The sequence below is a fragment of the Papio anubis genome, chromosome 7 (assembly GCF_008728515.1).
Source record: "Papio anubis isolate 15944 chromosome 7, Panubis1.0, whole genome shotgun sequence".
NCBI lineage: Eukaryota > Metazoa > Chordata > Mammalia > Primates > Cercopithecidae > Papio > Papio anubis.
In genome coordinates, this window is record NC_044982.1 from 84,435,881 (window position 1) to 84,507,969 (window position 72,089).

The following is a 72,089-nucleotide window of genomic DNA, read 5'->3' on the forward strand; positions in this document are numbered from 1 at the left end:
GCCATTCAGGCTGCATCTGTGAACTCTGGATTCAGTTGCTGCTCGCCCTGATCCCCCTCCAAGCTGGCATGCTGGAGTTTCATCTGCTTGCACTTCTATATGGTGTGAGCATGGGGCACTGGGAAAGCCACAGTTCTGGCTGATATGTTTTTTAAAGGCTCTTTTAATCCATAGATCCCCTCACTCATTCTTTGTAGTTTATGGGAAGAAAAAAAAGAACCAAGCTGTTTGTCTTGCAGAGTTTTTCACACTATAAATTTTGCTTACCGTATACTTGTGATGGGTTTAATATGTTCTGCTGTCCTTTGTACTTACTATAAATTGGCGATGGGATCTAGAGGGCAGTATTTTGTTTAATAGAGTGAACAGAAAACAAAGCTATTTTTCACTTCTGTGGGAAGTCTATTGGATTGAGTTACTATTTCAAGTCCACCTAATTTTTTCCCTCTGGAAATTCTGAAAGACACTGGAGGTTGTGGAATAACGATGGTGTGAAACATTAAGAATTCCACTCTACTTCTGGGAGAGTACACATTTGACAATTTACTGTTCACTCCCAAGGGTATCCAATTCTGATGGGGAAATTTCCTCTTTTCCAAAGAAAGGACATTTTAGTTATGAAATCAGGTGGAAAGGTTCCTAATGCTACGATTTGGGGTTGAAGCAGCACCGAGCTGTTGAACTTGTATCTTATTGTCTGTTAGAAGATAGAAATGAGGGCAAACGCACAAAGGATGTAGGTGATACGCAGGTTGTACTAGGGGTCAGACGGAAGGCAACTACTACATGTAATAAAGAGGGATGAGAGTTAAGCTTCAGAGATTCTTTGTATCACACATAATATGTCCCTAATATTTGCTTTCATTCTTTAAATAAATTAATTTTAAAAAGCTTACGACAGTGGATCAGGTCCAGAACAGAAGTTGCCTAAGTCAAGTGATTAAGGATCCTGTACAGCTCATTAGCTTGACCAGCTCTCTCTGTGTGTGATACACTTTATCTGAACTCAGTCAAACTCTAGCCCAGGGATACTGGAACAATTCTGCAGTGAAGACATCCATCGTATGCAAGATTGGAGGCTCTGAGATGTGGGGTATGAGGGTGACTAATTTCAGGGAACACCTGAAGAGGTTCCCTGATGAGGATCATTAGGAAGTAGCAGGGGCTGAAGCCTAATGGTCATTATCATTGACTTTATTCACAGAGGCTGGAATAAGCCTCAGCTGTCTTGCAGGCTGTGATGGCTTCATCTCCCCAGCCCCTCATAAAGAGACTTCCTGTATTATAGCTCTCGTGCATTGGCCTGTCTACATCTAACAGCTTGTAGCCTGACTTAGGACTCAGGAACAAACAACAAAGCTTCAATCTCTGGATAACCTTTCAGGACACTCACTCTACTTAGGAGAAGAATAGGGTTTACTACGTCATTTTTGTTTATCCTCTGATGCCAAGGCCCAGTGCCTAGTGACACATCATCAAGCCTGTACCTTTTTAAAACACTTGGACAATCATACTCATTTCATCCTACTCTAGGCACCTACGAGCATTTGCATTTGCTACTCAGTTCTAGAGAGAACTCTAATATTGAACGAACCTTTCCGAGTTACAATGTTCTTAGTTCCTTTAGGAACAGATGAATTATATTAATTTTACAAGGGACAACCAGAATTACTAGAAAATCTGTCTCTCAACCTGCCTTAGAACTTAACAGGAGGAGCTGTGTCCTCTGGAGTTTCAGCCAGCTAGTCCAAGTTCAGTGTGACCTCATGCTTGTCAAATGGGAATCTTCTAATTTTTCTCATTCTCTCCTGCTGAGGAAAGAAAGTGTGTCTAATGCCTTGTGAAAAAAAAAAAAAACACTAAATTCAAATTCAAATAAAAATATTTACTTTTGAATTAGTACCTGTTCTGTCCCTTCCTCCTTTTCTCTTCCTCCCTTTTTCTTTCCTTCTTTGTCGCTCTTTCTTCCCTCCTCCTCTCCCCTTCCTCCTTCTCCTCTTCTTCCTTCTTTCTTTTCTCCCTCTTCTTCCATCTCCTCCTTTTCCTCTCCCTCTTCTTCTGCTGCCTGGCTACATAGAATAGTAGTTTCTGTGTATGGAAAGCAGGTGACTTCACAAGCCACTCTCCTCTCTGTCTGCTTCCTTTGGCTTCTTGTTACTACTGTTACATTATCATGCAACATGTGGAACAATATGGATATGTCTATAACAACTAATTGTCCTTTCGCAAAAAAGAAGGGCAGCTAATAAGTGTTAGGAACTCAAAAAGGTAGTGGACTATGTGCTCTTGTGAGGCTAGTAAAATTTTGGAACTGCCTAATTAAATATCTACATTTTACAAATGAGAGAACAGGTTCAGGGGAGTTATAACTTTCTCAAGGTCACATAGGTTGTTTGTGTAAAACTTTAATTCCCTCTGCCTGCCATTCTGTACTGGATATAGCCCACTAGAACACGGCCTTCATAAAGGCAGGAACCATGTCTGTCTGATTAACTAATGTTTCTCCAATGCTTACTATAGCTAAAAATACCTCCTAAATTAGGAATAAACTATGCTTAAGTTTCTCAAGCTGGAATATACCCATGGTACATGAAATCATGGGGAAAAAACAGGTATATTTTCATGAGATGGTATTTCAGATTTGTTTGTCTTGAAGATGAGTTTATGTCTTGTAACTAATAATTTAAATTTTTACTTTTAAATTAACTTATACTGTGAAATGAATGGTAAATTTTTGTAAATTTTAAAAATAAAATACATATACATCAAAGCCATTATGTGTCCAAAGAGAACTTTTGACCTCTACCCCAGGGAGTATAGTGTTTCCCAGATCTTCCCACGTTTATAGCTAAGCTAGAAATCCAGTTTTTAATGTGATACCTGTTTTCTTTTAGTGTTAAAAACTCAGGTTTCTAAAAATTTGTGTTTTTAGAGCAAAAGAAATAAAAATCCCTGTTCCTGAGCACCTGTTGCAATATCCAAGGAAAATATATGTTTAGACAGGAAGTAGACACTGGACACACCATCCGGGTTCTGTTTGCCATAACAGTTGTAATTCTGGCCCTAACCACTTCTCAGCTTCAAACTGGCCAGAACTCAAAGGGGAAAGGGTGAAGGCAAGATACTCAATAGGTTAGGATCAATTTCCACCTTACACATCTCTCTTCGTAGGCAGCCTCTAAATGAAAGCAAAATACTTAGATACTTTTAAAATATCATAATCATGTCACAAAAAGAGAGGAGCCAGAGAAAGGAAATTTGAGGAACATTTCACATCTATTCTGATGTATAAGAGGTTGCTGGTATGATTATGGAAAGAAGTCTAAATTTAATTTTTCTATCTCATTTAGTAATAATACCATTATTAAGAAAAATCAATGGAAGACATTTCTATTACACTTGGATTAAAGCATTCTACATAATAATTAATGCATAAATGTATGAATCATTCTGAAAACTTAACAGCTTATGAATGGAATTATCCACTTGGTCTGAAGATAATTGGATAGTTTCCCACCCTCAGTAAAACCAACACAAGATTAATATATTTTGTTTTTGCACTTTTGTTGCATAATTCTATATATGATACAAAAATAGGTGCTATATATTCTGTCCCAATCTATTCTAAAGAATAGAAGACATCCATGCTTCTAATAAATGATATATCTAGACATTGTACATTAATCGAACTCAGGTTTCCTTGCCAAACCACCTGTGCTGACACAGCCCCAACTTGCTTCTTCCTGTCTGTGACAGAGTCTCTCCCCAGGAGCCCTGTCTCTTGTTGAGGTTTTTGTAGGGCTCCCACCGACACCCATCTCACTGTGGCTTCATTCAGAGCACAGAAGTATACTGCTGAGTCCATGACTTGTGAGGCTGTGATGGTGAGGTTGAAGGAACTGGTGGATTTCTGGAAGTTCGAATAATATCGACCATTCATTTCATTTTGCTCATCAAAAGAGTTCTGACGAATAAGGAAAACCAATTCTCCACTTGGTGGTTGCTTGTACCAGAATAAGTAATAAGTAGTATCACGGGTTTCATACACACAGTCCAAGGTCACATCCTCCTTCTCCACCACAGAAATTTCAGTCTGAGCTTGAGTCACCTTCTGAGCCATGCTGGATCCTGCAGAAAAGAGGAAAAATAGACTGATCCCTTATTTGCAACACTGGGGATAAAATGGATTACGTGGCTTAGGACTTAGTACTCTGATTTCATTGCCTGTTACCCCTTCTTTCTAAGCCTCATGAGACTACAAAGGTCTGCCTCCCTCCACATCCTTCTGAGCTAACAGGAGTCTGAGTTCTGTGCTGGTGGTCCTGCTTACCAACACAGATGGAGGTTATGACTGCCCTCAGCAGGCTGGCAGTCAGCATGTTCATAGCTCTTCCCCTGAGTGAAATGTTCTGTGCTCCGTCTCAAATCCAGATCTTAATTCTCCACCTTGCACTCAAGAGGTACTAGCAAAGTTACCAGGCTGTGTGAGGCTTCTGCCTTTTACAGGAAGTATGGTTAACAGATGTATGATGAGTTTGACTGTGCCATGTCACATGCTTCCTGTATAGATGGAAGATCCTAGACTGTCCTAAGTACCAATTTTGTCTCAATATAACTTACTGGACTGTAAATATACAGTGGTAAAATTGAATCATGGTTAGTTAATTCATCTTTGGTGGAAAATGTGAGGCTTACAATTTATTATGAGCTATAGTGAATACATGGGATGATATAATTATGCACCTTTTGGTCTTACATATGTCTTTTTCTTCAGATAGAATCAAAGTGCAAACTAACCACACAAGAGTTTTCACTTTCTAGCAGGAAGGCAAAACTTTTAGTCTCAATCTTTGTTACTACTTTGCCAGTCATGGAATCCAGCAAAGGTTATGTAAGAAATAGTTTACTGTTAATAAATGATTTTATATCATACCTCTTGAGTCACCAAATCTGTTCAGTGTTTGCCATGTCAAGTAACAGCAGAGAAAAATACATACATGTTTATTTGCACATATATTTGTGTGTGTGTGTGTGTAAACAAAAATAAATTCCAAAAATTCTACTCACTGCTCAAATGCAGGAGTTTCTGTTATAACTCAATATGTGTGCACCTGAAAATGCCCCTGCTATTCCAATCCTCACACATTAATTGTGGTGGAGATTAGGATAGGAAAAAAACCAAAAATATATAATTTATAACCAGTGCATTACCAAAAATCATAGGAATCCTATTAAAATGCCAACAGAATTCAATCTCCACTAGCTTTTGTCCCTTGCATCACAGTCATTAAACTCTTTGCAGTGTTAAATATTGGGACTTATGTTTCACCCCTTAGATACAGGTTCATAAGAGGTCCTATGTTTACAATAAGACTGGGTTCATCAAAGTTTTGTGTTATTATTCTTCATAAAAAATATATATTTTATTTGATTTATGGCTAGGGTAAGAAAAGAATGGGGGTGAGTGCTAGTGGGCATACATTTTCTTTGTGAGGTGGTGAAGATATTCTGGAATTAGATCACAATAATGATTGATAACTGTGAATGTACTAAAACCACTGAATTACAGACTTAAAAGGATGAAGTTTAAGGTATGCAAATTGTATTTCAATAAAGCTGATTTTTTTAATGATAGAAGTGAAAATACTCATATTAATGATAGCTAAAGTGATTCTAGTGCTGCCGTGGAAAAGAGGACTGCGGGTTAGGGAACCTCCCAGTATCAGGACAAGCTAAGACTATTATAATATTTCAGTCTTAAAGAAGATGATCTCTATGGAATCCCAAATGCAGATTTACCATGAAGTATATTAGGCTTTGATTTTAGAGCCCCTTTCTACCCCAGAACCTAGAAACTTAAATTTATAATTTAATTTTCTTTTTCTTAAAGAGCGCCCCAGAAATCAAAGAAAAATCTTCGGGCTCTGCAAAACCTGTACCTTTTTATGTGTAAAACTCACAGGATCATGCAGGATAGAAAAAGGACAAACAGGCCGGGCGCGGTGGCTCAAGCCTGTAATCCCAGCACTTTGGGAGGCCGAGACGGGCGGATCACGAGGTCAGGAGATCGAGACCATCCTGGCTAACACAGTGAAACCCCGTCTCTACTAAAAAATACAAAAAACTAGCTGGGCGAGGTGGCGGGCGCCTGTAGTCCCAGCTACTCGGGAGGCTGAGGCAGGAGAATGGCGTGAACCCAGGAGGTGGAGCTTGCCGTGAGCTGAGATCCGGCCACTGCACTCCAGCCTAGGCAAGAGAGCCAGACTCCGCCTCAAAAAAAAAAAGGACAAACAAGTCTCACAGAACTCCAAATATTAGGAAAAATTTCTCGTGGTGAGCTACATCCCTGAGAGTTTCAGTGAGGGGCCCACATTTCTGTTTTATGCTCTTTGATGTAGAGAAATATGAGATTATTTTCTCCATTTCAGGTCCCAGTGAACAAAACTCCATGTTCATTCACCTCTTTTTTATAAAGTCTTTCTTGGCTGCTAAATTTGATGCAATTTAGAAGGATCATGGGCATAAATGCAATGATAAAAATGTTAGTTCCCAAGTTAAAGTAATGTCCCAAATCCAGAATTTCTCGTAACACAGATCCTCAAGTCAAAAATCCAGGTCATGATTTAGTGTTACAACAAACAGCTGCCAGGCCAACAGGAAGATCAGTGTGGAGGGGTGTAAACAGTGTGGGCAAGACATGCCATGGATGCAGCCTTTACTGACTGGGCTGTTCTGAAACCACAGTGCTGATAACACAAGGAAAGCCTCTCATCAGCACACTCTCCTCACAGAACTTACTCAGGTAGCAGAATTTCTAAGCAACCACAAGAGAAGGAAAAGTCAAGGGAAGAGAGGACAAATGCCGCAGTCCCTGGAGATGGAGTTTCTGCAGGTGAAACTCAGCAAGACAAACAACCTTGGTCTCAACTGTAAACACAAGGGAGTAGATTCAAGGTGATCATTAGTCCATGAACTGTTTTCCCTTAGAGTTTTTACTGACAGGTTATGAAGTATTGCAGCATAGACCAACTGAACTGTCACATAGCAAAGTTAATGTCACTTCTCAGGAATGTATGCCGTCTGAGGGGAAGAAGAGACATCTGGACTGAGGACAGAAGCATTTCTAGAAAACAGAGCTTAGGTTCTGCTTTAGACTGTTCCTCCCCCAATTCCTCTGTGTGGTGTAATGTAAAATCTCCATGGCTTCTTGGCACCAAAGAATCAGAGCCGGAATTACATGGAGGAAGGCTCCAGCCTAGAACCCTGGAGACAGAAAATAACGCCCCCTCCCAAAGCCGCTCACACCCAGGCCCCACCTGCAGCCCCCAGGGTTTGTGCTGGGCTCTCGCTGCAGTCCCTCCCACTGTGTCTCTCAGAACGCAGTAGTACACGGCAGAGTCCAACAGCTGCACCGAGGGTTTCTCCAGATGGAAGGAACTGTCACTCTTGACATGACTGGCCTGAAAACCTCTGCTGTTCGTCTCCTGGTTTTCTGAACTTTTCAGGAGGAGCTCAGGCTCTTTGTTTGGATACTGGACATACCAGAACATAAAAGCTGAATAGCTGGTCTGATAAGTGCAGTTTAATGTCAGAGCTGCCCTCTCAGGGAGGGTAACTGGACCTTCTGTCTGGGTCACTGAGTCTCCATTGGTCCTTCCTAAAAAAAAAGAAAGACTTTATTATACTGGCAATAGACAGTATGGTCTCCAGTTTGGAAGGGGTTAAAGGTCATCCTAAAGCTAAGGAATAGAACATCTCAGAAGTTCTGAGTAAACATTACTCACTGATTATCAACAAGATCACAAGTCCTGAGCAGGAAGCAAACAGCATGGCTGGCTGAGAAGCAGTAGAAGGTTTTGTTGAGAGATATCCAAACCAAGAGGTATATTTCTTTATGTTGTTGATTCTTTGGCAGAATCTTCTACAAAATCTTGACTCACGTGTTAAGCATGGCAAACTGCTCTACAAATCAGGCCACAGGCAGAACAAAGAGATGTGTGCAGAAAGGAAAGATGAAATTTGTGTCAAACCACAAGCTGAAGGGAGCAGCGCCCTCTTGCGGCTCCTCTCTGTCCCTGAAGCCTGCTCTGAGTCTTGGAATGTTGTTCATTTTCTCACTGGGGTGCGGCTTAACGGGCAGACATAGAAGGAAAACGGTGTCCGAGGTGAAGGGTGGTGGGACTCAAGGAAGGAGCATCAAACGCTCTGCTGACTTCACCGTGTGAGTGAGTCCTGTCAACTTCTTCAAGGTGCAGAGCAATATGACTCCCTTAAATCTCCACAGTCCCGGCATCTAATGTGTTCGCAAGTGGTAATTTAGTTTTAGGCGTCTTAGGATATCCTGAGAATATCGTTAAAGAAAAAAAATTGTGAGATTTATTCTTGGTATATTTCCCACTGGTCCCCGGAAACCAGGGGGTGAGCACTTCTGCTTAGAATGTCCTTCCTTCTCCCCACTCCGCTTCACTTGGACGACTCCTCTTCATTCTTTGAAACCAGTGCATCACCTCCATGTGAAAACATTCTCCCAACTCTCTAGCTAAGTTAGTGCTCTCCTTTTTTCCCACCATACTTTCTGTCCTTATCACATCATGTTAGAAACATTTCTGTCCTGTTTCTCAAGCCGCACTTGGTGCTCCTGAGATCAGAAGTTGAATCCTGTTACTATCAGCAGCCCTTTTCCTAGGCCCTTAGCTCATAGGAAATGCTAAAAAAAAAAACCTTAAAAATTGGTGAAAAAATGAATGAATGGCTGTGTCTGGTAGGCAAAATTATCTTTGATGAAGGACAGTCTGTGGAAAGATGTGTCTTAGGCCCCTGGCATGACTGACTTCATTTAGGAGTAGATCCAGGACCTGGTAGCAGGTGCATTCCATGTTCTTCAAAATCGAGTAAGGTGCAGGACTTCTTAAAAGGGGCCGCTCTCATACTAACTTTTTTTAAATATTATGGTGTTTTCATATACCCAACAATAAAATTTGGTATCAACTTTTTAGGCTCATAGGTTTTATACAATTACCAAATCAGACAAAAAATGCAAACAAAATATAAAGTCGATAAAATTCAAATTAAAACATTAGTGTGAGAAATGATTTTTCACTGAAACTAAAGGGTTAGTGTAGGCTTATTAAAAGAAAGCTATGGATGTGTATAGTTGAATAACTGACTTGATTAAAGTTATTTGGAGCTTGATGTACTATTGTCTGAGTTATTGCGATTAGTGATTACTAGGATTTTTTCTTCACTTTTCCTATTCAGCAATACTCAAGTCAGTCACTATTATACAATTTTATTATTTAATGAAGCACCCAAGAATTCAGCACTGAAAAAAATATGTTTTTTATTTACTGCTACTTTTGTGTCTATTGAATTGTATGTTGATACATACAAACAATGAATGTTTGTAATACATCCTCTTTCAATGGAAAGATGCAGGTTCTTGGGAGTTTGTGGCCCATCTGTAGTGCAATGCAATATACCTGTAGTGCTATGTGCTATGTTCTATATCATAACCAAAATTTTCCAAAAACTTTTCACCATTTAAACAGCTGCAATGTCTTCATTTGTAGAGTATTATTATCCCACTTGCCCTTAATTTGGTAAAAACGACATAAATCAAAATCAAGAAGGCTATTCTATTAGCCATCTAGATGATTAGAAATATTCCTTTGTTATGATGAGTTCATGTCCTTTGCAGGGACAAGGATGAAGCTGAAAACCATCATTCTGAGCAAACTATCACAAAGACAGAAAACCAAACACTGCATGTTCTCACTCATAGGTGGGAACTGAACAATGAGAACACTTGGACACAGGGCAGGGAACATCACACACCAGGCCCTGTCATGGGGTGGGGGCAGGGGGAGGGATAGCATTAGGAGAAATGCCTAATGTAAATGATGAGTTAGTGGGTGGAGCAAACCAACATGGCACATGTATACCTATGCAACAAACCTGCACGCTATGCACATGTACCCTAGAACTTAAAGTATAATAAAAAAAATTTAGGAATAAATAAAAAAGAAATTTTCCTTTATTATTTTATTTTGTCCTAATCACACAGAAAACTGCAAATCTAAAAATTCTCATTTAATTTCTATACCTCAGGGGCTGGTGAACTTTTCTCTATAAAAGGACAAACAGTATATATTTTAGACTTTGAAATCATACACTCCCTGTTGCAAATACTAAACTCTGCTGTTAGAGCCCAGAAGCCATCATCACAATGTGTAAATACATGGGCAGGCTATTTTGCAATAAAACTTTACAAAAACAGGTGGCAGGTTGTTTTGAATGCTAGGCCATTGTTTTCTGACCCCCATTATACACCAACAATTTGTTCATACAATTCCAAATACCCATGACTATATAGTTTGAAAAACTCAGCCCTATTTTCTTGTGTATTCTTTCACTACAACATTACTGTAACTCTTAGAGGAGGCTTAAAATAAAGTATATTATTTAAATATATTATATTAAATAAATTAAAAGGAAGAAAGAAGAGGAAAAATTGATTATCTTAGTGCTTAAGATATTTTGGTGTTATGGATTCAAGGCTGAGCTCACAGATAATGGTCCCTGCTCTTACAGAGCACACAGAGTAATAATAGAGACAATTATTAATCAGATAAAGAAATAAAAGGAGAAACTACACATTAAAAAAGGCAGAGGTCCACAATTCAAAGACAGCATATTGAGCTTTCTTCTATTACTGACCCTTGAACAGATGTACAAGAACAAGTAGGCATTTACTGGGTTCTACTCTCAAGGGAAGAGAAAAGAATTTTTTAAAAAGAGTAAGAATGTATCCTAAAATTGCTTTGAGGGGGTTATGTAAGATGAACAAAGTGCATTCAAGAAACGTAGATAGGTTTCCTGAGCAAGATGGCTGAATAGGAACAGCTCCAGCCTGCAGCTCCCAGAGCGAGCAACACAGAAGATGGGTGATTTCTGCATTTTCAACTGAGGTACCTGGTTCATCTCACTGGGGAGTGCTGGACAATTGGTGCTGGTCTGTGGGTACAGCCCGACCAGTGAGAGCTGAAGCAGGGCAAGGCATCACCTCACCTGGGAAGTGCAGGGGGAAGTGAATCCCTTTTCCTAGCCAAGGGAAACTGAGACACACAACACCTGGAAAATCGGGTAACTCCCACCCTAATACTGCGCTTTACCAAGGGTCTTAGCAAATGGCACACAGAAGATTATATCCCACACCTGGCCCGGAGGGTCCCACGCCCACGGAGCTTCCCTCATTGCTAGCACAGCAGTCTGAGATCTAACTGCAAGGTGGCAGCGAGGCTGGGGGAGGGGCATCTGCCATTGCTGAGGCTTAAGTAGGTAAACAAAGCCACAGGGAAGCTCGAACTGGGTGGAGCCCACCGCAGCTCAAGGAGGACTGCCTGCCTCTGTAGACTCCACCTCTGGGGACATGGCATAGCTAAACAAAAGCAACAGAAACCTCTGCAGATGTAAATGACCCTGTCTGACAGCTTTGAAGAGAGCAGTGGGTCTCCCAGCATGGACGTTGAGATCTGAGAACAGACAGACTGCATGCTAAGTCAGTCTCTGACCCTTGAGTAACCGAACTGGGAGACATACTCCACTAGGTGCAGACCAACACCTCACACCTCACATGGTTGGGCACACCATGAAACGAAGTTTCCAGAGCAAGAATCAGACAGCAACACTCACTGTTCAGCAATATTCTATCTTCTGCAGCCTCCGCTGCTGACACCCAGGAACGCAGGGTCTGGAGTGGACCTCAAGCAAACTCCAACAGAGCTGCAGCTGAGAGTCCTGACTGTTAGAAGGAAAACTAACAAACAGAAAGGACACCCACACCAAAACCCCATCAGTACATCACCATCATCAAAGACCAAAGGCAGATAAAACCACAAAGATGGGGAAAAACCAGGGCAGAAAAGCTGGAAATTCACAAAATAAGACCACATCTCCCTCTCCAAAGGAACGCAGCTCATCACCAGCAACAGAACAAAGCTGGACAGAGAAAGACTTTGACGAGTTGAGAGAAGAAGCCTTCGGTCGATCAAACTTCTCAGAGCTACAGGAGGAACTATGTACCCAGTGCAAACAAACTAAAAATCTTGAAAAAAGAATGGAAGAATAGATAACTAGAATAATCAATGCAGAGAAGGCCATAAACGAACTGATAATGACAAAAACCATGACGTGAGAATTACGTGACAAATGCACAAGCTTCAGTAACTGACTCGATCAACTGGAAGAAAGAGTATCAATGATTGAAGATCAAATGAATGAAATGAAGCAAGAAGAGGAGTCTAGAGAAAAAAGAGGAAAAAGAAATGAACAAAGCCTCCAAGAAATATGGGATTATGTGAAAAGACCAAATCTACATCTGATTGGTGTGCCTGAAAGTGAGGGGGAAAATGGAACCAAGTTGGAAAACACTCTTCAGGATATCATCCAAGAGAACTTCCCCAACCTAGTAGGGCAGGCCAACATTCAAATTCAGGAAATACAGAGAACGCCACAAAGATACTCCTCGAGAAGAGCTACTCCAAGACACATAATTGTCAGATTCACCAAAGCTGAAATGAAGGAAAAAATGTTAAGGACAGCCAGAGAGAAAGGTCGGGTTACTCACAAAGGGAAACACATCAGACTAACATCAGATCTCTCAGCAGAAACTCTACAAGCCAGAAGAGAGTGGGGGCCGATATTCAATGTTCTTAAAGAAAAGAATTTTCAACCCAGAATTTCATACCCAGCCAAACTAAGTTTCATAAGTGAAGGAGAAATAAAATCCTTTACAGACAAGCAAATGCTTAGAGATTGTGTCACCACCAGGCCTGCCCTACAAGAAACTCTGAAGGAAGCACTAAACATGGAAAGGAACAACTGGTACCAGTCATTGCAAAAACATGCCAAAATGTAAAGACCATCGATGCTATGAAGAAACTGCATCAACTAACGAGCAAAATAACCAGCTAATATCATAATGACAGGATCAAGTTCACACATAACAATATTAACCTTAAATGAAAATAGACTAAATGGTCCAATTAAAAGATACAGACTGGCAAATTGGAAAAAGAGTCAAGACCCATCAATTTGCTGTATTCAGGAGACCCATCTCACATGCAGAGACATACATAAGCTCAAAATAAAGGGATGGAGGAAGATCTACCAAGCAAATGGAAAACACAAAAAAGCAGGGGTTGCAATCCTAGTCTCTGATGAAACAGACTTTAAACTATCAAAGATCAAAAGAGAAAAAGAAGGCCTTTACATAATGGTAAAGGGATCAAGTCAACAGGAAGAGCTAATTATCCTAAATATATATGCACCCAATACAGGAGCACCCAGATTCATAAAGCAAGTCCTTAGAGACTTACAAAGAGACATAGACTCCCATACAATAATAATGGGAGACTTCAACACCCCACTGTCAACATTAGACAGGTCAACGAGACAGCAAGTTAACAAGGATATCCAGGAATTGAACTCAACTCTGCACCAAGCGGACCTAATAGACATCTATAAAACTCTCCACCCCAAATCAACAGAATATACATTCTTCTCAGCATCACATCGCACTTATTCCAAAATTGACCACATAGTTGGAAGTAAAGCACTCCTCAACAAATGTACAAGAACAGAAATTATAACAAACTGTCTCTCAGACCACAGTGCAATCAAACTAGAACTCAGGACTAAGAAACTCAATCAAAACCGCTCAACTACATGGAAACTGAACAACCTGCTCCTGAATGACTACTGGGTACATAAGGAAATGAAGGCAGAAATAAAGATGTTCTTTGAAACCAATGAGAACAAAGATACAACATACCAGAATCTCTGGGACACATTTAAAGCAGTGTGCAGAGGGAAATTTATAGCACTAAATGCCCACAGGAGAAAGCTGGAAAGATCTAAAATTGACACTCTAACATCACAATTAAAACAACTAGAGAAGCAAAAGCAAAAACATTCAAAAGCTAGCAGAAGGCAAGAAATAACTAAGATCAGAGCAGAACTGAAGGAGATAGAGACACAAAAAACCCTCCAAAAAATCAGTGAATCCAGGAGCTGGTTTTTTGAAAAGATCAACAAAATTGATAGACCACTAGCAGGACTAATAAAGAAGAAAAGAGAGAAGAATCAAATAGACACAATAAGAAATGATAAAGGGGATATCACCACCAACCCCAAAGAAATACAAACTACCATCAGAGAATACTTTAAACACCTCTATGCAAATAAACTAGAAAACCTAGAAGAAATGGATAATTTCCTGGACACTTACATTCTTCCAAGACTAAACCAGGAAGAAGTTGAATCCCTGAATAGACAAATAGCAGGCTCTGAAATTGAGGCAATAATTAATAGCCTACCAACCAAAAAAAGTCCAGGACCAGATGGATTCACAGCCGAATTCTACCAGAGGTACAAGGAGGAGCTGGTACCATTCCTTCTGAAACTATTCCAATCAATAGAAAAAGAGGGAATCCTCCCTAACTTATTTTATGAGGCCAACATCATCCTGATACCAAAGCCTGGCAGAGACACAACAAAAAAAGAGAATTTTAGACCAATATCCCTGATGAACATTGATGCAAAAATCCTCAATAAAATACTGGCAAACCGAATCCAGCAGTATATTAAAAAGCTTATCCACCATGATCAAGTGGGCTTCATCCCTGGGATGCAAGGCTGGTTCAACATTCGCAAATCAATAAACTTAATCCAGCATATAAACAGAACCAAAGACAAAAACCACATGATTGTCTCAATAGATGCAGAAAAGGCCTTTGACAAAATTCAACAGCCCTTCATGCTAAAAACGCTCAATAAATTTGGTATTGATGGAACGTATCTCAAAATAATAAGAGCTGTTTATGACAAACCCATAGCCAATATCATACTGAATGGGCAAAAACTGGAAGCATTCCCTTTGAAAACTGGCACAAGACAGGGATGCCCTCTCTCACCACTCCTATTCAACATAGTGTTGGAAGTTCTGGCTAGGGTAATCAGGCAAGAGAAAGAAATCAAGGGTATTCAGTTAGGAAAAGAAGAAGTCAAATTGTCCCTGTTTTCAGATGACATGATTGTATATTTAGAAAACCCCATTGTCTCAGCCCAAAATCTCCGTAAACTGATAAGCAACTTCAGCAAAGTCTCAGGAAACAAAATCAATGTGTAAAAATCACAAGCATTCTTATACACCAGTAACAGACAAACAGAGAGCGAAATCATGAATGAACTTCCATTCACAATAGCTTCAAAGAGAATAAAATACCTAGGAATCCAACTTACAAGGGATGTAAAGGACCTGTTCAAGGAGAACTACAAACCACTGCTCAGTGAAATAAAAGAGGACCCAAACAAATGGAAGAACATACCATGCTCATGGATAGGAAGAATCAATATCATGAAAATAGCCATACTCCCCAAGATAATTTATAGATTCAATGCCATCCCCATCAAGTTACCAATGACTTTCTTCACAGAATTGGAAAAAACTGATTTAAAGTTCATATGAAACCAAAAAAGAGCCTGCATTGCCAAGACAATCCTAAGTCAAAAGAACAAAGCTGGAGGCATCACACTACCTGACTTCAAACTATACTAGAAGGCTACAGTAACCAAAACAGCATGGTACTGGTACCAAAACAGAGATACAGACCAATGGAACAGAACAGAGTCCTCAGAAATAATACCACACATCTACACCCATCTGATCTTTGACAAACCTGAGAAAAACAAGAAATGGGGAAAGGAATCCCTATTTAATAAATGGTGCTGGGAAAATTGGCTAGCCATATGTAGAAAGCTGATACTGGATCCTTTCCTTACTCCTTATACAAAAATTAATTCAAGATAGATTAGAGACTTAAATGTTAGACCTAATACCATAAAAACCCTAGAAGAAAACCTAGGGAATACTATTCAGGACATAGGCATGGGCAAGGACTTCATGTCTAAAACACCAAAAGCAATGGCAACAAAAGCCAAAATTGACAAATGGGATCTAATTAAACTAAAGAGCTTCTGCACAGCAAAAGAAACTACCATCAGAGTGAACAGGCAACCTACAGAATGGGAGAAAATTTTTGCAATCTACTCATCTGACAAAGGGATAATATCCAGAACCTACAAAGAACTCAAACAAATTTACAAGAGAAAAACAAACAACCCCATCAAAAAGTGGGCAAAGGATATGAACAGACATTTCTCAAAAGAAGACATTCATACAGCCAACAGACACATGAAAAAATGCTCATCATCACTGGCCATCAGAGAAATGCAAATCAAAACCACAATGAGATACCATCTCACACCAGTTAGAATGGCGATCATTAAAAAGTCAGGAAACAACAGGTGCTGGAGAGGATGTGGAGAAATAGGAACACTTTTACACTGTTGGTGGGATTGTAAACTAGTTCAACCATTGTGGAAAACAGTATGGCGATTCCTCAAGGATCTAGAACTAGAAATACCATTTGACCCAGCCATCCCATTACTGGCTATATACCCAAAGGATTATAAATCATGCTGCTATAAAGACACATGCACACATATGTTTATTGCGGCACTATTCACAATAGCAAAGACTTGGAATCAACCCAAATGTCCATCAGTGACAGACTGGATTAAGAAAATGTGGCACATATACACCATGGAATACTATGCAGCCATAAAAAAGGATGAGTTCGTGTCCTTTGTAGGGACATGGATGCAGCTGGAAACTATCATTCTCAGCAAACTATCGTAAGAACAGAAAACCAAACACCGCATGTTCTCCCTCATAGGTGGGAATTGAACAATGAGATCACTTGGACACGGGAAGGGGAACATCACACACTGGGGCCTATTGTGGGGAGCGGGGAGGGGGGAGGGATGGCATTGGGAGTTATACCTGATGTAAATGATGAGTTGATGGGTGCTGACGAGTTGATGGGTGCAGCACACCAACATGGCACATGTATACATATGTAACAAATCTGCACGTTGTGCACATGTACCCTAGAACTTAAAGTATAATGATAAAAAAAGAAAGAAAAGAAAAAAGAGAAACGTAGATAGGACCAGTATTGAAGAAAAGGATAAATTAGGAGCTTATTGTGGAAAGATACTGGAGAGGTATTAAGAGTCTAAATTACGCAGGGTTTTATAAATCACATGAAACAATTTTTTTTCTACTCTAAGAACCAGTGAGGACCCAGGTGGTTGACATGGTCAAATTTGCACTCTGAAAAGGTCACCCTCACTGTGTACAAAGCACTATATTGAGAAGTGATGGGGTCTGTCACGTTTGCTAGGGGCAGAGGAGCAAGGGATTAGGGAGGATTTAAAATTTGGATGTGGAGGTGAATTAGGTTATAGAGGTTACGATGTCTTCTGGAAAACTTGGTAGGTGGTACACTCAATAGAACTTGGAAATACATTGGATATGGTAATTCAAAAATAACTATGAACCAAAAATATTATGAGTCCTAATATGTCCTCAACTGAGGGTCTGGCAGAAACTTCTAATTGTCTGTAAAATGTCCATTATCACCTATTTTTTTTACTAATAGAACCCGAATTTTGCTGTGAATGGAAACATACTTAGATAATAATCCTGATATCCTAGCCTCCCTTGCAGATGGGAGGAGGTGGGAACATCGAACAGCACTCTAGTAAATGAGTGTAAGGAGAAGCCATTGGGCGGAGCTTCTGGTAAAGATGGACTCAGCCAGCATGTACATGTGCCCTTGACTTTCTCCTTCTTTCAGTCTGGAAGGTGTATAAAGTGGAAGGATCTCTATCAGTCTCTTGAAAGTATAAAAACAAGAGTGACATATTAAGAGTGAGAAACAGTAAGCTAGAAGGACCCTGGTTCCTTTGTAACATGATGAAGGTACTACAACAGCCCTGATTGTTACAGAGCTCCTTTGTGTGGGAAAAAAAAACCTCAATCTTGTTAAAAACATTATTGTTTGGGTTTTTTAAATGTGAACCTGAGCCAGTCTCTTACATATATAGAAGATATTCATTAAAAATTGAAATTCATCACTTTATCGGAGGCTGATGGAGTAAGTCAGAATTGAGCTTAATAGTCTAGATCTTCAAAGATGCTCTACTGATTCTGGTACAGCTAATATTGATGGGTTAAGGTCTGACTTGTGGGAACCACTATCCTATACAACCTTTCCCTGCCCTCCCCCACTTTTCTCACCAAAGTGTGCACCTAAATACAAATGCTCTAATTTTCTCCACAAACACATTTTCGGTACTATCTAAACTGTGTCAAGAAAACTATAGTCAGCATTTATTTCTCAGTAGGAGCAAGAATAAATAGCTGAAAAACTGTTATGTATTTGATACTAAAAACACTGCTTTCAAAACACAGCATTTTAGGACCTGGTAGTGGCAAACACCTGTCTCTCGTTTGGATGGGGAAAAGTTGTTACTTTCTTATAAATTTCCAATTTACCTAATAGAGACATTGAAGCTTGGGAATCATATGACTAATAAATGGTGAAATCAGATCCAGATATTTGTCACTATCACTCCAAAGATTCAGATAATTATCTGTCTTACTATGCAATGGTTTTACTCCTCAGCTCTAACATGAAAAACTTGGTTGAGAGTCCTAGGACCCCTTCCAATTCTAATGCCTAATGAATCTACTGCTTCTTATACAATCAGAGGAATGCAAGAGCCACCTAATGCATCTCAAAGACCCACTGACATCTTGGGAGGGCTGCACAAAGGACAAATGAGACCTTCTAAAACTGAGCAGCCTTCCTCCTCTTCCACAAGTGCCCAGTGACTGTTTTTTTTTTTTTTCCTAATAAAATTAGGGATTAAGTAATATTTTGGGCTCATTGATCCAAATCCTTTATTTCAAGTGAGGAAATTGAAGGCTGCTACACTGACAACGTCCCTTTGTAGCCAGGATTAGCAGAACTGAGCCTGGTATTTCCATTTCCTGTTCCAAATTTCATGCCTTTTCCCCTAGTCCAAGATGCTTTTATAAAAATCATGAATTTGAAAGGGTTCCCCTTTTACTTTGCCAGCTGTTTGTAGATTCTTCTTCACTGAAAGACATAACCACCAGTTCTGCCCACTGTTAGGGCTTCTAAGAAGCTGCTTTGGCAGGGTTTGTGTAGAGGCTGCAGGTTCCTGGGGAACACTGTGCATCCGTAGCACAGAAGTAAGAAGCAGTGTCTGCTGCCCGGGAAGCCGTGATCAACAAGGAACTGCTTTTCTTCGAAGTGTCAAGAGTGACTCTTAATCTTCCACTATTTTTCTCTCTTTCATTTGAACGTATTAAAATTAGCTGTACAAGGCTTCTACCTGAATCTTGTCTATACCACTGTAAATTGGTTATACTAGTTTTGTAGCTGCAGTTCATGGTGGCATTTTCACCCTCCTGGATGCTCAAGGTCTGAGGATCCTCTTCTCCTTGTTGACTGTTCACCCCTAGGCAGAAACAGAGGTCCGGGACCAGGAGTCACTCATTACATTTTCAAATTACATTTCCAAATTAATAAGAACACTTTACCCCTCAGTCCTGTGGGCTCTAAAGTTTGGTCTTGCCATTCCCATCACCAAAAACCCCAACTCACTGGCCAGTTGAAGCCATAGAATCACCAAAGACACTCCCAGGAGAGTTTCCATTCTTCTTCCTTATTGAAATCACAGAAGACCTGAAATGGAGCCAGGCTCCTCAGTCACAGGTGAGCTCTCTTTACTGGATGAATCCCTAGTCCTTCTGTCCCCTAGTCTCAGGTTCCTACTTAGCCAGTCAGAGGCAAGCTCAGTCCTTTGCTTTCAACACAGACAGGCTGATTTAAAGCCGAGTTAGTCTGAGAAGAGGGAGGCACTGCCCTCTTGTGACGGCAACATCATCCTGCTGCTAGAATGTACTCTGGAACGGTGATGCAGGTTCAGAGCTGACTCAGAAGAAATTATAAAGCTATTCCAGTCTCTGCCTTTATTGAATTCTGGTTCTAACTTAGAATAGGAACAGAGGCATTTCAATTCAGGTAAGAACTCAGCTACGAAAGTTGGTGCTTAATATTTGCAGACTACCTCTGAGAAGCACTGTTAAATTCCCTGTAGTTACTATGACCTCTGATCATGTACCTATGAGCTTCCTTTTAAAAAATTTTCCCTGGAATGAGATTATATACAAGTCAGAGTTTTTATTGATGGGCAACAGAAGTGGACCCTGCCTGAATTAAGTAGAAAAGGAATAAATTAATGAATACTGGATTTGCCTCAGAATCTCCAATAGGGTCAGAGAATTGAACTCAAAAGCTATTAAGTCAGCAGCAGTACAGAAAATCACCCTGGAGAATCACTCCTCTGAGTATCCCACTGGCTCCTCTCCTGAGCTCCAGATACTGCATGTAGTTTATTCAAGACTGTTCATGCAGGACAATGTATGTAGCTACAATTCCACTGCCTTGTAGCTCTGTAATCTCTCATGTCCAGCTTGCTGTAATTACCACCACTCTCAAAAAGCAAATTCTTACTTTTTCTTTTTTTTTCTTTTTTTTTTTTTTTTTTGCACAAGTAATTCTTGAGTGAAAGTTAGGGACCAATTCATCTAACTGTTAGAGCTCAAGCCATGTGCCCACATCAAGCCTAACCAGAAGACAGGTTATGAGTGTACTATATTAGTTTACCAGGGCTCCCATAACAAAGTATCACAGACTGCATGGCTTAAACCACAAACATTTATTTTCTCATGATTTTAGGCACTACAAGTTCAAGGTCAAAGTGCTGGCAGGTTTAGCTTCTTTTGAGGTCTTTCTCCATGACTCATAGATGGCTGTCTTCTTCTGTGTCTTCACATGGTCATCCCTTTGCCTGTGCTGTCTGTCCTAATCTCCTCTTAAGGATACCAGTCTTATTGAATTAGGAGTTACCCTCTGGACCACCTTTTAACTTTACCTCTAAAAGTTCTGTCTCCAAATACAGTCACGTTCTGAGGTACTGGGGGTTAGGGCATCTACATACACATTTTGTGGAAACACAATTCAGCCCACGGCAGAGAATACCTACAAGTTTTAGTTTCTATGGCAGGAGGCAGGCAGGTCCAGGAAGAGAGGAAGTTTTGTAGTCAGGCCATCGAAGTCAGGTTTACATCTATCAATTCAGTGCTGTTTCTGTCTTCTGTAGCCTACATTCTCTTGGCTGTGCCAAATGGATCATGAGTAAATAATAATACTACTTTTCAGAGCTGTTGAAGGTTAATGATGAGATCATAAAATGTCATTTAGCGCAGTGCCTGACATTCATTAGTGACTGAAAAATTATTATTGTTATAAGAAAATGGGTCCTGATGCAGAGTAGTGAAAAAGAATAGCAAGAATCTTCTAGAGTATTTTATAAATGTTCTCAAAAATTGATTTTAAGATATTTTGTGTGTAAAATAGAGGGAGAGATGGGAAAGAGAAGAGAGGAAAACAGAGAAAGGAAAAAAGAAATGAAGAGAAGAAGAGATTGCTGGCTGGAGCAATATGTAGATTGGAGAGTTCCAGGAGATAAGTCTAGAAGAATGGTCTGGGTTAGATGACTGCCAAAATAAATCTGTATGTATTTCTGTGCGAAATGAAGACATATGAAAGCTTTTTGAGCAATGAACCAGTGTTATTTAACAAACTGAAATTTTAATCTGTCTGCTCTCTTCCAGATAATTTTGGAAAAGTCTGTGAGGAAATTTAGAATAGTAGTTAAATGATGTACCCTGGTTCTAAGAAATTAAATGCTGTGTCTAATGTCTCACAATGAGGAGGTCAAGAATATAGCACTTTTAATATTTGTGTGTATTTAGCTGTATCTGCAAAAAGTAACCAGAAACCAGAACTATTTTTACAATAGTGCTGCTATTATTTGAGTCTTTCACTGTGTTGACATTTACACTGATGGAGCAAATGCAGTTGCTTGCATTTTAACACAGGTAAAATAAATGAACCAAAAATGTTCTAGTAGTCATTGTACGTAATTATTACCACCGCACTGGTGAGAGAAAAAGATTTTACTCAAGAATGTCCTACGAGTTGATGGGTGCTGATGAGTTGATGGGTGCAGCACACCAACATGGCACAAGTATACATATGTAACAAACCTGCACGTTATGCACATGTACCCTAGAACTTAAAGTATAATAAAAAAAAAAGAAGTTTTCATTTCAGATAATAAAATATAATTGCTCAAGGAGGCTTCCCCATTCAAAGATTATGTTTTGCAAATTACCTGTAATTTCTTACGTTTATAGTTTCATTCTTGTAAATAACTCTAATTTATTGTTAATTTATGTTATATAAAATGTTACTTATAGATTCAAAAAAAAAAAAAAAAGAATGTCCTAGATGTAGAACCAAAAATTTTTAAATTAACCCTTGAGACTACAGCTTTTTAATATTCTGTGTGATGACATAGCACATATGCATAAAGCTCATCTGGGGTGTACTAACACAGTGGTATCTTGAGAGTGGAAGGCACTGGAGCACTGTTTGAATTGTGAGCTAAATTAGCTGTTTTTCATAGAACTTTTTTTTTTACTTGAAGGCATGAGTGACAGAACAGCAGATTTGGGTAGGTGGAAGAAATGTTCTTGAAAATGATAAAGTGTGAGACTGCCATTTTGAGGAAAACACTGAATAGTGGTTGTTGCCAATGATAATATTTGAGCTTCCAAGTGAAAATTAGAATTTTGGAAAATTTGCATCCACTACCATCGGCTTCACAGCTTCCCAATTCTTAGTGGTTTTGCTGATAAGATTGGTGGTGATAGTAAAGAATGCAATTTTTGAACTATAGTCCTGTATTTGTTTTGAAATTATTATAAATCCATGGGAAGTTGCCAAAATAGTTTATAGAACCCTGTGTACTCTTCACATAGCCTTTTCCAGTGGAGTTATCTTATATAACTGAAATGCAGTATAAATACCAGGAAATTGACATTGTTCAAATACCACTAACTAGACTACAGATATTGTTCAATTTTCACCATTTTCCTACTTTTCTCTGTGTGTGTGCATGCATACATATGTGCGGTTCTTGATTTTATCTCATATAGCCACCAACATAATAAAGATTCAGACTGTTCTATCAACACAGAATTCTCTCATCCTAACCCTCTACATGCACGAACACCCTCCCATCCCCAATCTCTGTCCCCTAGCAACCATCTCTTATAGTTCTGTTGTTTTGAGAATGTTATATATATGGAATCAAACTGTATGTAACCTTTGGGAATTGACCCATACAGGTTGTTTCATGTATCAATAGTTTGTTCCTTTTTTGTCATATTATTCCATGGTATGAACTACTATAGTTTATTTAACCATTTACCCCTTGAAAAATCTCTAGGTTGATTCCAGTTTTTGGCAATTATGAATAAAGTTACTATGAATGTTGTATCAGACTTTATGTGAATGTCACTGGGATAGATGTCCAATTCACAATGGCGTGGTCATATTTCGTTTATGTTTTAATATTCTGTGTGATGACATAGCACGTATGCATAAAGCTCATCTGGGGTTTAGTGCATGTTTAGTTTCATAAAAAACTGCCAAATTATTTTCCAGAATGGCTGTACTATTTTACAATCCCACCAGCAATGTATAAAAGTGTTCATTTCTCTACATACTCACCAACATTTAGTATTATTATTATTTTGTATTTTAGTTGTTCTAATATGTTTATAGTGATATCTCATTGTAATTTTTGTTTTCATTTTGTTAGTGAAGAATGATACTGAATATCTTTTTATTTGCTTATTTTTCACCCGTATTTTTACTTTGGTGAAATATCTGTTCTATTTCTAATTGGATTATTTATATGTTTCTTTTTTACACTGAGATTTGAGTGCTCTTTATTCTAGATATAAGACTTCTGTCTGATGTGTGATTTATAAACATTTTCTCTCTGTCTATAGGTTGCCTTTTATTCTATTAACGTGGTCTTTCTACAATGCCAAAGGTTTCAATTTTATTTAAGGCCAATTTAACATTTTTCTCTTTTATAGATTGCACTTTTTGGGTGGATGTCCAAGAACTCACTATCTAGCTCTAGTTCTCAGATATTTTTCTCTAGTTCATGATACATGAGTTTAGGATTGGTAGAATGATGTGCCGAAGGTCTTGAGGTGAGTTTTATTGATAAAACTATTGTTTTCATAAGCAAGCTATTTTTCCAATTAAGGAAACTCTTATCCTGATTAGGCATCTGTTTGCCCAGATGAACATACTGTTTGCCTATATTAATTGGTTTGACACGGTTCCCTGAAGAAACCAGTGAAATCACATTAGTGGAGGTTGACTCACATGCTCACAGGAAAGGATTGCTAATTTTCATATTTGTTTAAATGAATTTAATATTCCTTTCCTGTGTACATATTGTGTGCTCCATATTGTGTTAGAAGGTTAGGTAAAAGCCAGAGAGAACATAATAGCTCTTCTCTGGAACATTCAGCTCAATAGGAAGAGGAGATAAGATAAAGTTTTAATATACTGTGATGGTTACCAGAACATATTGCAGAGTTGTCAGGAAGGGGGCGAGTAGCTCCAGAAGCCATAACATGCTTAAAATATAAGAAGCTCTTGAGCTGGAAGTTGAAGATCAATACCTTTAATGATAAACTCCACAAAACTTCAAGGACTTGTCACTTCAGTGAAGTTTCCAGAGGTTCAACCGTCCAGAGAATATTGAGGCATCTCTTCCAAGGTGAAAGACATGTTGCTGCACCCCACACCACCTACCACAGAAAAAGAGGCACACATTTGATTGACTATTTTACATTTGGAGGCAATCTATGCCACATGGGGGTGTGCTATTTTGGCCTATTTACAGAGTCATCTGTAAAGCTGCCAATTTTCAGAGGAAACCAGAGCAACAGGAGACTCTACAATTTCAGGCTTCAGTACAATCTGTTTCATCGCATTGGTCTTTTGATTCAGCAGATCCAACAATGATATTCAAAGTTTCCATGGCAAGTAAGAATGCTCTATAGAGACTCTGGGAAACACCAATAGGAGAATCACAGCATAGTCTTCTAGTAGTTGGGAGAATATGTTCCATTTTCTACAGATAACAAGGTAACTATTGCCAGTTTACCTTGGTAAAGTCTGAATGTCTCATTTAGGAAAAATAGATGACCAAGAACCAACTGCTGTCTGACCTAATCAGCCATAATGTTGGGCATGCCCAGAAGCAATCATCAAGCGGAAATTGTACATAAGAGACCACATTGAGGCAGATCCATAAGGTGCAAGTTAGCTGCATGAGCAGGTGGCTCAGATTCCTTTGATGCCAACTTCTCTTACATTGTCTCTTTTTCTGTAATCCATGACTGTGTCCTCCTGGGGAGTTCCTTACTCCTTCAACTGGTACATTTTGGTTATCCACATTATCTGGTAAAAGATGGCCAGAGGTGCTCATCTACACTGATTCATGATTTCACTGTCATTTCACTGTTGTGTAATTTCACTGTTGTTTGGAAGTTGAAATGTGCATATAGGAATGCATGTGAACCAGGTGCAGTGGCTCACACCTGTAATCCCAGGCATGATTCATGGGAAGTTGTTAAAGGTTTGGCCAGATGGCAAAAGACCTAGAAGGAATAGGCTTGAAAGATGATGGCAAGGAAATCTAGGAAAGAAGTATCTTGATGGACCTCTCAGAATGAACAAAGACTGTCAAGATAATTTTGCTCAATGTGAATACTGACCAAGAGAAAACAAATGCGGTAGAAACTATTGTAATGGACAAAATGATGCCTCCTATGGATATGTCAACATTTTTCCCAGCCATCCCAGTGCTTGCTCAATGGTCACATGAAATAAGTGGCCCTGCTGGCAGGGATGAATGCCATGCATGAGCTCAAAAGCATGGATTTCCCCTTATTAAGGCTAACTTAGCTAATGCTACTGCTGAACGCCTAATCTGTAAATCACAGAGACTAATACTGAGCTCCTCATATGGTGTCATGCCCCAAGGGACCAACCAGATACCTGTTGATTGCTCTTCTATCATAGAGATGACTGAGATATGTCCTTACTAGAACAGACACATATACTTGCCTATGAATTTGTCTCGTCTTCTTTGTATGCAATGCTTCTGCTGGCCTCCTCTTCATAAACTTACAGAATGCCTAATTCACCATCAAAATAATCCTCACAGCATTTATTCCAATGAAGGAACTATTTTTACTGCAACGTAGTGCATCTGTGGACACATGCCTATGGAATCATATAGACTTATCACATATCTTACAATGCACAAGTGTTTGTTGAAATGTGGAATGGCTTGTTGATTGAGCTATGGCACCAGTTTGAAGACACCCTGAAAAGACCAGGTTCTATCTTACAAGATGCAGTATCTGCTTTACATCAAAAACCATTATATGGTATTGTCCCCCAGCCCCCACCCACCATAGCCAGAATGCATGGGTCAAGACATCAAGGAAGTGGTCCTGAGAATGGATTGTCTCACTCTTATTACCAGTAGCCCACTATCATAATTTTTGCTTCCTGTCTTTGTGACTTTGAGCTGCGTTGGTTTGAAGGTCTTATTCTCTAAATGGAAGAATGTGTCTACCAGGAGACCCCAAAAAATGGTTCAATTGCATTGAAAGATGACACTGCTATGTGGCCATTTTAGCCGACGTATGCCTCTGAACCAATAAGTAGGAAAAGAAATTACTGGCTGGAGTGATCGATACCGATTACTAAGGAGAATTGAGATGTTGCTATACAACACATATAGAGAGAGCTACATCTGAAACCCAGGGGATTTTTTAAGGAGCCTAATGGCACTTTCATGCCCAATAGTAAAAGTTAAGGGAAACCTACAGCAACAAATTAAAAACCATGACTATTGAGAACTCAGACTCTTCGAGAATGAAGATTTTTGTCATTCCACCAGGTAAGTAATCCCAATCCACCAATGATGTGGCTGAGGGCAGAAGAATATATAATAGGTTACAAGAGAAGGAAGCTGTCTATGTCAATTGAAGCCCAGGACCAAGTCTGGAACCAAGGAATGTAGTAGCTTTATGCATTTTCTCTTTGCTCATTTTATGTAGGTGTTTCTTTGTATGTGCTGCCATTTTATTCTTTCTCTTTCTTATCATAATTATTTTACATGTAAATTATTGGAGATTAACTTTATAATTTAGTCTGTATATAACAGCATATTCAGTAGAATTTCCTCTGAACTTGAGATGTGGCTGATATAGTCAGAGATTCATACAGCGGTTGTTGGGACTATGGATCGTCTCATTTGGGAAAAGTAATGAAAACGTCACTTGTTCAAGGACAGCTTTAGCTTGTTAGGTAGAAACATAGTGTCATTTCACTGTTGTCTGGAAGTTGAAATGTGCATATAGGAATGCATACAGGCCAGGTGCAGTGACTCATGCGTGTAATCTCAGCACTTTGGGAGGCCGAAGTGGGTGGATCACCTGAGGTCAGGAGTTCAAGGCCAGCCTGGCCAAAATGGTGAAACTCCACCTCCACTAAAAATACAAAAATTAGCCGGGCATGGTGGCAGGCACCTGTAGTCCTAGCTACTCAAGAGGCTGAGGCAGAAGAATCACTTGAACCTGGGAGGCGGAGATTGCAGTGAGCAGAGATTGCGCCACTGCGCTCCAGTCTGGACGACAGAACAAGACTCCGTCTGGAAAAAAGAAAGAAAGAAAAAAAGAATGGATGTGAAAGATCAGTAGCCCGAGGGACAGGCTGTGACAGTTATCAATGTATTACCTCTCAGCTCCAAATCCACCCTCATTACCCTATTTGTGAACTGGATCTGGACCCTCTAAATATTTGATATTAAGCTTTGTCAGCAGAGGGGGCTGGAAGGACCCTGCAGAAGGATGACGCTTCTCTTCCTGGTTCTGGTATGTTTTCCACACTTCTTGTCCACTATGCTTGGTTGGCCTGTGGGACACCAGCGGCAAGCCTGACAGGTGGTTTCTTGGCAAGTTTCACAGCCACCACAAGCAAGTTCAGCAGCACTCCTTTGCGGGCTTCCCATGAATTGTGTTGTAATCCTGGTAGGTATTTTTCTGCTTGTCAGTATTTTCCTCTGGCACCTCCCCAAACTTCTCCACCATCCAGCAGGCCCCAGCTACACATTCCCAATGAGATCTGAATTATAGCCTTGGCAGAGGGGTTCATGCTTATGCCAATCTGTTCCTTTCCTGGAATTCTACGTTAGCCCTAGAGATGGGAACTTCTGCTTACATGTGCATTCCTACATTCTTTAGAGTTTTGTTTTTTGTTGTTTTTTTTTTAACCCATTAGTAGTTAATTACTCATTATTATTTAATAAATCTTTATATTAAACTTCATTGGATTTCTTTTTTCCTGGCTGGATCCTAACTGAGATAGGAAAAGTCTATGAAACTCATGGAAAGAAAGGTAATAGATACAGAAAGATGAACAACCACAAGCCATGAAACAGCAGAGCACTTTAAGGAACTGTGCTCAGGTATGTGGTGACAACCACATGTGCGGATCATGTGGGGCAGCAGAGGAGTTGGAGAGGTAGGACTGTGCCATGGAAGCCTGGACAGTACCTCTGAACCAAGAAAAGAATACTTTTTATGCCGTGCAATATAGTTTTTATTTCAAAAGTATGTTTCCTGTACTACTAGACAAAATAAATACATTTACTATTTTTAAAATTAGTTTAAGCAGAGTAAACAATGAGAATATTTTTGGACAAAATTGTGAGGTTAATCTATAGCTAACTGACTACTGATGATATAATATGTAGGAGACAAACTCAATATTAATTTCTGCAGAAAGAATGCCCCGCTGTGGCCATACAGAGAGTTTACAAAGAAATATTTCCTGTGACTAAAGGGTTTGTGTTCTGCTTCCTTGCAAAACTAGCTACTGTGCCACTTAGAGCACAGTAATACGTGGCTGAGTCTTCCTCTTGAGCGAATAATTTCTTCAGATGGAAAGATGTATCGCTTTTGTTAAGGTCAGCAGTGAAGCCTTTGATGCTCTCTCTAGAGATGTGTCTCAAGAGTAACTGGAGGCGTTGTTTGGGGTACTGGACATACCAGAAGAGATTAGGACTCCCAGAATATGAATAGTAGCACTTCAGCTCCACTGGGGCCCCTTTAAAGACAGAGAGGAGCTTCTCGGGCTGAGTCACACTCTGGGCTCTTGTTCCTCCTATAACACCAATTCTGGATCAGGAAGAGCCTTACAGACTGGGGATAATATTCATTAAAGTTATTCTAAATCAGAATACCATAGAAAAATAGAACAAAAAGAGGCTTTACTCACTGAGTATAAATATTATCACAAGCACTGAGATGAGGGTGGGCTTCATGTCTGAGCGGTGGAGAAACAGGAAGCTATTTTCTGGAGGTCTTTTCTGGAAACAGTTCGGCCACATAGACACTCTGATAGAGAAGTGGATGAGTTTGCCCAGCATGTAAAGCAAAAAGCTGTTCTTCAAAAAGATCAGGTTGTTTTTGGCTATCAAATTCAATTTGTGTAACATCTCCCTCTAGAGGCCAAATACAATACTGCAGCTAACTCAGGCTTCAGGAAATCTTCAAATTCAGAGGAGAATTTCCTCCTCAGTTAGTAAGACAAAGTGTGATGCTATACTAATTGAAATAGAATGTTATTTTAAAAATCCACATATAGGGCTTAATGAAGTAGAATATAAAGTTCAAATATACAAATACATATGGAAATTTAGTTAAAAATGGGGAAAATGTGTAATCCTACCAATCATTTGGAAGTTAACAGATAAGTTAGGATGCCTACCTTAATACCTGTTATAAAATAAAGTTCAAAAGGCATAACATTTAATATTTTAAGTAAAATAAAAAACTTTTAAAATAAATTTAGAAAGGTCATGGATTTTCTAAGCCTGACAGTCAAAAAACATAAGAAAATATAGATAGATTACTCTTCATAGAAAATTAAATTTCTATACAGATATTTTAGTGAAATGTGTAAACATTATCAGATCAAGTTTTTTTTTTTTTTTTTTTTTTTGAGACGGAGTCTCGCTCTGTCGCCCAGGCTGGAGTGCAGTGGCCGGATCTCAGCTCACTGCAAGCTCCGCCTCCTGGGTTCACGCCATTCACCTGCCTCAGCCTCCCAAGTAGCTGGGACTATAGGCGCCCGCCACCACGCCTGGCTAGTTTTTTTGTATTTTATTAGTAGAGACGGGGTTTCACCATGTTAGCCAGGATGGTCTCGATCTCCTGACCTCATGATCCGCCGGTCTCGGCCTCCCAAAGTGCTGGGATTACAGGCTTGAGAGATCAAGTTATTTTATTTTCCATCCACCATCATTGATTCTGACCTTCCCCACACAGGAAATGGCCCTTTTGGATTTTAGTTCTATACGCTTTAAAAAAAAAAAAAAATGCCCATAATAAAAGGAACAATCATTTGACTTAGAAAGAGGGAAATTCTAGAAAAATGGTAGAATGAAAGTGTCCCCAATCTCTGTTCCTTAACCAAAGATTTTCTCCAGCTCCCAGTCAAGCTATGTTGAGAGAGCTCAAGTGAGGTGTCCCATTTTGGGGTCAGATATAAATCTGGGGTCAAGTAGGCAGAAGCTCCGGGATTAAGAGTAGAAAACTATGGGTCATGCAGATAGCTTCTCCTGCAGATATCTTGTTTTTCTAAAAAGAAAACTAATTCCCTTGAGAAAGTCTCTCCTCTGACCTCCAAATAGCTCAGAAAAAAGTAACAGATATGCTGTTACTTAAATGAGGTGGGATACAATGAGATCAGGAAGCAAAGAGATTTTCTCTAGTTTCTCTGCAGTGTACTAGCATAATTGCTGATGTCAGTACCCCGCTGTGTGCTGTGCTGCTGACTAGAGACACAGAAATGCTAGGTTTTTTATGCCCTGAGGATGCCTCCACTTAAAGTGATCAGTAATCGGACATGTCAGGAAGGGAGTGAAGAAAGGGAAAAGATACCTCAGAGACAAATGGGAGCCTCATCTGGATCAAGCATAGCCTGAAAAAATTATCAGGGTCAGTGGCCCAATTTCCTCAGCCAAAAAAATCAGGACTTGTGATTTGAAAAGTGATCACAATTTCATTTATAAGAAAGTTCTCACAAAGAAAGAGTATCTCATCGAATGCATTGTTTATTAAGCACCCTTAAAGGAGTAAATACAATACAATTAAATTAAGAGAATTCTGTTAACATAGACATATAGTCATCATGAACATATAAAATGTCTCCAACGAGACTGTGGTTGATAGAGAAATAGCACGTGTGTATGATGGCCACCCCAACTTATTTCCATCTCTCTTCTCCTATCCAACACTTTCTCCATTCACTTTGCAGCCCCACCTGGTCAATTCTGCTCTGCGAACAAGAGGTAGAGGTCACATTTTTTATTGTGGTAAAAAACACATTACATTAAATTTACCATCTTGACTATTTTAAAGTGTACAGTTCAGTAGTGGTAAGTATCTTCACATTGTCGTGCATCAGATCTCTAGAACTTTTTAACTTTGCAACACAGAAATTATATGAGGCATAGACCACATTTTGAAATTCAATTAAATGTGTCATCTTCCCCCCGCCAACCTCTTATTTCTTTTTCTCTCTTTTATCCTCTCTCTGAATATTTTCATTATTTTTCTCATTTCTTCTCATTTCCTTTTTCCTGTTTTTCTAGTTTCAAAAGAGGTATAAAAGAAGGTGTAAACTATTGAAATAATTTCAAAGTCAAAATAGAGACTCATATTTTAGAAGTTTTAGTCATAAAAATTAAACCTGTAAAGGTTCCAGCTTTATCATTTCCCTTGCTGATTTCTACGGTCAATCTTCTTGGGAGACTGTCTCTGTGACACCCATCACAGCCACAGAACATCTTTGCAGATGAATAAATGGAGACTCCTCCTGTCTGTTTCATATATGACTAGTTCAGATGTTTTGCTAACTGATGCTAACTCTCAATTTTTCACTGAGTCAGCTATCTTAGAACTTGAGGGAAAAGTTCCTCATTTAGAGTAAAGCCTAGAGAGCCTCCTAGTGGTCTGAAACCACCAAGCCAACTAAGTCATCTGTGGAGTCCCAGAGCCTTCATCCCAATTCCTTCCTGAGGAACCACCCAGATTGTCAAGAGCAAAAAAAAAAAAACTGTCAGGCTTATGGTGATTTTTTTTTTTAAAGGAAACTGATTTCTTCCTCCAAATTCCATGTACAAGAGATTACCATATTAAAATATTTTGTCAAATTGCATCTTCAAGGTTTAATGTGATTTCTCCAACTTATTTCAAAGTAAGTCCTTAGTAATTTATTGAGGTCTACGATAAGCTAGATCTTGTGCTAGGTCTTAAGAAATTAAAAAATTAGTAAGACATTTTCTCTACTCACAAGACATTGCAGTTTAGTGGGAAAGACAAATGTGTATATGTGTGTGTTTTCATATATATCAAGTAACACCTCAAAAAGTACAAAATGAACCCAGAAATAAGGAGATATTTCTTACAACAAAGGATGGTTATACAAAAATTTAAGGAAAATATGATCATTGTTGTCTGTTCCTAGAAAAGATAAAACAGAATGCAATCAAGAAGCTAAATAAGCTTGGGAGTTGAATAGAGACCCTTACTAAATGAAAATATAAGAAGAGCAAATGGACAAAGATGTAGAAAGAAATTGGAACCTATTTCTACAAAGATGTAGAAAGAAATTGGAGCCTATTTTTTATTATTAATTTTAAAATATTGTAGAACACATGGATGAATACATACTCTCTCTATATATATAGTTTACATTTTTATCTGACTGTAACTTTCAAGCACACAGCAGTTTGCAATTTGTTTGGAATCCAATTATATGTCCTGATAATCTATTGATGTTAACATGTTTGCTTCCTAATATTCCATAGTATAGATTTATTACAGTTTCTGTAGCCATTCTCTGAGAAACACCTTGTGCTTTAATTTTCACTATTACAAAAAGAATCTGCAGTAAATATTTTGTGCATGGTTATTTGGCAGAATAAAGTGTAGAAATAAGGCATGTGGTTACCTAGAGTACTAGTACACAAGGCAGAGAAATGAGCAGCTGCAAAGACGTTGGGGCAGGAAAATAATTGGTATGTTAGAGCAACAATAAGTGAAGTGAGGCTGGAGAGAGGGAGTAAGTAGGAAGGTGGTAGCTGATGTCAAATGCCAAAGATGTGGCAGGGAGCTAGATGGACTTGCCTATTACAGTAAAGAATGTGGTTTTCATTTGAGTTAGATAGTAAGACATTATATAGTTGTGAGCAGAGAAATGAAATAATCTGAATTATGTTTTAAAGAGATTACTTATCCTGCTGCATGGAGAACAGACAGAAGAGGAACAATGGTGAAAGAAAGAAGTTAAGTTAGGTTTCTTTCAATCAACCAGGCAAGAGATGACTGTGGCTTGGATCAGGATGGTAGCAGTAAAGGTCATGAGAACTGGTTGATTATGGGGATATTTTGAAGAAATGGCTGATAGGAATTCCTAATGGATCAAGTGGGGATGTGAGAAAAGTAATAAGTCAAGGATTATTTCAAAGTTTTTGGCTAAGGGGATTAGAAGATTTGGTAAATGGAATTGTCTTTTACCAAAATGAAGAAACGTTCATAAGAAGCGAGTGGGATGTAAAGAAGGTTTAGTGAGTATAGAGGTCAAATTCAGTAGACTATTTTCAGATATATTAAGTGGAGGATGTCAGAAAGAAGATGTCAAATAGATTATTTGATACTCGAATCCGGAAGCCAGATGAGTTATCTGGGATTCAGTTATAAATTTGGGTATTTAAATGGGATTTAAAGCCAAGAGACTGAATAAAACCAACTCTTTATTTACAGAGGAAAAAGACTTTCAAGGATAAATTTCTGAGGCATGCCAATGTTTAAAGATTAGATAAATGAGGGGAAAAACAGCAAAAAAGACTGAAAAGGAACAACTGACAATACTGAAGAAGAATGAAAAAAAGAGTGGAATTTCTAAAAATCAACAAAGAAAGCATTCCAGGAAGGAAGTGTTCTACAATGTCAAATGTCACTATGCCGAGTAAGATAAGTCAAAAATACTAGTTGTAGCAATAAATGCATGTATATATAAGTTTAAAAGGCTCAATTTTTCTATTAAGATATGAAAATGATCTGAATGATTTTCATATCCAGCCTTCTACTGCTTAAGAGGCACAGCTAAAAGAAACGTCAAGGAAAGTTTAAAGCGTATGATTGGGCTGTCATTGCAGGGCAGCATACTGGCAGTCAGGCAGCACCACCATGCCCACAGTGAACACCGCATTCAACTAGATGCCCAGGAGGAGGTCAGCTCTGGTGAAGGGCAAGCAAAGAAGCCCATGAGGAGAACAGTAAGAATTCTGTCCCTGAAAGGTATGGCATCAGCAAGATAGCAGAACAGAAATCCCTGGACCCTCTTTTCCCCAATGGACACACCAATTCAATAGCAATAAATAAATCAATTCACTTGTGAAAAATCCAGTAACTGGTTCAGAGTCTCCAGTACCTTGAATGAGCAAGCAACCAGCCACATCAAAGATGACAGGAAGGTTTGTGACATCTTCCTACCCCCAGCACAGTGTCCCATAAATGAGAGGAAAGCCCCAGTTTCAGCCTCTCCCTGGGGAAGGAAAGAGTTGGACATTACATCCAACATTCTAGCTTTTCCATAGGCTGCCTGAGAGACTGGTTTCCATCACACCTGTCAAGGAGCATTGATAGAACCCTGATAGTGTATTCCTGATGCATAGGGTCACTGAGAACAAAGAGGGCAGTTTTCGTTGTTTCATTTTTTGAGACAGGACGTCACTGTGTTGTCCAGGCTGGAGTGCAATGACACCGTCATGACTCACTGCAGCCTCAAACTCCTGGACTCAAGCAATCATCCCATCTCAGCCTCCTGAGTAGCTGAGACTACAGATATATGCACACCACCCCACTGGGCCAATATTTTTATTTTTTGTGGAGAAGGAGTCTCACTGTTACCCAGACTGGTCTCAAACTCTTGACCTCAAGCATTCCCACCTCAGCCTCCTAAAGTGCTGAGATTACAAGTGTGAGCCACCATGCCCGGCCACAAAACAAGTCTCGACAAATTTAAGAAAGTGAAATCATACCACTATTTTTTCTAATGAGAATAGAATAACACTAGAAATAAATAGCAGATGCAAAACTTGAAAATTCAAAAATATATGGAAATTAAACATATTCTTGGGCAACAAATTGGTCAAAGAAATCAAAAGGGACATTAGAAAATGTTTTGAGATATAAACACAGAAACACAACATATCAAAATTTATAGAGTGAGCAAAAGCAGTACTAATAGGGAAGTTTATAGCAATAAATGCCTAAATTCAAAAAGAAGATCTCAAACAAAAAACATGACTTCACATCTCAAAGAACTAGAAAAAAAGAACAAATGAGGTCCAAATTTAGTAGAAAGAAGGAAATAATAAATACTAGAGCAGAAATAAATAAAACATGGAGTAGAAAATAACGTAAAATAAACAAAACTAAGTTTTGAAAACATAAGCTAAATTGACAAACTTTTAGTTAGACTGAAAAAGAAGAGAGAAGATTCAAACAAAATAAAAATCTAAGAGAAGACATTACAATTGATGCCACAGAAATAAGAAGAATCTTAAGAGGCTATTACAAAAACTTATACACCAACAAATTGGATAACCTAGAAGAAATGCATAAATTTATATAAACATACAACCTACCAAGAGTGAATCATGAAGAAACAGAAAAATGTAAACAGATTTATAACTGGTAAGGAAATTGATTGGGTAATCCAAAACCTCCCAACAAAGAAAAGCAAAGGACCTGACAGCTTCACTAATGAGTTCTACCAACCATTTAAAGAAGAATTAACTCTAATCCTTCTTAAATTCTTCCAAAAAAACTGAAAGGGGAATACCTCTAAACTTATTTTATGAAGCCATTATTACCCTGATAACAAAGCCAGACAAGGACACTACAAGAAGGTGTACAGACCAATATTCCTGATGAACATAGATGCAAAAATCCTCAGTGAAATACTAGCAAACCAAATTCAATAGCTCACTAATAGGATCATATACAATAACCAAGTGGAAGTTATCCCTGGGATACAAGGATGTTTTAACATATAAAAATAAAGTAATGTGACACACTACATAACAAAATGAGGGATAAAAATTACATGATCATCTCAATAGATGCAGAAAAAGAATCTGACAACATTCAACATCCTTTCATGCAGGATGGTTCTCCGGGTGGTCTTGGACCAACCCAGTTCTCTCCACTTTCTTGTTTGTGGTTCTCAAGAATAACCGTAGAACATACTGGGAATGTAACATCTTCAGATAGGAATGAAATGGCTGGAACAGGCTGGCTGTATTTCAGATACCCCCTAGAAACAGTGTCCTTCAGTACTTTTTAGCCCAGGGTGTCACATCATCCTGGGGTCTAAAACCTAGGGCATGCTAATTTCTCAGGTCCCTCAGGTGTGGTACAATTGGACCATATGCAGATGATACCCCATCCACCCTAGGCAACTTTCCTGAGCCTTGAGGGACCTGTTTACAATGAAACCTAAGCTTCTGTTGTCCCTTGCTTATTTGTAATTAATAAACCTGTTTCATGTTGTTGTATGCAATAAACCTTGCTGTATGCGTGCGTGTTCTGTCTCACTGGACTCAGACAAGTTAGTAGCCAGTGCACAGTGAACCTGCTTCACATTTCACGATAAAAATATTCAACAAATTAGGAAATTACCCCAACATAATAAAGGCCATATATAAAAAGCCCACGGCTAACATCACACTCAATGGTGAAACACAAAAAAACTTTTCCTCTAAGAGCAGAACAAGACAAGAGTATCCACACTCACCATGTCTATTCAGCATGATACTAGAAATCCTAGCTAGAGTAGATAGACAGGGAAAAGAAATTAAAAGTACTCAAATCAGAAAAGAAGTAAAATTATTTCTGTTTGTGGATGACATAAATTCATTAAAAACCCTGAAGACTCCACCAAAAAAGCCTATTAGAAATAAGAAATGAATCCAGTAAAGTTGTAAGTTGTAGGGTATAAAAATCAACACACAACAATCAGTGCCACTTCTTTTTCTTTTCTTTTCTTTTCTTTTTTTTTTTTTTTTTTTTGGAGATGGAGTCTCACACTGTTGCCTGGACTGGAGCACAGTGGTGCAATCTCAGCTTACTGCACTCTCCGCTTCCCAAGTTCAAGCAATTCTCCTGTCTCAGGAATATTGCTCCCGAGTAGCTGGGATTATAGGCTCCTGCCACCATGCCCAGCTAATTTTTTGTATTTTAGTAGAGATAGGGTTTCACCATGTTGGCTAGGTTGGTCTCGAACTCCTGACCTCATGATTCACCTGCCTTAGCCTCCCAAAGTGCTGGCATTACAGGCGCAAGCCACCGCGCCAGGCCCATCAGTGCCATTTCTACACATTAACAATAACTTATCTGAAAAAAAATCCAGAAAGGTATCCCATTTATAATAGCTACAAAATATTAAAATGTTTAGAAGTAAAATTAACTAATTAGGCTAAAGGCTTGTACACAGAAAACTACAAAACATCTATAAGAAAAATTAAAAAGGCACAAATAAATGAAAGATAGTCTATGTTCATGAATTGAAAGATTTAATATTGTTAAGATGTTTATACTACCCAAAGCAATCTACAATGCTATCCTTATCAAAATCCCAAAGAAATTTTTACAGAAATAGAAAAACCTAAAATTTTAATTCTAAAATTTCTATGGAACCACAGAAGGCCCAGAATAGCTCAAACAATCCTGAGAAAGAAAAACAAAGCTAAAAGCACACCACTTCTTAGTTTCAGAATATATTACAAAGCTACAGTAATTAAAACATCATAGTACTATCATAAAGACAAACATAGAACCAGTGGAACAGAATAGAGAGCTGAAGAATAGACCGACACATATGCACTCAGCTGATGTTTGACGAGGGCATCAAGAATACATAATGCGGAAAGAGTAGTTCTTCAACAAATGGTGCTGTGGAAACTGGATATCCACTTACAAAAGAATGAAATTGGACTTCTAGCTAACATAATACACAAAAATCAACTCAATATTAATTAAAAACGTAAAACCTGAAACTGTAAAACTATTGGAAAAATATATGGGAAACTCTCCATGACTGTGGTCTAAACAACAGCCAATTCTTGTATGTGACACCACAGCCACTGGCAACAAAACCAAAAGTAGGTAAGCAGGACTTTATAAAATTTAAAAGATTCAGCCCATCAAAGAAGATAATCAATAGGAAAAAGAGCCAATATATGGAATGAAAGAAATAGTTGCAAACCATATGTCTGATAAGGTGCTGATCTTCAAAATATATAGAGAACTCCTATAACTATCAATGTTTTAATAACTTAATTAAAACATTGGCAAAGGATTTGAGTAGATATTTCTCCAGAGGAGACATACAAATGGCCAAAGTCATACGAAAATATGTTCAACATCATTAATCATCAGAGAATTTAGATATCACAATGAGTTATTACATCTCACCTTTTAGGTTGGCTATTATAAAACAACAACAACAATGTTGATAAGAATGTGGAGAAGTTGGAATCCTTGCTGCAAAATGGTGCAGTAATTATGAAAACAGTAAGGAGTTTCCCCCTAGAATTAAAAATAGTACCATATGATTCAGCCATCCCACTACTGGTTATTTATCCAAAAAAGTTAAATTCAGGATTTTGAAGAAACACTTTCCCTCTCATGGTCACTGCAGCATTATTCACATTAGCCAAGATACAGGAACAACCTAAATATCTACTGATGGATGAATGGATAAAGAAAATGTGATACATGCATAAAATGGAATATTCTTCAACCTTTAAAAAAAGGAGATTCTGGGCTGGGCATGGTGACTCACGCCTGTAATCCCAGCATTTTGGGAGGCTGAGGTGGGCGGATCACAAGGTCAGGAGATCGAGACTATCCTGGCTAACATGGTGAAACCCCATCTCTACTAAAAATACAAAAAGTGCTTGGGGCATGGTGGCGGGTGCCTGTAGTTCCAGCTACTCCAGGAGACTGAGGCAGGGAGAATGGCGTAAACCCAGGGGCGAGGAGGTTGCAGTGGCCAAGATCACACCACTGCACTCCAGCCTGGGTGACAGAGAGAGACTCCATCTCAAAAAAAAAAAAAAGAGAGATTCTGCCACATGCAACAACATGAACAACATGGAAGACCCCTAAGGACGTTATGCTAAGTGAAATAAGCCAGTCATAGAAGGCCTGCATGATTCCACTTACATGAGATATCTAAAATAGTCAAACTAATAGAAGTGGAGAGTAGAATGGTGGTTACCATTCTTGGGGCTGGGGGAAGAAGTGGGAGGATGTTGATGAAGGGGTACAAAGTTTCCATTAGATAAGATGAAGAATTACTAGAGATCTGCTACACAACATTGGGCCAATAGTTAACTGAGTTGTATACTTAAAAAAATTGTTAAAATAGACATCATGTGAAGTGTTCTTGGCCTGTAAAATTTGAACATAATCAAAATAAAGGGCCATAAAATGCACAATGGAAGGACAAATCTGTAAGAAAAACTACAAACAAAAATGAAATGAAGACGAAAGTAAAACTGGAAGAGGTGGCACACTGAGAAGTAACTAAAGAATGTCAGCAGCCAAAGAAACCATAAGCAAGAACCTGAGTCTTTGGTGCAAGAGAAGAAGCCAACTCTAAACAGCTTTGATTATAAACCCTCTACCCTCTTTTAGCTCAATTCATAGGAATATTTTTAAACTACTTTAAAGACATGTTTTATAATAAGGGAAGAATATGACTTCATCTCATTTTAAAAGAGGAGATTTAGGCTATTATAAATATTTTTAAGAAGCAAGATAATTCACTTCATAATTTTTGTCATCAAAAATTATGAAAAGTAGAATTAAGGAAGACTTAATTTCTGTCTGTGTGAACATTTTATAATACTTTGAGAGGCATTTTTAAATTCTACCATGTGATCAAACTACAAATAAAAATTTGGAGTAATAATCATGTACATAAAATATCTTAGACATGTTGGTTTTTTGATATAATTATTTCAGAGTAAATAATAGTGTACCCTGGTCTTGGAGACACCCATTAGAATTAATATATGCTCTGATAATGTAACTGGAAATTTTTGTTGTGTAATTTTGTAAAATAAATCTGTGTAATCTCTTAAAATGAAGTGCCTCAGAGTTTTAAAGTAGTTTTTAAAGTAGTTGAATCTAGTGTATTTGATATCTTTATATTGGTTACATTTTTATCACACAGATTTGGAACTTGAAAATCACTGGAATAGCTGTTTTAAAAATGATCACAACTTGATGGCTTAGTTTTTCAATATTGTATTAAGATTCATGTTTAATTTCCTGCTTTGCATAATGCTTACAAGATTAAAAATCTTGATATTATGTCTAATTTACTTTAAACATGTCAATACCACACAGTGGGATACTATGTATGTGCTGGAAGTTAAGCTTCAAATCTAGGTTGAGAATCTGCAGTACACTGATTGAGAATCTGTGCTGCATGGGTTGCCCTAATTGAGAATCCATCCTGCACAGCTTTTAGCTAACATTCTAATCAGATTATTACATCAGTTATTCACAAGTTAACTCCTGAGGCAATACTAATCATGATGAATGCTAGAAATAATTTTTTATAAAAATGTTGTTGCCTTTTATTTAGGAGCTCTGACACCTTAGGATGTACTTTCTTCAGAGTGTGGAGGAGGTCCCACTGAAGAAATTCATCAGTAAACCTCCATGTGGGACAAAGCGTATCTGAATGTGGCACGACATTGACATTGGAGCAATTATTCAGGAGACAAACCCTACCAAGGGCTCAGCCTACCCTGCCCTATGTGCCTTCAAAAGGGGCACAGAAAAAAAGAGACCTTCTTGAAAGCTCCACAGGTTGAGTTCTTGAGTCACAGAAAGTCTCAGCATCTCAGGAGGTTTGTGTTCAGCTCCTCTGCAGTCTCAAGCACTGTGTCACTCACAGCACAGAAGTACTCAGCCGTGTCGCTTATATGGGCTGAGGGTTTCCTCAAATGGAAGGAAGTTTCACTCTTCTTAAATTCAGCCTTAAAACCGTTGATGCCTTTAACCAGGGTGGGTCCTGATAAATACTTCAGGAGAAGCTGGAGTCCTTGGTTGGGGTATTGCACATACCAGAAGAGATACACTGAAACAGACGATGATGAGTAGTTGCACCTCAGCAGCACAGGGGCTTCTTCAAAGACAGGGACTTGGCTGTCAAGCTGGGTCACAGACTGGGCTCTGATTCCTCCTGCAACATCAATGCTGTGTGAGTAAAAAATGTGTCTCAATTTACGTTCAATTACAACACAGTCACTTTTGTGGAAGGAAAAAGAATGGAATGTTACTCACCCAGGGTAAAAATCACCTCGAGCACTGGGACGAGCAGCAGGAGCATGGCTGAGCAGTGGCAACGCTGCAGGACCTTGAGCAGGTCGGACAGAAGCCAAGGGCGCTGAGCCTCAGGACCTAGGAGCAGTGGGGAGGTTGGACTGGACAAGTCCCTGGCTTTGAAAAGTGTCAGAAACAGAAAGAGGACTTCCCTTAAGGAGTCTGGATGTGTTCTGACCTCTTGCTCTTGTCACAGCTCCCTGTCTACACAGACATCAGTGAGCTACATCAGCCAGCTGCAGGAAGGAGGCTCAGTTGATGAGGATGGTCTGTGATGAAAACAGGTGCCTTCGTTGCGCAACATCGCCCTCTGGAGGCCACAGGCGGAACCACGGATCCAAGGGAGCAAGCTGTTTCCTTCTCATTTCAGACATGATATCAAAACTGCAAGTGTTTCTTTCTTCCTAAATCTGTGATGATGTCACCTTCTGTATAGTACATGCTGTTACTCTCAAAATACATGAGAAATTGCAGCCATAAAGCAAATCTCAATAAATTCAAAAATAACAAAACCTTGGACCACAGTGTAATAAAAACAGAAATCATTACCAAGAAGATCTCTCAAAACCACACAATTATGCGCAAGTTAAACAACTTGCTCCTGAATGACTTTTGGGTAAACAACAAAGCAGAGCAGAAATTAAGGAAAACAGACAGACAAAATTCCAGAATCTTCGGTTTGCATCTAAAGCTGTTAATAGGAAAGCTTAGAGTGCTAAATACCTACATCAAGAAATTAGAAAGATCCCAAGTGAACATTGCAGCATCACAAGTAGAGGGACTAGAAAAAGAAGAACAACCAAAGCTCAAAGCTAGCAGAAGAAAATAAATAAACAAAATCAGAAAGGAACTGAACAAAATTGAGACTTGAAAACCCATACAAAGGATCAATAAAACCAAAAGTTGTTTTTCTGGAAGAATAAACAAGATTGATACACCACTAAGTAAGTTAATGAAGAAAATGAAAGAGAAGATCCAAATAAGCACAATCAGAAATTACAAAGGAGACGTTACGATTGATCCTATAGAAATACAAAAGACCCTAAGAGAATAGTAGGAACACCAGCATTCATAAAAATTAGAAAACCTGGAGAAAATTAATAAATTCCTGGAAACAAATAACCTCTAAATATTCAACCAAGAAGAAATTGAAAACCTGAACAGACTAATAATGAGTTCTGGAAATGAGTCAGTAATAATAATTTTTTAAAACCTGCCAACCAAATACAACCCCTGGACCGGATGGATTCACACCAGAATTCAGCCAGTTGTACAAAGAAGAACTGGTACCAATCCTACTGAAGCTATTCCCAAAACATTGAGGAGGAGGGTTCCTTCCTAACTGATTCTATGAAGTCAACATCATTCTGATACCAAAATCCAGCAGAAACACAATGAAAAAAGAAAGCATCAGTCAATATCCATGACAAACTTAAATGTAAAAATCCTCCACAAAAATACTAGCAAACTGAATCGAGCAGTACATCAAAAAGTTAATTCAAGGCCAAGTAGTCTTCATTCCTGGGATGCAAGTTTGGTTCAACATAGACAAATCAATAAATGTGATTCACTACAGAAACAGAATTAAAAGCAAAATCATGTGATCATGTCAATAGATGCAGATTCAGCTTTCAATAAAGTCCAATATCGCTTTATGATAAAAATCCTCAACAAACTAAGCATTGAAGGAATATACCACAAAATAATAAGAGCCACCTATGACAAACAGCCAACATCATACTCAATGGGAAAAAGCTGGAACCATCCTCCTTGGGAACTGGAACAAGAAAAGAATGCCTACTCTCAGTACTCCTATTCAGTGTAGTATTGGAAGTCCTAGCCAGAACACTCAAGAAAGAGAAAAAAATAAAATATACCCAAATAGAGAAAGAAGCAGTCAAATTATCTGTCTTTGCTGACAGTATGATTTGATATCTAGAAAAACCCTAAAGGTTCTGCCAAAAGGCTCCTAGACTTGATAAAAGATTTCAGTCAAGTTTCAGGATGTAAAACCAATTTGCAAAAATCAGTAGCATTTCTATACACCAATAATGTTCAAGCTGACAGCCAACTAAAGAACAAAATTACATGTGCAATAAACACAAAAAGAATAGATACTTAGGAATACAGCTAACCAAGGATGTGAAAGATCTCTACAAAGAGAACTATAAAACACTACTGAGAGAAATTAGAGACGGCACCAAAAAAAATGGAAAAACATTGCATACCCTGGATTAGGAGAATCAATATCATTAAAATGTCCATACTGCTCAAAGCAATTTACATATTCAATGATATTCCTATCAAACTACTAATGCCATTTTTCACAGAATCAGGAAAAAACTATTCTAAAATTCATATGGAACCAGAAAGAGCCTAAATAGTGAAAGCAATCTAAGCACCAAGCACAAAGCCAGAGGCATCACACTACCCAATTTCAAATTACACTACAAGGCTACAGTAACCAAAACAGCATAGTACAAAAATGGACACATAAACCATGGAACAGAATAGCAAACTCTGAAATAAAGTAACACACCTACAACCATCTGATCTTTGACAAAGTCAATAAAAATAAGAAATTGCCAAAAACCCTCTAGTCAATAAATGATGCCGGGGATAACTGGCTAGCCACATGCAGAAGAATGAAGCTAGACCACAACCAGTCACTATACACAAAAATTAATTTTAGATGGATTAAAGACTTAACTGAAATACCCAAAACTATAAAAATCTTAGGAAAAAAACAGATAAATACCCTTTTGCCATCAGCATTGGCAAAGAATTTATGGTTAAGTCCTGGAAAGCAATTGCAACCAAAACAACACTTGAAAAGTGTGACCTACGTAGAGTTTGTGCACAGGAAAATAAACTATCAATATAGTAAACAGGCAACCTACAGAATGGAAGAAATTATTTGCAAGCTATGTATCTGACAAAAGTCTTATATCCAGAATCCATAAGTAACAGGCTGGATGCAGTGGCTCATACCTGTAATCCCCACACTTTGTGTGGCTGAAGCTGGAAGATTGCTTGAAGCCAGGGGTTCAAGACCAGCCTGGGCAACACAGCAAGAATCTGACTCCAAAAAATAGAGAGAGAAAGAAGGAAAGAAAGGAGGAAGGAAGGAAAGAAGGAGGGAGGGAAGGAAGGAAGGAAGGAAGGAAGGAAGGAAGGAAGGAAGGAAGGCAGGAAGGAAGGAAGGAAGGAAGGAAGGAAGGAGAAAGAAATAAAGGAAGAAAGAAAGAAAAAAGAAAGAAAGGAAGGAAGGAAAGAAAGAAAGAAAGAGAAAGAAAGAAAGAAAAGAGGGAAGAAGGGAGGGAAGGAAGGAAGAAGGAAGGAAAGAAAAGAAGGAAAAGAAAAAATCAGCTGGGCATAGTGGCATGTGCCTGTAGTCCCAGCTACTCAGTAGGCTAAAGCAGGAGGATCCCTTGAGCCCAGGAGTTTGAGGATAGAGTGAGCTAGGATCATGCTACTGGACTCCAGTCTGGGCAACAGAGGGAGACCCTGTCTTTCCAAAAAATAAAGAAAGAAAAGTAACTTCAACAAATCAACAAGCAAAAAACAACCCCATTAAAATGTAGGCAAAGAACATGAACAGAGACTTCTTAAAAAAAGACATACATACAGCCAACAAACATGAAAAAATGCTCATCATCACTTAACATCAGAGAAATGTAAATCAAAACCATAATAAGATACCATCTCACACCAATCAAAATGGCTTTTGTTAAAAAGCCAAAGAATGATAGATATTGGCTAGGCTGTGGAGAAAAGGGAACACTTACATACTGTTGGTGGAAATATAAATTAGTCCAGCCACTGTGGAGATTAGTTTTGAGATTTCTCAAAGAACTTAAAACAGAGCTAACATTCAACCCAGCAATCTCATTACTGGGTATATACCCAAAGGCAAAAAAAATTTTCTACCAAAAAGACACATTTACCCATATATTCATCACAGCATTATTCACAATAGCAAAGAAATTGAATCAAATCAGGTGCCAATCAGTGGTGGATTGGATGAAGAAAATGCGGCACATATACACCATGGACTTCTATGCAACCATAGAAAAATGAAATCCTGTCCTTTGCAGCAGCAAGTATGCAGCTAGACGCCATTATCTGAAAGGAATTAATGCAGAAGCAGAAAATGAAATACTGCATGTTCTCACTTATAGGTGGGAGCTAAACACTAGCTACACATGAACATAAAGATAGTAACAATAGACACTGGGTACTACTAGAGTGGGGAGAGAGGGAGGGGGAAAAGGACTGAAAAACTATGAGGGGGGAAAAGGACTGAAAAACTATTAGGTATTATGCTCACAACCTGAGTGAAAAGGCATTCCTAGTCCAAACCTCAGCATCATGCAGTATGCCTTTGTTACAAACCTGCACATGTACTCCTGATTCTAAAATAAAAGTTGAAAGAAATAAAATTTAAAAATTAGAAAATAAAAATGTTTTTCTCCTCAAAAAATACACAAGAAATTGGTGTTATGTAAAAATAGAAGAGTAATTTACTTCACTGAGAAGTTAGTCACAGAAGACAATATTTTAGACTTTGGAATGCCATTAAGATGCTCTATGTTATTTTTTAGAGCCACTCATCAAGGAGAGGGGAGAAGATCAGTTGCCTCAAGCTTAGCTAGGCTTCATGTGGCCCTGTGCTAGTGGATTCACATGAGCATTAGAGTGGATGAAAGAGACTTCTCGTTTATTAGGTGCTAAAGGAAAAAAAAATGACTACAGACTCATACTTAAGATCAGCCTGGATCACGTGTCATTAGCTAATCAATCAATGCAAACTAATAGGCAATAATTTTCTTCGTGAAGCAGAAAGTGTGAAAAAGATTTCTTGGTTTCAAATCAAGTTTGACGTTTGTAAGGCTAGGAGAAAAAAACTTACAGAAAAGTCCCATTTGAATTATCAACGCTCAGAATAGACTGATACATTATGCCAAATTATGGTATCTCACCTTAAAAAGAACATTAACAGAAGCCCATTTATGGAGAAATTTGAGCAGAATAATGAAGGTAATAGAATATAACATATAAATAATTCTGGGAAGAATTAAAGAGATCAAAAGAAAAGTAAGCCTACATGAACTTAGTAAACCTGGGAGGAGTGCAGCCAGCAGAGAAGAAATGAGAAGACCTTGTGGGAGGTATAGAAGACTTAGGATAGGTTGACAATGACACTCAACAGAGCTAAGCAAGCAGCAGTCCCCGTGGGTGGGAGATAGAGTGTATTGAACCAGAGCGGTCAACTCTATGGCCTAAGACGATGAGATTCTTGAATGATAAGCCTTTCTCACCCAACTTATTTTAGCATAGAGATCATTGGATCCTAAAATTGAAAAAATCAAATAAAGAGAAAAATCTCAGGTGAAATAAGAATCTGGCCAACAAGAATTCTTTTCAAAGGTCAAAACAAACTCCCTCCTTTCTGTGTACTCTGTTTCACTCGTGCCAGCCTGAAATCAGTTCTCCCTTGCACTTCTGATCTATTCCTTGATTCTGCCTGTAGATTTTCTTTTCAAATGTAAGACAACAAAATATATTTCATTTGAAATATAAACTTTACTAGGGTAGGCTATTGCTATTATAAATAGTGCTTCAATAAACACACGTGTGCATGTGTCTTCATAGTAGAATGATTTATAATCCTTTGAGTATATACCCAGTAATGGGATCGCTAGATCAAATGGTATTTCTGGTTCTAGATCTCAAGGATCAAGGAATCACCACACTGTCTTCCACAACGGTTGAACTAATTTACACTCCCACCAACAGTATAAAAGTGTTCTTATTTCTCTGCATCCTCACTGGCATCTGTTGTTTCCTGACTTTTTAAAATCGCCATTCTAACTGGTGTAAGATGGTATCTCATTGTGGTTTTGATTTGCATTTCTCTAATGACCAGTGATGATGAGCTTTTTCCATATGTTTTTGGTCGCATAAGTGTCTTCTTTTGAGAAGTGTCCATATCCTTATCCCACTTTTTGATGGGGTTGTTTGTTTCTTTGTTTGTTTTTTCTTGTAAATTTGTTTAAGTTCCTTGTAGATTCTGGATATTAAACCTTTGACAGATGGATAGATTGCAGAAATTTTCTCCCATTCTGTAGGTTGCCTATTCATTCTGATGATAGTTTCTTTTGCTGTGCAGAAGCTCTTTAGTTTTATTAGATCCCATTTGTCAATTTTGCCTTTTGTTGCAATTGCTTTTAGTGTTTTAGTCATGAAGACTTTGCCAATGCCTATGTCCTGAATGGTATTGCCTAAGTATTCTGCTAGAGGTTTTATGGTTTTGGGTTTTACATTTTAGTCTTTAATCCATCTTGAGTTAATTTTATATAAGGTATAAGGAAGGGTTCCAGTTTCTGTTTTCTGCATATGGCTAGCTAGTTTTCCCAGCATGATTTATTAAGTAAGGAATTATTGCCCCTTTTCCTATTGCTTGCTTTTGTCAGCTTTGTCAAAAACCAGATGGTTGTAGATGTGTGGTGTTATTTCGGAGGTTTCTATTCTGTTCTATTGGTCTATATATCTGTTTTGGTACCAGTACCATGCTGTTTTGGTTACTGTAGGCTTGTAGTATAGTTTGAAGTCAGGTAGCATGATGCCTCCAGCTTCGTTCTTTTTGCTTAGGATTGTCTTGGTTATATGGACTCTTTTTTTGGTTCCGTATGAAATTTAAAGTAGTTTTTTCTAATTCAGCGAAGAAAGTCACTGGTAACTTGATAGGAATAGCATTGAATCTATAAATTACTTTGGGCACTATGGCCATTTTCATGATATTGATTCTTCCTGTGCATGGAAGCATGGAATTATTTTCTTTTTTTTATTGTGCCCTCTCTTATTTCCTTGAGCAGTAGTTTGTAGTTCTCCTTGAAGAGATCCTTCACATCCCTCGTAAGTTGTATTCCTATATATTTTATTTCCTTTCTAGCAATGGTGACTGGGAGTTCACTCATGCTTTGGCTCTCTGCTTCTCTATTGTTAGTGTATAGGAATGCTTGTGATTTTTGCACATTGATTTTGTATCCTGAGACTTTGCTGAAGTTGCTTATCAGCTTAAGGAGTTCTGGGACTGAGACTATGGGGTTTTCTAAATATACAATTATGTCATCTGTAAACAGAGACAATTTGACTTCCTCTCTTCCTATTTGAATATTCTCTATTTCTTTCTCTTGCCTGATTGCCCTGGCTAGAACTTCCAGTACTATATTGAATAGGAGTGGTAAGAGAGGGCATCCTTTTCTTGTGCCAGTTTTCGAAGGGAAAGCTTCCAGGTTTCACCCATTCAGTATGATATTGGCTATGGGTTTGGCATAAATAGTTCCTATTATTTTGAGATATGTTCCATTAATACCTAGTTTATTGAGAGTTTTTAGCATAAGGGGATGTTGAATTTTATCAAAGGCCTTTTCTGCATCTATTGAAATAATCGTGTGGTTTTTGTCATTGGTTCTGTTTATGTGATGGATTGTGTTTATTGATTTGTATTTGTTGAACCAGCCTTGCATCCCAGGGATAAAGCCAACTTGGTAGTAGTGGATAAGCTTTTTGATGTGCTACTGGATTCAGTTTGCCAATATTTTACTGAGGATTTTTGCATGGATGTTCATCAGGGATATTGGCCTGAAATTTTCTTTTTGTTGTTGTTGTTGTTGTGTCTCTGTCAGGTTTTCATATCAGAATGATGCTGGTCTCATAAAATGAGTTAGGGAGTATTCCCTCTTTTTCTATTGTTTGGAATAGTTTCAGAAGGAATGGTACCAGCTTTGTACCTCTGGTAGAATTTGGCTGTGAATCCATCTGGTCCTGGGCTTTTTTGGTTGATAGGCTATTAATTACTGCCTCAATTTCAGAACGTGTTATTGGTCTACTTCTTCCTGGTTTAGTCTTCGGAGGGTATATGCGTCCAGGAATTTATTCATTTCTTCTAGATTTTCTAGTTTGTGTGTAGAAGTGTTCATAGTACTCTCTGATGGTAGTTTGTATTTCTGTGGGCTCAGGGGTGATATCCCCTTTATAATTTTGTATTATGTCTATTTGATTCTTCTGTCTTCTTTATTAGTCTGACTAGTGATCCATCTATTTTGTTGATCTTTACAAAGAAAACAGCTCCTGGATTCATTGATTTTTTGAAGGGTTTTTTGTCTCTATCTCATTCAGTTCTGCTCTGATCTTAGTTATTTCTTGTCCTCTGCTAGCTTTTGAATTTTGTTTGCTCTTGCTTCTCTAGTTATTTTAATTGCCTTGTTAGAGTGTTGATTTTAGATCTTTCCCACTTTCTGATGTGGGCATTTACTGCTATAAATTTCCCTCTCACCCCTGTTTTAGCTGTGTCCCAGAGATTCTGGTATGTTGTGTCCTTGTTCTCATTGGTTTCAAAGAACTTATTTATTTTTGCCTTAATTTTGTTATTTACCCAGTAGTCATTCAGGAGCAGGTTGTTCAATTTCCATGTAGTTGTGTGGTTTTGAGTGTGTTTCTTAATCCTGAGTGCTAATTTGATTGCACTGTGGCCTGAAAGACTGTTTGCTATGATTTCTGTTCTTTTGCATTTGCTGAGGAGTGGTTTATTTCCAATTATGTGGTTTATTTTAGAATACATGCTATGTGGTGCTGAGAAGAATGTATATTCTGTTGATGTGGGGCAGAGAGTTCTGTAAATGTCTGTTAGGTCCACTTGGTCCAGAGCTAAGTTCAAGTCCTTAATATGTTTGTTAATTTTCTGTCTCCTTGGTCTGTCTAATATTGACAGTGGGGAGTTAAAGTCTGCCACTATTATTGTATGGGAGTCTAAGTTTCTTCATAGGTCTCTAAGAACTTGCTTTATGAATCTGGGTGCTCCTGTATTGGCTGCATATATGTTTAGGATAGTTAGCTCTTCTTGTTGTATTGATCCCTTTACCATTATGTAATGTCCTTCTTTGTCTTTTTTTGTTCTCTGTTGGTTTAAAGTCTGTTTTATCAGAAACTAGGATTGCAACCACTGCTTTTTTTTTTTTTTTTAATCTTTCCATTTACTTGGTAAATATTCCTTCATCCCTTTATTTTGAGCCTATGTGTGTCTTTGCACGTGAGATGGGTCTGCTGAATACAGCACACTGATGGGTCTTGACTCTATCCAATTTGCCAGTCTGTGACTCTTACTTGGGGCATTTAGTCTATTTACATTTAAGGTTAATATTGTTATGTGTGAATCTGATCCTGTCATCATGATGTTAAGTGGTTATTTTGCACATTAGTTGATGCAGTTTCTTCATAGTGTCATTGGTCTTTATATTTTGGTGTGTTTTTGCAGTGGTTGGTACCAGTTTTTCCTTTCCATATTTAGTGCTTCCTTCAGGAGCTCTTGTAAGGCAGGCCTGGTGGTGACAAAATCCCTCAGCATTTACTTCTGTGTAAAGGATTTTATTTCTCCTTCACTTATGAAGCTTAGTTTGGCTGGATATGAAATTCTGTGTCAAAAATTCTTTTCTTTATGAATGTTGGCCCTTGCTATCTTCTGGCTTGTAGGATTTCCACGCAGAGATTCACTGTTAGTCTGATGGGCTTCCCTTTGTAGGTAACCTGACCTTTCTGTCTCACTGCCCTTGACATTTTTTCCGTCATTTCAATCTTGGAGAATCTGACAATTATGTGTCTTGGGGTTGCTCTTCTCGAGGAGTATCTTAATGGTGTTCTCTGTATTTCCTAAATTTGAATATTGGCCTGTCTTGCTAGGTTGGGGACGTTCTCCTGAATAATATTCTAAAGTGTGTTTTCCATCTTGGTTCCATTTTCCCTGTCATGTTCAGGTACACCAATCAAACGTAGATTTAATCTTTTCACATAGTCCCATATATCTTGGAGACATTGTTCATTTCTTTTCATTTTTTTTTCTCTAATCTTGTCTTCACATCTTATATCAGTAAGTTGATCTTCAATCTCTGATATCATTTATTCTGATCAAAGTCTATTATTTCTTAAATGCTGCCCACATACCAGGCAAGTTCCATGTTCACAATGAACACTGCTGGTCCCCAAGCTAGACCTTCTTTCCCAGGACAGTGTAGCCATCCCCAGCTACTGTGAATGTTGGCTACTCTTGGCTCACAGTTGCCTCTTTCCCTAGAAAATCGACCTTAGGCAATGAGAGTTACCATTGTCCAGTAGAATACAACTCTACCCCAAGAAACACCACAACCAATGACAACTTTAGTCTTACCCACAATAGGTCTAAGCAGTCTGGTCCCCTTGCCTCAGGGAGGGAGGGATCAACCCTGTGATACAGTTCAAGCTTCAGAGGTCCCCATGAGGTCAGGCTTGATCAAGACCTCTGCTGGACCATATCCATGCTTAGCCTTTGCCCCATCTCAACCTGGTTTCCCAAATAAATTATAGAGAGAGAATTCCAAATGCAGTCTCTGCTTTTAAGGAACTCATCCCACGACAATATTTTATCTCACTGAATCCTAAAACCAATCCTGAAATATATGTAATAGTATAACTTAATATGAAAAAGGCCATAAGTAACATAATCGATGTTCAAACCAGTACCACAGCCTGAGTTCTTTCCAGAATACCATGATGCCAGAAGGCAAATCATAAAAATGGGACAAAAATTTAAGTTCCTTGATTTCAGCACAACTGTTTGCTCTTCCTCATTGCTTTTTAAATCTTTCTTCCATGACTGGGAAATATTTGTTCAGAGTCTTCACTTCTGCAGGGTAAGAAGTTGTAGCAAATTCTGACTTGGCTTCATCATTTTCATCAGTGACTGTCAATAAAATGGACAGAAATCTTTATTCTTCATTTCCAAGCTTTTCCCACCTTCTGGGCCACATAAATAATGTCATGCCTCTCAGACCACAACTTCATTTTTACAGTAAATGTGATTCTCAAATGTTTTGCCTGTAATTCAAGGTAATATCGACTAAAAGGCCTTATTTGATCAGGTTACAAATACTTTCCCCGTACTTGACATACACTGCAGGGCAAATCTGTGGTGCCTCGTAATCAGGGGATGGAGATATTCATATGATGTTTAGTGTTTCCAAATCTCCAGACAAACATTTCCTGAAGCATTCTCAATTCCACATGGTCTTTTGTATCTTATTCATACAGGTCTTTACTCATCATAACAAAGGCCCTTGGTGTCTGGATCTCTTTTAGGTACTTAGAGACCCTTCTCAAAAAAATGTTAAGTCCTTCTGTGCTGTCATGCCCTGCTGGGGAGATAAGGCACTCTATAACTGAAGCCAGTGCTCCCTCCCATCTCCAGGCCACACTCAAGTACATAGGAATCAATAAACTGTCCCATCAGGCTCAAGCTGGGAGTTTTGAATTTGATTAAAACTTTACCCCAAAATGACAACATAGACCCTCTCTAATCTTTAGTCTGTGCAACTAATTAGACTTTTTTAAACCAGTTCTCACCATCTGACTCTAGATCTTCTAGCTATCCATCAGATGTACCCTTACATAACTCAAGAGTGATGTTGCTGTTGAGGCTGGAGATGGAGTTAGGGTTCTATAACTAAAAAAATTTATGACTTATGGGATTTTCAAAGTAGTCTGCTTATGATTTTTCTTCTCTTTGCACTTCTACTTTGCTGTTTCATTCCGAAAGCAATGTCTGCCAAACGCCTTTGGGAAAGAGCATTTGTCTTAGGAACCATGAGAGCATATCTGTTATTGTATGGAAATATCTTCTTGTCCTTGATAAAAAGAATCATAAAACCAATCTCATAAAGTAAAGATGTGGCATAAAAGTACACTGGGCATAGATTAAATAAATGTACCTTTTTGTGTAGCAATAATAATTTAATAAAAAGAAAAAAGGGAGGAAGTAAATTTTTAGAAATGATATATATGTTTATGGCATGATTATATTGTCTGTATAAAGTGAGTATGTGCACGTTTTTGTATGTCAATAATACCTCAATTAAAATATTTTGGATTTCTTTTGTTGTTGTTTGTGTTTTGTTTTTGTTTGGTTTTTTGAGACAGGGTCTCACTGCATTGTCCAGGCTGGAGTGCAGTTCTGTGATCACAGCTCACTGCAGCCTCCACCTCTCTGACTAAAGAAATCCTCCCACCTCTTCCCTCCCAAGTTGCTGGGACTACAGGCACATGTCACCACTCTTAGGGATTTTTTTTTTTTTAGACAAGGTCTCCCTATGTTGCCCAGGCTAGTCTCAAACTCTTGGGCTTAAGTGATCCTCTTTCCTATGCCTCCAAAAGTGTTGGGATTACAGACATGAGCCACCAAGCCCAGCCAAAAAAAATATTTAAAAACTAAAGTGGAAAGAGAAGACTAGAAAATATTTCAAATAGACCAAATGGTGTCTTTTATTTTCCTTTGGGGTCTCAATTATTTTCGGAATTATGAAAATATTTCCCAAATTAATCAAACCTTCAATACTATTGCTCTTGGTTTTCATTTGCATCCAGAGAGCAAACAGAACTTCATTGCCTTGCAATCTAAGCTCTACATCAGGCATTCCTGGGGTCCAGCAGGTTTGGGTACAGACTGCAGGTGTCTGGGGAGCACTGTGCGCTCATTGCACAGAAGTAGGTGGCTGAATCACTGGGCTGTGAGTCTCTGATGAACAAGGAAATATACTTGCTGGATTTATCGACCTGTGCTGTAAACCTTCCCTCTTCTTTGTTACCACTGGAGTATGTATAAATCAGCAACTGAGGGCCTTTTCTGGAATACTGTCTGTACCACATGAAGTATTGAAAAGCACTGTTGCTGTAAGTGCAGTTGAGAGAGGCAGTGGCTCCCTCTGGAACACTGAGGGGTCCAGGATTCTGCTCCACCTCCTTCTGTTGGCTCCAAACCCCTGTGAAAAAAGACAGTGGTCAGACAGAGAAGACAGATTGGGTAGTGGACACTTAGTCCCCAGAATTTAAATCATCTTTTCATGGACCCCCCCCACTCTCCATAGTCTCCCTTTGTTAGAGGAAAAAACCACTCATGTTTCTACCCACAGGCCTGGAATACACAATAATTGCAAACAATATACATTATGTTCCTATAGAGATGCCCAAAACTCACAGCTTAACTGAAGCCACAGGATCACCAGTAAAACTCTCAAGGATTTCATCATTCTTTTCTGCCCTGGTTCACCGAGGATTCAACCCTTAAACAACACACACACACACACACACACACACACACACACACACACAAGAAGTAATTCAAATGTTTCTCATTTTTCTGCTGTAGGAATCATAAAAGAAATCTGTCCTACCAATTAGAGAAAAGATGTTCTTTTTAACACCTCCGCTCCATCAGTAAGCTCCTCCCTCATCTCTCCCTCTGTCTCGCTCCTATTCGTGTGTGTGTGCACTTGCAAGTGCACGTGCATCCCCCTCCCCTCCCCCCACCCACAGAAGCACATGAGAGCTTTCCTCAAGGTCCCTGAGAAGACACTGCCATCTTGAGGACTCACAAAAGCGATCAAAGATGTATTCCAACTACAGACCTGTGTTATATGAACTGTTAAAAGTGAAAATAAGACACTTTCATTAAATTCAAAATATACAAGGAACTCAAACAACTCAACAGCAAAAAATAAAAAGTCAAACAATCCCGTTTAAAAATGGGCAGTGGATCTAAACTGACATTTCTCAAAAGAAGACAAATGGCCAGTAGGTATTTAAAACATGCTCAACATCACTAATCATTATGGAAATGCGAATCAAAACCACAATGAGATATTATCCTATCCTAGTTAGAATCACTATTATTAAAAATACAGAAAATGATATATGTGATCAGGATGCATAGAAAAGGGATCTCTCAAACATTGTTGGTAGGCATGTAAATTAGTACAGCCACTCTGGAAAACAGTAGGGAAATTTCTCAAAAATCTAGTAATAAAACTACCATACAATCCAGCAATCCAACTATTGAGTATTTATCCAAAGGAAAGGAAATAAGTGTATTGAAGGCATATCTGCCTCCCCATGTTTATTGCAGCACTATTCACAACAGCAAAGATATTAAATCAACAAAGTATCTATCTACCGGTGAACGGATGAAGAAAATGTTGTATAGTTACACGGTGGAATACTATTCACGTATAAAAATGAGTGCAATCATGTCCTTTGCAGCAACATGGATGGAACTGGAAGTCATTATGTTAAATGAAATAAGCCAGGCACAGAAAGATAAATATTGCATGAATTCACTCAGAAGTGGGAGCTTAAAAAAAGAGTTGATCTCAGGAGATAGAGACTAGAATGTTGGCTATCAGAGACTGGGAAGGATGTGAATGTGGTTGAGGGGAATAAAAAGAGGTTGGTTAATGGGTAGAAACAGAAGGAATACGTTCTAATATTCAATAGCAGAGTAGAGTGACTAAAGTTAACAGCAACACATTGTACTTTCAAAATAGCTAGAAATGAGGACTTGAAATATTCTCAATACACAGAAATAATAAATGATGCTCTTGGTAATAGATATCCTAAACACCCTGACTTGATTATTGTATATTCTATGCACATAACAAAATATCACATGAACCACATAAATACGTACAAATATTATGTATCAATTAAAAATAAAAAGTTTTAATAAAGCTTTTAAGCTATATTAAGAGTCAAAGTCAACGTATGTGTGAGAGAAGCAGAGGGATGTATATGTGTGTATGAGTGTCCATCAAATGGCAATTCTTATCTAAGTAAGACCACTTATATCTAATAGCCACTTTCCTGAACTAAAAAATCAGACATAACAGATTCTATTATAGAAATCTGAGTGAGATTCTTGCAATTCAAGGAGAATTTCACACCGTATAGCTCTTCTTAATGTCAGGCCACATATTCCTATACTACTTTGTTATATACAAGTTTTAAAGAAATTTCTTGTAACTCAAAATAAGTCTTCCAAGATGAAATGGCCTAAAATCTAGCTGAACAAACATGGTTACAGCCCACAGCCTAAGCAATATTTTTTTAGCAAGGCCAGGAACTGGAGGAGCTTGAACTTTGTCATTCCATTTTGTACCAATGATGCATCTGTGCCTAAACAGCACTTGCTTGGGTTGGTGCAATTGAGATGAATCTGCCTTTAGTACCTAAAAACTGTCAATAAACCCAATGTGCCTGTTCATTTGTCCTGTCCCTCTTATTGCCTTTCTTGTATAAAGCTGATATCTAGGAATCAATCTCTAATAGGTTTTGTTCATCCTGACATAGCCAACAAACCAAATCTATCAAGGAGCTATCTATGCAAGAAACTCAATTGAGTCTATAAATAAACACGGACAGACAACTACTGTTCTCTTCTGTTCCACAATGTGCTTTGTGTCCTTTAAGAGGCCAAAAATGAAGCAGGCTCTTTTCCACTCACGAGCCACGTAATCGGTATTCACCAAAGATGGCTGAGGCTAACCTTTCCCATTCCCACCAACAACTGCCTAGGAAATAGAATGAGGGAGAAGATGCTAATATTGAAATTTGTTTCTCCAAGGGTACATTGCACTTGACAGAAACCGTGACCATTTCTTGGTAAATACAAAAACCAGAGGAAAAGTGAAAGCAATACAAGCTGGCAGCCACTAGTCTTGGATAATGTTCTAAAACAAATATAACGTCTGAAGCAAAGTCTGTAAGAAGCACCCTTCTTTGTAAGATTTGTAACAAAACATGATACAAATGGGTCAACAGATCTAATGCTGTGGTGGACCCAAGAGCCATATCAGTACTAGCAAAATGACAGACTTTATGCAGCATCAAACCTGTCCTAAGGACCCTTGTTTGCCTAATTATGTCTAAAGAATATATAAAACTCTTTCATATCCCCAAAGGACAGTGTTATGATAATCAACAAATAAGAAAAACCACTGACCTCTCCCCCATTGATTTTACACCGTCTTCACCTTCCACAACAGTAAATTTTCTAGATATGCCTTGTGAACCTCAGAGTATCGCAAAACAAGACTTCATTTAAAAGCAATTTATCTTAAAATAAATGCTTCTGAAATGGTACTAATTTTGCATCTATTTTTAAACATTTTAGCTTATATTTTAGGTACAAGGGGTACATGTGCAGGTTTGTTACATGTGTATATTACACTCAGATGGTGAGCATAGTACTCGATAGGTACTATTTAATACACCCCCCAGTCCCTGCTCCCTTTGGTAATCCACAGTTGTTGCCATGTTTACGTAGGTTCGTGTTTGGCTCCCACTTATAAGTAAGAACATGTGATATTTGGTTTAACATTTCTGCATTAGTTCACTTAGGATAATGGCCTCCAGATCCATTCATGTTGCTGCAAAGAACATTATTTCATTCCTTTTTAAGGCAACATAGTATTCCATGATATATATGTACCACATTTTCTTTATCCAATCCACCATCGATGGGCACAGCATTTTATTTCACATGCTGGCTATTGTGCATAGCATGGCAATAATAATAAGAAGCCATGTGTCTTTTTGGTACAACAGCCTATTTTCCTTTGCATATATATCCAACAATGAGATTGCTGGGTAAAATGATCGCTCCATTTTATGTTCTTTGGGATATTTGCAAACTGCTATCCACAGGGACTGAACTAATTTACATTCCCATCAACAGCATATAAGTGTTCCCTTTTCTCTGCAGCCTCATCAGTATCTGTTGTTTTATATTTTAATAATAGCCATTCTGACTGGTGTGAGATGATATCTCATTGTGGTTTTGATGGATATTTCTCTGATGATTAGTGATGATGAGCACATAGCAAGAGAAACTCTTAGACCCTGGCCAGTGGGAACAGGTGAGGGTCTAATACTCTCTTTGTATGCTAAAAGAAGTATAGAAAAACAATCATTGTCTTCTGAAACCAAGCAGCAACTCTCTGACATGCTATTCATTTGTTATCTCTTTCCACATTCCATGAACACAGGAAAACTCCTGTGAATATGGCTCCCAGACTATTCTGTTGTATCAGTGGCAGCTTTCCAATATAGATTCCCCATCTTCACAAGTATACTCACACAAGAATCAACACAACCTTGTCTCAAACTGACAGATACAAATGTATACGCTTCCCCTGATATCTTGACAGTTGGGTTATGTCATGAATGGCTACAGACATTGGAAATATTGCAAATACTCACTGACACTGCTCATGTAGTTTAACCAAAGTGATGCCATGCTTATCCAAATCAAGTTTAATAATAAATCCCAAATTTTATTAACCTGTGCATTTAGGGTTATGCCTGGGGAAAAGGGGCCATATAACTTCTCTGTATTGGGAATGGTAGGGTTTTTTTCTTTGTGGCAATTCAAACAGAGATCAAAATTTCAGTCTAAAGTTTCATGTATGAGTTATAACAGATAAAATACTACATGCTAGCTGTCTGTACTTTGGAACTTACTCACATTTGGCTGTATCAAGCACAATTAACGTTAATACTACAGGTAGGTCTCATTCTGCTTCTTAGAGTTCTGCTGATAGTAGCCTTAATTAAGTGCTATTTGAGACAAATGTAATGTGTTTCGTCATGACATTTCTCAGTTACATAAATCAGAATGACTGACAAAGTGGCATACTCATAAAATAAATTTCAAGCAACTAACCCAGTGTAGGACCATGGAGTGGATATTATTGAAAGACAGTCCACCATGAGTCTCTTGTACTCTTCATGACCTGATGAATGTGCCAACAGTGTAAAAACATGAGCATTCTAACTGGGTCACTTCTCAGGGTTATGCCAGCAAGCAACCTTGGGAGATGAGGTAATGTTTCCCTCCGAGACAAAGAGCAAGCTGGCTAAGTGCTTGTTATAAAAGCAATGAACTTCCTAAACTCAGAGTTCCTCAGCTGTGACACAATACCACTTGATGCATAGCATCCCTTACTACATATTACATCATCTTTTGAGGACTTAAAGGAAGGAGAAACTGATGGAAATACATCAATGTTCATGCTGTTTGTTGTGCCATAAATAATAAAAATCCTTTGTCTCTTACTAAGGAGCCCTGTGTTTTTATTGACAGACTCAATGAAATAAGCTTATTAACTTGTAAGAAGGGACAAAATCCAAGACCTAACAACTCCTCACTAAAGGAGTTATAAAGATTTGTAAAATAAAGACTTAAATTACATGTGAGAAAGGTAAGTTTCTCCAAACTGGTATGAAACAGGCCTTTTATGGAGGATATAATACACATAGTTGACAAAGGTAAGTTTCTCCAATCTGGTATGAAGTAGGCATTTTTTGAAAGATATAATATACATAGCCCTATATGGTAATTAACCATCACTTCCAATAAAATGCTTGAGCAATTTTCTAATATCCTTTAATGAAATAAAGATTCCTTCTGGGAAATTAGTGTTACAAACTCAAATGACCATTAATCTTGTGAGAAGCTTAATAGCCACTACACAGGCAGTCAAAAGCAGGGTAATTATGTAACTGTCATTTGAATGTAATAATGATCTTTAGCCAGATTTTTAAAAATCTGGCTTCCCGTAACAATATACCAAGGCTACTTATTTGAATTTGTTTCTTGAGAAGCTTTTTCTCTTGCAGTAATTTGAAATAAAACTTTGATATGTGTTCATAATTATTAGGTTTGAGAAGTTACTTTTATACTTGCCAAACATCTTTTAGGTATGTCTTTTTTCTTTTAGATATTTCGCCATGGGTTAGTAGTCTTAAGAGTTGACTCAGTCCTTCACATCACATCTGATAAGGTGAGGTCAATTAAGCGAGGAAAGGCTAAGGCCCTGAGTGAATCTATTTGATAGAAGCCACTAAGTACAAAAAGACTGGGTTCTGAGTCTTGGGGTGAGGGCCAGAGAAAACTGAGCTGCTCCACATAATGAAGTAGAGACAATATACATAAAGGTCAAAGTTGCTAGAGTGGGAATGAAAGAGGAAGGGAAAAGGGAGAAAGAGAGGAGGGCCAAACAAATTTCATTCTTTCATTCATTCAGTAGATTTTTTGACTGACTACTATGGACTAGTCATTATTCTAGGCACTAAGAATAAAGCCAGGAAGAGAAACTCCAAGATGATCGATTAGACGCAGCCAGAGCTTCTCCGACCAAAAAATCAGACTGTCAGGAAGAATGGCATTCTCTGAGCGTATCTTCAGAAAGAATGCATTGAGAATGGGTGGAGAGAAGACTCAGACCCTGGACCAAAGTAAGAGGAACCTGGGAACCCTGCACAGGGTTGCCAAGCACTGGGACTCATTCATGATGCCCAATGTCTCCCGAGGAAAGGCTGAATTAGATAGGTGAGCATTTATTAACTCCTCCCATGGACCTCTCGAATCCTGACTGCAGGAGACCCCATGAAGCCCATGAAATTTGCGTTGGCAGGGAGAGCTACTTGGAATGCCAGAAGTGACAGGACTCTAGCCTGTGTGAAGCCCAGAGTGTTTAGCATGGGAATAGCAGCAGTGAGCACAGCGAGGGACACCCATTCCCCAAGGTGCACCATGCTCCTCTAGATGGCTCTGGCCTTTGTTGACTGTTAGACCTGGACAGAGTAGAGTTGTCTTGCCCATGGGTCAGGACTAGTCTGATCTGAGCACCCTCTTGTCTGCCAACCTCTCCTGGGGTCCTTACCTGACCATGCCTGCTTGCAGCTCTGCCTTGGGTGTCAAACCAGGGCACTTCCTGGCTACTGGTGCCATAGCTACTTCACCAGCAAACTCTGCCTAACCATCAAAGAGCTTATGCAGACAGGCCACTCCTGACACACATCCTTCCACACCCTCACCCCATTGCCACTGGCACATGTGTACATGAGTGCTAATACTGCTGCCATGAGTTCAGTGAAGTGCTTTTGCCGGCACCCCCAAGTGGAGTGTTGATGTCAGCAAACCAGTAATACCTCAGGCCCTCTGGCTCAGCAGCTACTTAACCTAAAGGGGCCAGAGAACAAAGCAGTGGGCCTGGTCCCAGCCCCATAGGATTAGAGCATGCAGCCCAGGAATGCTCATCTGAATCCGGGACTCCTGAAATCATCCAGAAATGAAGTCAGTTGACTGAACCCAACTTATTCCACAGTCAAATCCCTCAAGGGCATAAAGTAATATAAAAGTTAAAAAACCCATTCAAAGGACAGAAGCTTCAAATATTAAAGCTATTTCAGCCTACACAGATGATAAATAACCAACACAACAACTTTGACACTTCAAGAAGCTAGAGTGTCTTCTTACTTCCAAACAACCACACTAGCTCCCAGGCAATGATTATTAACCAGGCTGAAATAGCTGAAATGACACACAGAGAAGTCACAATTTGGATGTAAGAACATCGAGATTCACAAGAAAATTGAAACCCAATCCAAAGAATCTAAACAATCTAAAGAAATAAAATGATATGAGAGCTGAAAAGCAAAATAGCCATTTTAAGAAAGAACCAAACTGTTCTGATAGAGTGGGAAAGAAAAACTATTAAAGGCCACTAGAGAGCCCCCACTAAGGAAATCCCATCAATCTCTCAATGAACTTTTCAGTAGAAACCCCATAAACCAGAGGAGATTAGGGGCTTACATTCAGCATCCTTAAAGAAAATAAATTCCAAACAAGAATTTCATAGCCAACCACACTAAGCTTCATCAGCAAAGGAAATATAAAATTCTTTTCAGACAAGCAAATGCTAAAGAAATTTGTAACCTCCAGACCTGCCTTATAGGAGGTCCCTAAAGGAGCACTTAAACATGGAAATAAAAGACTGCTACAAGTCACCGCAAAAACACAATTAGGACAGACCATTGACACTATGAAACAGCTCCACCATCTATTTTCTTCCTTCCTTCCTTCCTTCCTTCCTTCCTTCCTTCCTTCCTTCCTTTCTCTTTCTTTCTTTCTTTCTTTCTTTCTTTCTTTCTTTCTTTCTTTCTTTCTTCCTTCCTTCCTTCCTTCCTTCCTTCCTTCCTTCCTTCCTGAGTCAGGGTCTCATTCTATCACCCAGGCTGGAGTGCAATGGTACAATCATGGCTCACGGCAGCATTGACCAGTCACGCTCAATCAACCCTCCTGCCTCAGCCTGCTGGGACTACAAACACACATCATCACACTTAGCTAATTTTTGTATTTTTATACAGGGACTGGATTTTGCCATGTTACCCAGGTTGGTCTCATACTACTGGGCTCAAGCAATTTGCCCACCTTGTCCTGCCAAAGCGTTGGAATTACAGGCATCAGCCACCACACTGGCACAATTGTGCAATCAGGTCTACATAATGACCAGCTAACAACACGAAGACAGGATCAAATCCACACGTATCAATATTAAACTTAAACATGAACAGAGTAAATGCCTCACTTAAAAGGCAGTGGGTGGCAATTTGGATAAAGAGGCAAGACAACTGTATGCTGTCTTCAAGAGACCCATTTCACAAGCAGGGACACACATAGGCTCAAAGTAAAGAGACAGTGAAAGATCTACAAAGTAAATAGAAAACCAAAAAGAGCAGACGTTGCTTTTTCTAATTTCAGTTAGAACAGACTTTCTAAAAACAATAATGAAAAAGCCCAAAGAAGGGCATTAAATAATGAATAATGATAAGTGTTCAATTTAACAAGAAGACCTAACTATCCTAAATAAGTATGCACCCAAAACTGGAGCAGCCAGATTAATAAAGCAAATTCTTACAGACCTATGAAGAGACCTAGATAACCATGCAATAATACTGGTAGACTTCAACTCCCCACTGACAGTATTTGACAGATTATTGAAGTACAAACATAAGAAAGATATTTGGGATGTAAACTCGACAGATGACAAAATGGACCTAACAGACATCTACAGGATACTCCACCCAACAACCTCAGAATACACACTCTTCTTACCTGCACATGCTTGACTATAAAATCAACCACATGCTTGACTATAAAGCAATTCTCAAAAAATTCAAAAAAACTCCAAATTACACCAACCACACTCTTGGACTATAGTGCAATAAAAATAGAAATCAATAACAAGAAGATCTCTCGAGACCATACAATTATATGGAAATTAAACAACCTGCCCCTGAATGACTTTTGAGTAAACAATGAAACTAAGGAAAAAACAAGAGATTCATTGGAACTAATGAAAACAAAGATACAATATATCAGAATCACTGAGACACAGCTAAAATAGTGTTGAAAAGAAAGCTCATAGTGCTCAACATCCACATCAAAAAGTTAGAAAGATCCCAAATTACCAACCTAACATCACACCTAGAGTAACTAAAAAAACCCAAGAGCAAACCCACCCCAAAGCTAGCAGAAGAAGAGAAATGACAAAACTCAGAGCTGAACTGAATGAAATGGAGATGAAAAAACCATACAAAAGATGAATAAAACCAAATGGCTTTTTTGAGAGAATAAAAATGATTGATAGACTGCTAGCTAGACTAATAAAGAAAAAAACAGAGAAGAGCCAAATAAATACAATCAGAAATGACAGTGGCAGTACAAAAAACCCTCAGAGACTATTATGAGCACCTCTGTGCAGACAAACCAGAAAACCTAGAAGAAATGGATAAATTCCTGGAAAAATACAATCTCCCAAGATTCAATCAGGAAGAAATAAATTTTCTGAATTGACCAATAAGGAGTTCTGAAATTGAATTAGTAATAAAAACCTACAACGAGAAAAAGCCCTGGACTAGAAAGATTCATAGCCAAAATCTACCAGACATATAAAGAAGAGCTGGTACTTTTTGAAACTATTCCAGAATATTGAAGAATAGGAGCTCCTCCCTACCTCATTCTATGAGACCAGCATTATTCTGATACCAAAGCCTAGAAGAAACACAACCAAGAAAGAAAACTTCAGGCCACTATCCTTGATAAATATACATGCAAAAATCCTAAACAAAATACTACCAAACCAAATCTCGCAGCTAATCCAGCAGAATCAAGTAGTCTTTATTTCTGAAATACAAGGTTGCATATACAAATCAATAAATGTGATTCATCACATAAACAGAACTAAAAAAACTACATACCTCAATAGACATAAAAATATTTAATCATTTTATTTGATTTATGAAAATCATTTAATGAAATTTAAAATCTCTTCAGGTTGAAACTCCTCAACAAAGTAGGCACTGAAGAAACATACCTCAAAATAATAAGAGCCATCTATGACAAATCCACAGCCAATATAATAGTGAACAAGCAAAAGCTGGAAGCATTCCTTTTGAGAACCAAAACATGACAAAGATGCTCACTCTCACCACTCCTATTCAACATAGTACTGGATGTCCTAGCCAGAACATTCAGTCAAGAGAAAGAAATAAATGGCATCCAAACAGGAAGTGAGGAAGTCAAACTCTCTTTCCTTACAGACTATATGACATTTTACCTAGAAAACCCCATGGCTTCTGCTAAAAGGTTCCTAGATTTAATAAACAACTTCACCAAAGTTTTAGGATATAAAATCAATGTACAAGAATAAGTAGCATTTCTATAAACTGAAAACATCCAAGCTGAGAGCAAAATCAAGAACACAATCCCATTCACTATAGCCACACAGAAAAAGTTATCTAGGAATGCAGCGAACCAGGGGTGTGAAAGATACCTAAAATAAGAATTACAAAACACAGCTGAAAGAAATCATAGACCACACAAACAAATAAAAACACATTTCAGGCTCACAGATTGGAAGAATCTATGTCATCAAAATGTCCACACTGCCCAAAGCAATCTACAGATTCAGCACTACTCCTTTCAAATTATCAGTGTCATTTTTCACAGAATGAGTAGAAACCATTCTAAAATTCATATGGAACCAAAAAAGGAGCCTGAATAGCCAAAGCAATACTTAGCAAAAGAAAGAACAAAACTGGAGGCATCATATTATCTAACCTTAAATTGTAGTACAAGGCTAAGTAACCAAAACTTAGCCTTAGTAATAATAGAAAACTGGACACATAAACAAATGGAGCGGAATAGAGAACCAATAAACAAAGCCACACACCTAGGATCACCTGATCTTTGACACAGCCAACAAAAACGACCAATGGGGAAAGGACTCCCTATTCAATAAATGGTACTGGAGTAACTGTCTAGCCATGTGCAGAAGATTGAAACTGGATCTCTTTGTTTTACCATATACAAAAATAAACTCATGATGGACTAAAGATTTAAATGTAAAACTTAAAACTAAAAAAACCCTAGAAGAAAACTTATGAAATTCTATTCTGGACATAGGCCTGGCAAAGATTTCATGACCAAGACTCCAAAAGCAATTGCAAAAAAAAACCCAAACATTGACAAATGGGACCTAATTATGCCATGGGATAATTAAGGAATCAGACCAAGAGGTTGAGGAGGAATTATCAAATTATTTAGATGCACCGACCAAGTTGGATTAACATCCAAAGGTCTGAGCTCTGAACAAAGAGTTGAGCTACCTTTTAAGCATTTCGTGGGGTTGGGGGAGATCTGTGCAGGGAGAAGCATATTACAGAAGTGAAAAACGAAGACAGTTATTCAATTAAGACATGCATATTTCTTACTTTTCAAGGAACAACATGTTTTACAACTTGAGATTATCTGTCTAGTGACCTTGCAGCTGTACAGTTAGAGAAACAGAGTTTTCACAATGCCTAGGAAAGGGAGAGATAAGGCTCACTAGCCACAGAGAGAGAAACAGGGAGTTAATTTTAAAGGACTCCAGCCCTTTCTCTTCCTCAGAGGGAATTGGGTTTTCTTACATATAACTGAGTTTTTGCTTACACAGTCTTTAATTTCTTTTAATTCCTGTTCCAATTACACTAAAGAACTTTTACACAGCAAAGGAAACTATCAACAGAGTAAACAGGCAACCTACAGAATGTGAGAAAATATTTGCAAACTATGTATCAGACAAAGGTATAATATCCAGAATCTATAAGAAACTTAAGCAAATTAACAAGTAAAAAACAAACAACATGGACAGACAAAATGGGAAAACAACACGAACAGATACTTCTCAAAAGAAGACATCAATGCAACCATCACACATATAAAAAATGCTCAAAATCATTAATCATTAGAGAAATGCAAATCAAAACCACAATGAGATACCATCTCATACCAATCAAAAAGGCTACTACTAAAAAGTAAAAAAATAACAGATGCTGGCAAAGTTGCGGAGAAAAGGGAATGCTTTTACACCACTGGTGGCAATGTAACTTAGTTCAGCCACTGTGGAAAGCCATTTGGAGATTTATCAAATAACATAAAACAAATACTATCAGACCCATCAATCCTATTACTGGGCATATACTCAAAGAAATAGAAATCACTCTACCGTAAAGACACTCGCACACACATGTTCATTGCAGCACTATTCACAATAGCAAAGATATGGAAACAATCCAGATGCATATCAATGGTGTACTGGAAAAAGAAAATGTGGTACATATATACCATGGAATACTATGCAGTCATAAAAATGAATGAAATCATGTCCTATGCACCAACATTGATACAGTTAAAGGCCATTATCCTAAGCAAATTAATACAGGACAGAAAATCAAACACTACATGTTCTCACTTATAAGTGGGAGCTAAACATTGATTATACATGAAGACAAAGAAGAAAATAACAGACACTGGGGCCTACTTGAAGGTGGAGAGTAAGAAGAGGGTGAAGATCCAAACACTACCTACCAAGTACTATGCTCATTACCTGGGTGATGGAATAATCTTTACACCAAGTTCCCGTGACATGCAATTTACCCATATAACAAACCTGTACATGTACCCTCAGAACCTAAAATAAAAGTTGGAAAAAAAAAAAAAGGAAAAGCAAACATAAAGAATCAAGCCATGAACTAAACCAACAATACCCCTGACATCATAAAGATTGTATTCTAGTAGAAATTATGGGCAATGAACATATTGGCAAATAAACCAAGAATGTAACTGCATGTTGTGATAATTAACATAAGAGAAATAACTAGAGTGTTCTGATAGAGTTAGGGGGAGGATTAGGGATGGCTACATTAGTCAGGAAGAGCAGCGAAGGTCAGTAGGTTTTTTTCTACAGTAGTAACACTTGAGCTGAGACCTGAAGGATGACTCTTGTTGAGTCAGGCTCAACAAGATTTAGGGGAAGAACATTTCAAATGGACGAAAGAGAGCCTACGTGTGGGAAAGGACATGGCAAGTCCAGAAAATTAAAAGAGAATCAGAAGTTTTGCTGCACAGAGAGCCAGGAAAAGGGACAAGGGAGGTTCGAATTATATAGATCCTTTTCTATCACAGCCTGAAAGCCACCACACTATTCCAGTGTGTGGAATAGAAAGCCACTGAAGCATGTTTGACAGATGGAGAATGCTCTTTACTTATACTTTAAAAAATCATTCTGACAACTCATCAGATGGGTGCTTCTTAAACTTTGATGTGATAGAATGGCCTGGAAATCTTTCTTTTGAAAGGGAGTCTCGCTGTGTCGCCCAGGCTGGAGTGCAATGGCCCGATCTCAGCTCACTGCAAGCTCTGCCTCCCGGGTTTACGTCATTCTCCAGCCTCAGCCTCCCGAGTAGCTGGGACTACAGGCACCCGCCACCTCGCCCGGCTAGTTTTTTGTATTTTTTAGTAGAGACGGGGTTTCACCGTGTTAGCCAGGATGGTCTCGATCTCCTGACCTCGTGATCCACCCGTCTTGGCCTCCCAAAGTGCTGGCTTGAGCCACTGCGCCCGGCCTTGCCTGGAAATCTTGATAAAATTCAGATTCAAATTCAATCAGCCTAGGGTGGAGCCTGAGAATCAGCATAAGTTCAGACAATGGTGGTTCACACTTCGATGCTGGTTCACACTTCGAGAGCAAGATCATAGAGAATTGATTGCCTTGAGAAAAGAGAGACCAGTTAGAAGGTAGCTTGGATCAGAACAGTATTTTTCACACTTTCGAAAAATACATGTTACTGCATAAAAGGATACTTATTCTGTGTGGTGGAATCTGATGTTTTCTCATCTCATTTTATTTATTTATTTTAATAATAAAAGGTATAAAATCACAAATTAAAAGAAAAGAATAATTAAAAAGTGAATATTTTACTTAACAAAATGGAAGCTAATTATATTGGAAAATTAGCATCATCATGTGCTACTGCTGAAATTACAGTTTGGTGAGAAACAGCTTCATGGAAATTAGGGATTCAGTATCATGTGTTTTTCTTTATTCAAGCAACTCCACTTCCATTAAAGCTACAACTGTAATGATGTTAATAAAAATATTGTCTATAATACCGTATAAGTGGAAACAATACCAAAAAAAGATTTTTTATAAAAGCATATTTATATAATGGAAACTAGGCAATAATTTAAAATTATTTCAAAATATATACTTCCTGAGTTGAAAATACCTAAATATAAAGTTGAAAGAAAAGTGTGTTAATAAATACTTGATATATTATAAACCACATTTATACAAAAATATAGCCTTATATGTGCACCAAACATTTTTTTACATGCAAATAGCTATCATTTCTAGGTTATGAAATTATATGAGTGTTCTATCTTTTCTACGTGTTTATATCTCCTAATTTATTCTAATGAACATATAATTAAGTAATAAAAGTATAATTTAGTTTAAAATTACAACATACCACTCCTTTTTTCAAACACTGAAACCTACTTTACACACTTCATGGAAAAAGCAAGTGACAAGGGGCCAGAATGTCTGCGTTCCACTCCTAGCTTCCATTTTGCTATAATTCACGCTTTGAGTAAGTAATGCTGTCCCTGTTGATTGTACCTTTTTCATCTATTAAATGAGGATCAGCATCTTCTAAATTGTGGTTAACATAGGAGGTCATGTTAGGCAGTACACAGATGGTCTTTTTAATTGTTATACATGTAATGTTATTTTAATTTGTATCAAGAACAAATATAGCCTGCATATCAGATGTATAGTTTATATACGAATATGGTTTCACTGATAGTATTCATTAAAATAAGAACAATGGAGGGCGGAGCAAGATGGCCGAATAGGAACAGCTCCAGTCTCCAACTCCCAGCGCCAGCGACACAGAAGACCGGTGATTTCTGCATTTTCAACTGAGGTACTGGGTTCATCTCACTGGGGAGTGCCGGACGATCGGTGCTGGTCAGCTGCTGCAGCCCGACCAGCGAGGGCTGAAGCAGGGCGAGGCATCGCCTCACCTGGGAAGCGCAAGGGGGAAGGGAATCCCTTTTCCTAGCCAGGGGAACTGAGACACACAACACCTGGAAAATCGGGTAACTCCCACCCCAATATTGCGCTTTAAGCAAACAGGCACACCAGGAGATCATATCCCACACCTGGCCGGGAGGGTCCCACGCCCACGGAGCCTCCCTCATTGCTAGCACAGCAGTCTGTGATCTACCGGCAAGGCAGCAGCGAGGCTGGGGGAGGGGCGCCCGCCATTGCTGAGGCTTAAGTAGATAAACAAAGCTGCTGGGAAGCTCCAACTGGGTGGAGCTCACAGCAGCTCAAGGAAACCTGCCTGTCTCTGTAGACTCCACCTCTGGGGACAGGGCACAGCTACACAACAACAACAACAACAACAACAAAGCAGCAGAAACCTCTGCAGACGCAAACGACTCTGTCTGACAGCTTTGAAGAGAGCAGTGGATCTCCCAACACGGAGGCTGAGATCTGAGAACGGACAGACTGCCTGCTCAAGTGGGTCCCTGACCCCTGAGTAGCCTAACTGGGAGACATCCCCCACTAGGGGCAGTCTGACACCCCACACCTCACAGGGTGGAGTATACCCCTGAGAGGAAGCTTCCAAAGCAAGAATCAGACAGGTACACTCGCTGTTCAGAAATATTCTATCTTCTGCAGCCTCTGCTGCTGATACCCAGACAAACAGGGTCTGGAGTGGACCTCAAGCAATCTCCAACAGACCTACAGCTGAGGGTCCTGACTGTTAGAAGGAAAACTATCAAACAGGAAGGACACCTACACCAAAACCCCATCAGTACATCACCATCATCAAAGACCAGAGGCAGATAAAACCACAAAGATGGGGAAAAAGCAGGGCAGAAAAGCTGGAAATTCAAAAAATAAGAGCACATCTCCCCCGGCAAAGGAGCGCAGCTCATCGCCAGCAACGGATCAAAGCTGGACGGAGAATGACTTTGACGAGATGAGAGAAGAAGGCTTCAGTCCATCAAATTTCTCAGAGCTAAAGGAGGAATTACGTACCCAGCGCAAAGAAACTAAAAATCTTGAAAAAAAAGTGGAAGAATTGACGGCTAGACTAATTAATGCAGAGAAGGTCATAAACGAAATGAAAGAGATGAAAAGCATGACACGAGAAATACGTGACAAATGCACAAGCTTCAGTAACCGACTCGATCAACTGGAAGAAAGAGTATCAGCGATTGAGGATCAAATGAATGAAATGAAGCGAGAAGAGAAACCAAAAGAAAAAAGAAGAAAAAGAAATGAACAAAGCCTGCAAGAAGTATGGGATTATGTAAAAAGACCAAATCCACGTCTGATTGGGGTGCCTGAAAGTGAGGGGGAAAATGGAACCAAGTTGGAAAACACTCTTCAGGATATCATCCAGGAGAACTTCCCCAACCTAGTAGGGCAGGCCAACATTCAAATCCAGGAAATACAGAGAACGCCACAAAGATACTCCTCGAGAAGAGCAACTCCAAGACACATAATTGCCAGATTCACCAAAGTTGAAATGAAGGAAAAAATCTTAAGGGCAGCCAGAGAGAAAGGTCGGGTTACCCACAAAGGGAAGCCCATCAGACTCACAGCAGATCTCTCGGCAGAAACTCTCCAAGCCAGAAGAGAGTGGGGGCCAATATTCAACATTCTTAAAGAAAAGAATTTTCAACCCAGAATTTCATATCCAGCCAAACTAAGTTTCATAAGTGAAGGAGAAATAAAATCCTTTACAGATAAGCAAATGCTTAGAGATTTTGTCACCACTAGGCCTGCCTTACAAGAGACCCTGAAGGAAGTACTAAACATGGAAAGGAACAACCGGTACCAGCCATTGCAAAAACATGCCAAAATGTAAAGACCATCGAGGCTAGGAAGAAACTGCATCAACTAACGAGCAAAATAACCAGTTAATATCATAATGGCAGGATCAAGTTCACACATAACAATCTTAACCTTAAATGTAAATGGACTAAATGCTCCAATGAAAAGACACAGACTGGCAAACTGGATAAAGAGTCAAGACCCATCAGTCTGCTGTATTCAGGAGACCCATCTCACACGCAGAGACATACATAGGCTCAAAATAAAGGGATGGAGGAAGATTTACCAAGCAAATGGAGAACAAAAAAAAGCAGGGGTTGCAATCCTAGTCTCTGATAAAACAGACTTTAAACCATCAAACATCAAAAGAGACAAAGAAGGCCATTACATAATGGTCAAGGGATCAATTCAACAGGAAGAGCTAACTATCCTAAATATATATGCACCCAATACAGGAGCACCCAGATTCATAAAGCAAGTCCTTAGAGACTTACAAAGAGACTTAGACTCCCATACAATAATAATGCGAGACTTCAACACTCCACTGTCAACATTAGACAGATCAACAAGACAGAAAGTTAACAAGGATATCCAGGAATTGAACTCATGTCTGCAGCAAGCAGACCTAATAGACATCTATAGAACTCTCC

At 38.6% G+C, this 72,089-nt stretch overlaps 4 gene segments (V, D, J or C); all 4 read right to left on the reverse strand.

The window, feature by feature from the left end:
* Positions 1–1,987: 1,987 nt before the first annotated feature.
* Positions 1,988–9,657, reverse strand: LOC110743861. The segment is given in 3 exon segments: positions 3,988–4,128; positions 7,317–7,657; positions 7,785–9,657. Coding segments are annotated over 3 exon segments (411 nt in total).
* A 9,199-nt stretch (positions 9,658–18,856) lies between these two features.
* On the reverse strand, positions 18,857–20,478 carry LOC116275947. The segment is given in 2 exon segments: positions 18,857–19,455; positions 19,602–20,478. Coding segments are annotated over 2 exon segments (396 nt in total).
* Positions 20,479–27,638: 7,160 nt separating this feature from the next.
* Positions 27,639–29,874, reverse strand: LOC116275944. The segment is given in 2 exon segments: positions 27,639–29,180; positions 29,295–29,874. Coding segments are annotated over 2 exon segments (570 nt in total).
* Positions 29,875–53,843: 23,969 nt separating this feature from the next.
* On the reverse strand, positions 53,844–54,761 carry LOC116275945. The segment is given in 2 exon segments: positions 53,844–54,342; positions 54,558–54,761. Coding segments are annotated over 2 exon segments (405 nt in total).
* Positions 54,762–72,089: the final 17,328 nt, after the last annotated feature.